Here is a 70,488-nt window from a genome sequence, read left to right as displayed (position 1 = left end):
CAAGTTCAGAGAAGTGAAGTGTCTTGTCAAAGGTCACATAAAAACAACAATAATGTGGGGCGCCTGGATGGCTCAGTCCGTTGCGTGTCTGGCTTCAGCCCAGGTCATGATCTTGCAGTTTGTGGGTTCGAGCCCCACAACGGGCTCTGTGCTGACAGCTCAGAGCCTAGAGCCTGTGCCTGCTTTGAATTCTGTGTCTCCCTCTCTCTGCCCCTCCCCTGCTCATGCTCTGTTTCTCTCTCTCTCTCAAAAATCAATGAAAACATTTTTAAAAATTTGAAAAAACCAACAATAATGTTAATAATATCAACTGATTGTTTGGTGCCTACTCCACAGCAGGCACATTATTTCTTTTAATTCTCACCACAGACCTTTAAAATAATCACTATAATCTCTATTTTACTCATGAGGTCACTGAGATTTAGGGAGTTTAAAAAAGAGGTAACTGAGCAGCTCGACTGAGGTCAAAGAGTGAGGTCCTCTGGACTCCAATCCCACACTGCTTCCCTTGTACCATTGCCTCACAGAGCCAGTGGGTGGTAGAGGCAGGTCTGAGACCAGGCCTGTGTGACTCACTATTCTTCCCATTGTGGGGTCTGCCTGGTGGCCCTTCCCGAGGACCAGGAAACTAAGGCCATGTGTTTTTTTTGTTTTTTTTTTTTTTTTTTTGATATCCAAACTGGAGACAGGATGGCTATGAAAAAGCCAAGGCAAAAGTCCATAGGATCTTGGGGAAATGCATAACTGGGGTGGCACCCTGGGAATTGCACTATGGTATTCTGTTAGGCGTCTTGGGGAGAGTACCCAGAGGTCCCTGAGTCCCATCTCCCTCATCCTACATGGATGCTATCCTATCCACATGCTCCCCTCAAGTTGGTGGGCTAGGACGATGAATGCAAAGCTCACAGAAGAGCAAAAGAGGAATGCAGATGGGGTGCCATCCAGCCCGATAGAAAATTCTTGGAAATAGATGGGATAAACCATGGAGTTCCCAAATCACCCAGCCAAGTTCCCAAGGATTGGGGTCATTTTTAACTCATCCCCATCACCCACAAAAGACAGGTTAGTCCTAGGTCTCTGGAAGAATACTCTATGCTGCTTTGAAGGAATCTCAAATTTTCCTTTTCATTCTGATCTTTGAAATTATTAAATTATTATTGAAAGACATATGCCAGATGATGAGCTGATAAACTGGTTGATGTTATGTTTGTTACTTCCAAATATAAATTTCATAGAAGCAAACAGATGGAAAAAGATTTCAGTTCCCTTTTTTTTTTTAAATAAATTGACTATTTCATTAAAAGTTAACTCTTTCCCTTTCTTCCAACCTGTCCCCTTTCTGTCTCTCTTCCTGTTCCTCCTCTGTCCTAGGTGCCTCCTTTCCCCCAAAGTCTGGAGCCAGACCCCTCTGCTATGCTGAATTGTCTTGCCAGAAGCGTTGAAGCTGACTGGAAGGCTGGTCTTGTCTTCCCCTCTGTTTCCCTTTCTTCCCTACACATGGCCTGACATTAAGCAGAAAGTAGTTTCTGTGCTACAGCCAGAGACAGAGATTCAGCTTGGCCGAGCTGCCCTACGGTTTCGATCTGATGAAAGCCAATTACACACTTCCCCTGGCCTGTTATTTCAGCTGAGGTACCACATGGTTGGTTGAATGGGTCCTTGTTGCTCACAAAAGGGAGAAATATTTGTAGGGAAAGTAAATGACCCAGTTATGGCTGCACCATCATTTCTAGGCAATTTCCTAGTAAGTGGCCCTTTGGAGTAGGCTGGTGCTAGAAGCTTCTATGCCTTCGTTTCCTGCTTCATGACTCCTGCTAGGTCCCTGCAGGGTCTAGTCTGCCCTGAACAAAGTGCCCAGGGGACCCAAGTTGGAAGGAATCTGTACATTGCTTATCGCTCTTTCTTTCTGCCACCTTGCCTTCTTTTTGTGCTCCTTTTATTCCTGAAATAACCGTTGTGTTCCCATCATCGTTACCACAACAAGTAACACAGTTCTAGGCCTCAGGGTACCCCTAGTCTTGAGGAGAGGTAGACTTGTGGGACTTGCTGACCCCAGTTCTCCTCCTTTCTGTGACCACACTTTCCAAATGACATCACTCAACCCACTGTCTTACATCATAGTCGGGATTCCTCCAGATGTAAGGGACAGAAAACTCCATCCAAACTGGCCAAAGTGAAAACACATTTCAGTGGCTCATGCACTGAAAAAGTCTAGGACTAGGCTGTCTTCAGATGAGCCTTGATCTGCCTTCTCAAAAATGTAATTGGGACCAGGTTTCTCTCTCTGTATCTCTCAACTCTACTTCTGTGTTGGTTCTGATTTCAGACTTGAAGTCTGAAGCATAGTGGTTCCAGTTTAATACTCAGTCATATTCGTCTCCCTCTTTCCCAGAAGTCTGAGAAAAATCCTGCTCTGTTCTCTCGGCTCTGCTTGGACCGGATGTTCATCCCTGAACCTATCACTGTGGTCAGGGGGAAGAGTTGCTTTGATAGGCTAGATCTGGGTCATGTGCTCTATCTGGAGCTCTGGATTAAGTGTGGGGAAAAGCCATAGCCTCAAATGAAAATTCATTCATTCATCCATCCACCCGTTCATTCATTCTTTCATTCATTAATTCATTTCTAGAAAAAATAGGGATGGATGTCTGGGAAGCAAATAGTGACTGTTTTATTACAGATTTGAGGGTTTGTCTCATATTTGCTCTCAGGTTAATTTGAGCTGCAACCTGTTTCTCTAATCTTGCCCCAGCTCTTGGCCTGGACTTTCCTTTCTGCTGGTCATTGCCGGAAACTCTAGGATGGCTAGTCTTTGTCCTTTCTTGCCCAAAGCACTACTGAAGAAAGACTCTTGTGTATAGCAGCTTTTTATTGAGGATTTGGGGGACCTGGGGATGGCGTGGGCAGCGTTGAAAAGGCTTTTAAAGATTAGAGGTTCTCAGATTTGAGGGTGTATCAAACGACCTGAAAGTCTTGTTAAATTGGAGATTGCTGGGTCCCACTTCCAGAGTTGAAACAAAAATATATTGAGTTCCTGTGTGTCAGACACTAAGGCTACGGTGGTGGCCTGCTCCAAATTTTCTCTAGCTTTGCTATGCAGAGCAATTTAATTCCTTATTGCCCAAACTTTTCTCATCTCTGTCCTACCCGGGGGGCTCTCACTTTTCATTGCCAGAGAGGCCCAGGAGGTTGCTTTCCTCAACAAAGGAATCAATTTGTACTATCCGATGGAGGTCAACTGACTCAAACTGCAGCCAGCTTCCATGATACTATTTTTCTTTATTTTCCCATGGTATCGGCAAACAGGGAACATTGGTGAAGTACCATGCTGGGGGTATTGACTAGGCATAGCTTCAGAGGCACAAGAGAGGGAGTGGGATCTTCAGGGAAGAGCTGCCCGACTCTAGTGTGAGCATAGCGAAAGGAAGTAACTTGAGAACCAGACCTACTAGCTGTGGGGCCTGACCGTGCCACTCAACTACCATGAGTTTCAAATCCCTTATCCATAAAACTGAGAAAATAACGATGTGTTTACTAAAGGGTTGTAGTAAAGATGAAACAAGACACCAGGACACTTATTTATATCTCTTTCTCTCTAACACCAATCTGTCACCAAGCCCTATCAGTTTTACCTCCCGAATACTTCAAATGCTAGATCTGCTTCTACCCTCACCTCCACCTTGGTCTGTCCACTGTCCTGTCTCTCCAGGACAACAGCTTTGTCTCCTAAGTGGTCTTCTAGATTCATCTCTGGGTCTTCTGGTCCATTTTCTACAGTGGGCTGAGTAGATTTTAAGAAAGTACAACCTGAGCATGTCACCCCCTTCCCTCCCAATCAAAATTTCGGTGCTCTTAGGACAACTGGATTCACAAAGCCCTTCTTACTTGGTTCCTGCGTATCTCTCCAGAATCATCTAGTGCCACTCTGCCCCAGACAACTGGTGGCAGACCATTTCCTTGAACAAACTTTAGTCAGGTTCCTCTAAGCCCTCTTGCCCCCTCCCCAGCCTCGCTGAGCCTACATAGCCAGTGTTACAAAAATCCTGCTGCTAGTCAGTTTAGGATGCTATCAGGCATGATATCCAATCAACATCTTCATCCCCCTTCTTTGACATAGAGGTCCTTGGTGTGCCTTTAGCAAGAATCCTGTTAAGTCAGTTTAGCAAGAACCGCCCCCCCCCATGTGTCCTCTTAGAAATTTTCCTTCCACTGTCTCCTCACTCTGCTTGTTAGCATTTGTCCATTTGGATTTAGAGTTGAACCTGATCTTTCTCCCCTATTGCCACAGCCTTGACACCTGTTGCAATAGTCCTGAATAACGTTTTCCTTACTGTGTCAACACATGTCAGGCTTATTTTTTTCTTTAATGCTGGCTGCTTTTCCGTTCCTCGGAGTCTTTGCTGATATTCTTCTGTTTTCTCGGGCTGCTCTTTCTCTCCTCTCTCTAAAGCCTATACATCTGTCAGATTTCACCTCCATGTCACGTTCTCAAGAGCATTTCCTCAACCCAGTAGAGTGACTAGGTTCCAGTATATTGCCTTCATAGCATGTGTCATGATTTGTAATTATGTATTTGTGCAATTACGTTGATTAATGTGGCTTCACATAACTCTTTTGTGTGCTCCTTGAGGGCAGGGAGACCATGTCTATTTTGCTCATGATTCTTGTCTCTAGTACTTTCACACATTACCTGGCACATAATATAAATGTTTGTTATTGAAGGAATGAATGAATGAATACAGGAAAGTGTACTATATAAAAAAGTTGCTCTATAAGTCATTTTTCCTAGTCTCCAGCTGTGCTGATACTCCTGAACACTGTTGGGGGAGATACAAACTTTTGTGGCTTATTTCATCTACTGCAAACCTTCCTGGGGGGAAACCTTGGGTCATAGCTTTGGATGTGCAAGGTGTAGATGGCCCTCCTGAAAACTCCCCTTAGAATGATTCACTCCTCAATGTCTAGAACAGTGCCTGGGACTTGGTGAACTTAAATAGATGACCTGGGAATTGACCCACCTACTGACCTGTTTGGGGGATTCCCAGGGATACTGATAATTCCCTTGAGACAAGTTGTCTCTTGGGTGGATGTTAATGGACATGGTTTTAGGATCTCATTCTGCCCTGATGGGCGCCAGTCTAGCTAAAGATTCCCTATTGGGAGGGGCACCTGGGTGGCTCAGTCGGTTGAGCGTCCGACTTCGGCTCAGGTCATGATCTCACGGTCCTTGAGATCGAGCCCCGCGTCGGGCTCTGTGTTGACAGCTCAGAGCCTGGAGCCTGTTTCAGATTCTGTGTCTCCCTCTCTCTCTGCCCCTCCCCTGTTCATGCTCTGTCTCTCTCTGTCTCAAAAATAAATAAACGTTAAAAAAAATTTAAAAAAATGATTCCCTATTGGGAATAAAATACACAAGGGGTTTTACTAGGTGCCTACTGCTCTAAAACGGGGAAATGGCAATATGAACTTAGTAACATTTCCCATTTCTATGACTGCCCTCTGTTTTCCCGTTAGTGTTTGTTGGTAGAACCAGGGGTAGAGGGAGCCAGGAGGGAGAGGATACAGCACGAAAGCAGGGAGCTAGGTGTCTGTTTGGGGACCTGACCCCACTTTTACTTCCTTCCACTTTCTCCCTCCCCTTTGTGCCAAGCTTTCAGAGACTGCTTCCTGCTCCCCATTTTCACCTTCCACCTTCTCCTCATCTCTTTGAGGCCTTACCCCTGGCTGCCCTGTGCAACTGTGGTTTCCTAAGGTTTCCAATGACCATCTTGTTGATAAACCATGCGTATGTGTCTGGGCCCTACCTTGTGTTCCCTGAAGCTTTGGACACTGCTCTCCTTTTTCTCCTTCTCTTGGAGGCTATGATGGCACCTTGCTCTTTTGGCTGGTGTCCTGCCTTTCTTTCTCATTCTGTATTTCTCACTTGTATCTGTGTCTCCTGCAGACAAAAGCTCCTTGAGGGCAGGGACTCTGCCTGGCTCATGGTTGTCTTAAAAGTCTGTATCATATTGTCTGCACACAGTAGACATGATTAATATTTGTTAAATGAAAGAACAAGCGATTTCCTAAAGCTTTGTCACAGCTAGACTACCAAAGTGATTAAGAGCAAGAACACTGAAGACAGCCTCAGTTCAAATCCTGGCTTAGACACTGACCATCTGTGTGGCCCTCGACAGGCTACTTCACCGGTCTAAGTCCTGATTTCATTACAGTATTTTAAAACTGTTTCTCACCTCATAGGATTGTTTTGGGGCTAAATAAGTTAATGTTCATATGCCTGGCATAAAGCAGGTGAGTACGTGCCATTTAAACAGAATAACTTATTCTACTTGATGACCAAACATGGATAGTTTTGAAAGTGAAAGGGATGCTATTAATAATTACGTCAAGACAACAGGTGTAAACCAAGCCTGTCCTGGGCAAACAGGGACATGTGATCACCTTACAGGTAAGGGCTCATTAGGTAAATAAAGAATGTTTTCATCTTTGTTGGTTTTGTTACTTCTGTTCATTTTCTTCCAGTGATTAGCAGTAAATGTTTCCAACCATAAAAGCCTGCGCGCTTATCTTTAGGAACAACAGAGAAAAAGGAAGAACAGTGTCATAAGGGATGGAGTTGATAGGGCAGCACCCAAGAAACAGAAATGAAGTTGAATTCTTGGGGTGTGGGTGTGGGAAAAGAGGGGAGCCTTCCCATATCCCCCTGAAGCTGTGGGTCTGATGGATGGAAGGTGCATGCGGTTTCCTTATGGATGGTGTGATTTCAAGGGGCCCAGGTTTCCCTGGAGCCTCGTCTGTGGCAAGTATCTGTGAGCACGGCCTGTGCCGGTCCTCCAAGATATGCGCTTGCTGTCTGCTCAAGGAGTTTGCTGTTTTCTCTCAAACTGTTTCAGAAACATGTGGTTCCATTTGCTTCCCCGACGGGGAGTGTTTTTTTCATTACCTTAAAGTAGTTGTTTTTATGAACTAGGATAAACACCTGGTGGGCAGGAGTTTTAGCTCGTGGTCATTCCAATTCGAATTCTGTTATTTCTCCTGCTTACCTGGGGAGGGGAAAAATATACTTTCTAAACACAGTTTTCCTCTTTCTGGTTTCCCAAACAGATGCACCATCAGATAACAGCATGTCTGCGGCTGGCTGCATCTGCCCAGAATACCAATGGCAGGTGGCTCTGGTGGTGACCATGGCACTCCAGGGGTGGGGGAGGGAGAAAGCATCTTTCCTTATCTCGAAATATTGAAGCCTGTCAGTCTGAGAAGGTGCCATTCAGAGCCGTGTACCAACTTATCCTCACTCCCTCTCCTTCTGGGGTGGGAGCGGAAGTGGCAGTGGGGAGGAGGAAGGGGTAAGAGAAGGAACTATCATTTAGTGGTACTTCCTATGTGCCAGGCCGTGGCATCCTTCCATTTGATTTCATACTCAGAACAACCTTATGCTATAGAGACTGGTTTTTCTGTTTCATAGATAAGGAAAACAGGCTTCAAAGAATAAAAACAATATGCTGGAGATAGATATGTCAATGGTAGGCAGGAATTTGAATCTGCTTCTATCTGATTCCAAACCCTGCGCCTTTTATATTATGTCTCTGAGACCCTGAGAGGGGAGGATTGACTCAGTTTCACACAGCCAAACCGGGAGCAGGCTGTGTCTTTCCAGCCTCCCAAAGGAGGGAGAGGCACGGCTTGACAAAACGTGTTGGTCAAGTGCTTAATTAATATAGGAGAGGGAAGGAGAATTGAAGTTTTTGGCTGTAAGTGATTCCATCTTTTGTTCATTCAACAAATATATATACAGTCCTTACTAAGTGTGAGGCACAATGTATCAACTTATGTGAAGAGTACAGCGGAAAAGGCAGACTTGAGGTTATGTGCAGTAATTGGTCTCAGATTTGGACATGTTGAGTTGAAGATATAGGTTTGTTTCTTTAAACTTTATGTATTCATGCATTTATTTAAGTATTTATTTGTTTATTTATACTGTGGGGAGGGGCAGAGAGAGCTGGAGAGAGAGAATCCTAACTGGGCTCCAGGCCCAGCGTGGAGCCTGATGCAGGGATCAGTTCCACACCTGCGAGATAATGACCTGAGCCGAAACCGGGAGTCCGACGCTTAACCAACTGAGCCACACTGGCACCCCAAGATATAGGTTTTTCATGAGGCCTTTGGATATACCTATCTGGAGCTCTGGAGAAAAGTGCAGGAAATATGTATTTGAGATTGATCCTCAAATAGATGGTGGTTATGCCATGAGCAATGAGTGAAATAATTAATGTTCTATGATAGAGAAGAGCATTGAGAATGGAACATCAGGTAATCCCTATGTTTCAAAGGGAAAAGAAAATGAAGAGTCTATAAAGAAAGTTAGGAAGGACTGTCCAAACATGTAGGCAGAGGATCAGGAAAGAGAGATGAATTTAGTTAGATTTGTTCCCCTCATTTCCTATTAAAACATTTTTTTTTAATGTTTATTTTTGAGAGAGACAGAGACAGAGACAGAGACAGAGACAGAGACAGAGTGTGAGCAGGGGAGGTCCAGAGAGAGAGGGAGACACAGAATCTGAAGCAGGCTCCAGGCTCTGAGCTGTCAGCGCAGAGCCTGATGTGGGGCTCGAACTCACGAAACGTGAGATCTTGACCTGAGTTGCAGTCTGACTGATTAACCGACTGAGCCACCAAGGCACCCCTCCCCAACTTTCTATTTAAAAATCAACCACTGTGGTATAATTTACATGTAATGAGCACACCCTTGAGTATACAGTTCCCAGACAGATGCCACCATCAGATGCTACCACCTCAGCAGCCAGCAGGCGGTTCTGGTGCAGTTTTGACAAATGTATTCACACATGTAACCTCCAATCCAGTCAAGATATAGAACGTTTCCATCGTATTTAAAGTTCCCTCATACTCTTCTCCAGTTATCCCATGCAATCCCTGCTCCAGGCCATCACTGGTCTGGTTTCTATGCCCACAGATTAGTTTTGCTTACTTGAGAATTTCCTATCAGTGGAATCACACAGTATATACCTTTCTGTATCTTGCTTCATCAATGTCATTGCATGGCTCAGTAGCTTATTCCTTTTTATTTCTGGGTAAAATTTCACTAAATGGATATATCACGAGTTGTTTATTCACTGACCTTTTGGTGGACACTTGGGTTATTTCTAGTTTGGGACTATTATGAATGAAGCTGCTATGAACGTTTGTGTACAAGTCTTTTTGTGTATAAGGTTTTTCTTTTTGTTCTTTTTTCTTTCGGTGAATATCTAGGAGTGGAATTGCTGGGACAAATGTTAAGTGTATATTTAAAAGACATTGCCTAACTTCTTTTCAGAGTGGTTATACCATTTTACACTTCCATCAGTAATGTATGTGATTTCCAGACAGTCCATTTTCTCACCTAACTTGATATCATTGCTATTTTAAAATTTCAGTCATTCTAGTAAGTATGTGGTAGTACCTAATTCTGTTTTTAATTTGCACATATCTTATCTGTTGTATCAATCTGATGATAGAATATCTTGTTATGTGCTTCTTGCTGTTCTTTGCAACTGCAATATCACATTATATTGATTATTGTAATAATCTTGTACTTGTAATAAATCTTCAAGTCAAGTTATATAAGTTTTTTTTCCCCCCAAACTGTTTTGGCTATTCTAGGTCCTTTGAACTTCCACATAAATTTTCAAATCAGCTTGTCAATTTCTATAAAATAAAACCTGCTTGGATTTTTACTAGAGTTATGCTGGGCAGAATTACTTTGGGAAGAGTTGACATCTTAAGAATATTGTATCTTCCCATTCATTTCTTAAGGTATTTGAAAGTTTCTGTCACCAATGTTTTCTAGTTTTTCTATGTATATGTTTTGCATATATTTTGTTATATTTATTCCTAAGTACTTTGTGTTTTGATGCACTTTTATTATGTGCCTTGGTTTTTCATATTTCTTGCTTGGGGTTTCTTCTGTGGACTTACACTTTTCATAAAATTTGGAAAAGTTTTGGTCATTATTTCTTCAAATATTTCTTATGACTTCTCTTTCTTTTCTTCTTTAGGGTCCACTTGAATGTATAACAGGTTATTTGACATTGTCTCACAGCTCTCTGATGCCGTGGTTATTTTTTCCAGATGCTCAATCTTTCCTTTACCTTCTTGAATATATGGAATATAGTTTTAATAACTTACAATGTCTTTGTCTACTAATTCTATCACCTATGTCATTTCTAGGTCAGTTTTCATTGATTTTTCTTCTTAATTATGGATTTTATTTTTCTGCTTATTTGCATGTCTTTTAGTTTGTGTGTGTGTGTGTATGTGTGTGTGTGTGGTTGTTGTTGTTTGCTTTTTGTCTTGTGAGTTTTTATTGGATTCTAGACATTATGTATTTTTACTTTGTTGGGTGCTGGGTATTTTTCTATTCCCATAAATATACTTGAGTATTATTCTGGGACATAGTTAAGTTACTTGGATACTGGTCCTTTTGAGGTTCGCTTTGTTAGGGATGGCCAGAACTGCTTATTGTCTAAGGCTAATTGCCCACTACTGAATATCCTTCTGAATACTCTATCTGGTAACCTATAAATTATGAGGTTTTCAACTTTGGCTGGTAGGCAAACACTGAGGATTTTTTCCTTTACTCCTTTCAGGTGTTTTTTTTCCTTCAGCTTTAAATATTTTTCTGACTTGAATATGCTGATCAGTAATCAAACCAATGACTCGAGGGACACCCTTTGCAGATCGCTGGATCTCTCTCTCTCTCTCTCTCTCTCTCTCTCTCTGTGCAGCTCTCTAATCTCTGATGCTCTTCTATGTGAACTCTAGCTGACTTGGCCTCCTTGGACTCCCTGAATGATCTCCTAAACTAAGGGAGACTTGTTGGCTCTGGCTGGGTTTTATCATAGGGGCTCATCTTGCTTGTTTCCTCTTTTTCAGGGATCACTGTGTGTAATGCCTGACGTCTAATGTTGGAAAGCTGTTGTTTCATATATTTTGTCTGGTGTTTTAGTTGTTTCAGGTGGGAGAGTACATTCTGTCCTGTTACCCCGTCTTGATCAGAATTGAAGTCCTGATGCAATTTCAAATGGCATTACAGTTTAGATTTTTTTTTCAACAATTTATTCATAGTCTATGAAAAACAGTTGATTTTTGATATTTGACTTTGTATCCTGTGACCTTGCTCAATTCACTTATTAGTTTTCACGTGGTGGGGGTAGATTCCTGAGGAATTTCTATATACACAATCATGTCATCTGTAAATATGGCATGTTTTCTTTCTTCCTTCAGAAACTGCATGTGTTCTCTCTCTTTCCCTAGCAAACCCCTCCCCCTGCCTTATTGTTGTATGAGAAACTCTATTACAATGTTAAGTTGAGGTGAAAAAAGTGAACCTTGCATTGTTCTTGATCTTGAGAGCGGAAAGAATTCAGTCTTTCATCATTAAGTAGGATGCTAGGTGTAGGCTTTTTGTAGATGTGTTTTTTGGGGCTAAAAAAGTTTCTTCTATTCCTAGTTTGCTGACAGCCTCACAAGGAATGGATGTTGAATTTTACCAAATGTTTTTTTCTGCATCAGTTGAGATGATAATATAATTCTTTCTCCTTTACTCTCTTAATGTGGTAAATTACAGTGATCAATGATCATTAAATCAGTCTTGGAGTCCTGAGATAAACTCCACTTGATCATGATGTATTATCCCCTTAAAAATGCTTTTTATATGTTTATGTATTCTATGTACTAATATTTTGTTGAAGATTTTGCATCAACATTCATGAGAGACATTGGGCCAATTTTATTTTCTTGCAATGTGTTTGTCAGGCTTTGATATCAGAGTAATACTGGATTCATAAAATAAGTTGGTAATAATTCTTTCCCATTTTACTTTCTATAAGAATTTGAGTATGATTGGTATCATTTCTCCCCCTCAGTGATAAGTAGAATTCATCAGTGAAGCTGTTTGGCCTGGGGTTTTCCTTGTAGAAAGTTTTTAAATTAAAAATTCAATTGATTAAAAAATTTTTTTTCGGGGCGCCTGGGTGGCTCAGTCGGTTGAGCGTCCAGCTTCGGCTTGGGTCATGATCTCACAGTTTGTGAGTTTGAGCCCTGCGTTGGGCTCTGTGCTGACAGCTCAGAGCCTGGAGCTTGTTTTGGATTCTGCGTCTTCCTCTCTCTCTGCTCCTCCCCCGCTCGTGCTCTGTTTCTCTCTCTCTCTCAAAAATAAATAAAACATTAAAAAAAATTTTTTTTCATGTTTATTTTTGAGGGAGAGAGACAGACAGAGCATGAGCAGGGGAGGGGCAGAGAGAGAGGAAGACGCAGAATCCGAAGCAGGCTCTAGGCTTCGAGCTGTCAGCACAGAGCCTGATGTGGAGCTGGAACTCATGAACCACGAGATCATGACCTCAGCTGAAGTCGAACTCTTAACTGACTGAGCTACCCAGGTGCCCCCCAAATTCTATTGGTTTAATAGATAAAAGGGCTATTCATATTTTCTATTTCTCTTATGACAGCTTTGGTAATTTGTCTTTCAAGGAATTTGTACACTTCCCATCTTTTTTTGGCCAGCTTTCTTGAAGTGTAATTGACAAACAAAGTTGTGAGATATTTAAATTGTATCCTTTAAAGTTGAGTAGAATTTGCAGTGGTTCCCTCTATCATTCCTGACATTGGCAATTTGTATTTCTCTCTTTTTCCTTGCCTTTATGTATGTGCAGATTAGTTAGCTTTCGCTGCATTGCCAAATCCTACAGTCTCTGTATCAGGCAATGTATATTTTATAGAGCTCTCTCTTTCTTTTTGGAAGGTAATCCCCTGGAATAGTTAGTAATTCTTTATATTACAATTTCCCTGTTCAAATTGGGGTGTGGTTTCTGTCTCCTGAGTGAATCCTGACTGATACACCAATAAAATACTGGAATAGAAATGTCAGCAATGGAGAGGACATGGAAGAGAATTCAGACCCAGGTGGATCCTTTGAGCCTGGAGACCATAGGAAGGATACATGGTGAGTGTCTGACTATATTTATGATGGAAGGGGGGATGAGAAGCTGAGGGAGTTGCTGGCTTTGATTTTCTCCATGAAGTAGGAGGAAAGCTATCTGCTGAAGGCTTGGGGAGAATGAGGCAGATTTGTAATAGCCCTCGATGAACCTCGCAAAAGACCAATTTGTGTTGGAGTATACAATTTTCTCTACCAGAACTCAGAAATCCAGCCTTATAAGCAAGGCAGGCAGTTTTAGAACTGACTCAGGGTCAGGGTTTTCCAGGACTTGTGAGTAGAAGAAAAAGGGAGCAAGGGTATTAAAGGAGCTGATGAGAAATCATCCAAGTTATTGACCAGAGGTCTAGCGTGGGTTTTGAAAGATTGAGCCCTGGGGTTGAGTGGAGGAGAGAAGATAAACTTCTCTTCTTATGAGGCCATAAAAGGGTTAAAGTGCTGGCACTCAGTGAGGTCAAGGAATGAAGTAGGAGGAATAGAATAGAGTTGGAAAGGTCATGGTCCAAGTGGGACGTTGAAGTGTAATTTGGGGGGAGGTGGAGCCATGCTAGTAATGGTCCAATTGTGGCCTTGAAAAGTTATTTGAAGTGATCAGGACAAGGTTGGGGGAGGCTAGGGTGTCAGATGAGTTGGCCTCAGCAATTTGTCTCAGGATGGTGGTGGGAGTTAATACAGTGGTGACTGGGGAGAGTCCTCAGCATGGTGTGGGCCAGGGTCAATGATAGCAGCAAGAGGTGAAGGCAATGAGCCATGCAGCTTGAGCAGGACTTTAAATGAGAGTAGAAGAGTAATAGCATGGAACTGGCAAGGGATGGTGGGAGACTGCTGACTCCAAGTGCACCCTTCTTGGCTGGAAAATGGAACTCGTGGGAGCAAGAGCCACTTTCATGCAAGAGGGCTGCAAGGGAACCAATGTCCTTGGGGTAAGGCCAGGTTTTAGTTACTGTGAGAAGGAGGATATATGGAAAGTTCTTGGAGAGTGTTGTGGATGTAAAATTTGCGTATAGTGGAATGAGGGTTACTAAGAGCGCAGGGGAAAATATTCAAAAGGCAAACAGCAACGTGAAGGTGGAAAGGGCAAAGGTGATGAGCAGTTTGTAGGACTCAAAGTACAGCAACTGAGTTTTCATCCATGTATCACAGCACTTGGTAGGCACAGAGTAGGTGCTCAATTAATGTATCTGAGGAATTGTGTAAATCCGTGAATAAATAAAGTCTCTTTTGCAGCTGCTCACTTTGGTTCTCCATTTGTTTACTGGGAATGCTGCTGCTTTTATCCCCCTAGCTCTGAAATTTATAGCCGCGTCCTCTCCAAAGCCCCAATTCTTTCCATCTGGCAGAGTGGGTGTCTTATTATTCTATCCCATTTCACCCTAGGAGGGCGGGGAAAGTCAGGGCTGAATCTTCCTCTGGTTACTACTTGGGAGAAACTGAAGGTCAGAGAGAGCAACGAGTTCACCCACTATCAAGGATTAAGATTTACAGTAAGACAGGGAAAGAAATAGCAGGGCTTCCCCCTGTTCTGGCCTGTTCTGGCCCCCAAAGCAGCCCCAGAAGGGTGTGTGGGGGGCTCTCAGGGAGCAGCTGTCCAACGTGGCCTGTGGCCGGTCAGGCTCTGCACAAGGCAGTCTCCAGCAGGTGGGGGTGTGGAGTTGCGGAAGGCTGGCAGCTTTGGGTGGAATGAGAAGGCAGAGACGCCTTGTGGCTGCAAGACGGGAGCGGCTCTTCCGAGGAATGAAGTCTTTGGGGTATGCGCGGCCAAGCTTGGGAGATGGACTTCTGCTAACCCCTTATTTTCCAGCCGTCACTCCACAGCCATGTTGCTTCGTTAGAGGAGCAGGAAGCAACAGGAGATGGATGCCCCCTGCCTCTTTTTCCTCTTTGGCCTCAGGGTTTGAGTCCTGAGGTCTTGACGGTGGGGAATGTAGCCTAATGGAGAGTGCACAGGGTTTGTGGCTTCTAAGTCCCGGCGCCCCCACACTCTGGCCACGCACACAGGCTACTTCCAGACCTCTGCGAGTGAGTGATAAAGGTGCCTGTCCCACCTTCTCACGCTTTATAGGTGAAAGCCTTGGCAGACTGAAGACTGTAAAAATATAAGAATTTATTGTTAATGATTAATGGGGTAGTTAGTGGCAAAAATATGTTCCTTGATCTATTCTAGAGGAGGAAAGAGGACCTTTAGGAAAGAAAACTTTCTTATTTGCAGAAGAACTGACCCTTTTGACTGTATGTTTTCACCTCTGTGAGGTCATAGAGTGGAGGGGTAAGAATGCCAACTTGCGATGGAACATGGGAGGGAGGTATAAGCACTCGGGAAACAGAATGCACAACAATAAACTACCATCTCTTAAGTATCTGCCATACTCCAGGCCCATTACACGTGTTGTTTAACATCATCATCACAGCAGGCTGACCGGGTAGATGTACTTATCTTTCTAACTAGAAATGGAACCTTAGAGTTTGAGAGGTTAAGTACTAACAGAGAGTTCCCCAGATAAAAAGTAGGAATGGCAGGATTTGAACCCAGGCCTGCTTGGCTCTAATAGCCCAGGCCTTTCCTGCTGTAATGTGTGGGCTTATACTTGACTAAATCTCCAAAAAACTTTTCTAGGGACCTGTCCTAAGCTGGTTACTTAAGAATCACTCAGGAAACTTGTAAAAATGCAATTTTTAAGCACTCCCCCAGGGAGAATGTCATCACAGATTTAGGTTTTTCCTTTCTTTTTCTTTCTTTGCATTACATATCCTCCTCCATTACTTCAGCTGTTTAAGGGACTACAGTAATCAATACTTTTTGTCTTTCAAACATCTTATACCTTATAGTTTTTCTTGAAAACACTGACAAATGCACATTCATTTTGTCAAGCCAGGGACCCCCGAGGTTCCCCAACAGACTGTTATACAATCAGCAACTCCCACTTGTTCCAACAATATACTTTTATCCACTTATTCTGCTGGGGTGCAACAGTCATCTTTAGGACACAGTTCACTGCTGGGAGAGGCCTCCCCTTGGGCAGGACTTGCCCTGGGAGGGAAACAGAAGCAGAAACCAGTGGATTCCTGGGGTTTTATTCATCTAATCATTCAGTAAGTAATAACTGAGTACTATGTGGCAGGCAGGGGCGAGATGTTGGGGATGGAGTAATCATAAAACAAAGTCTCTGTTCTCATGGGGTTTTGCAGAGGTGGGCACAGAAAGCCTGGCATCTGAGCTGAGACCTGACGGATGACAGAGTGAACTGTGAATTGCTGGGGAAAAGCATACCAGGCAGAGGGAACAGCGAGTGCAAAGACTCCCTTGGGGGAGTTTGAGGTAGTGCAAGAAGGCTAGTATCCAGCAGGAAGCCTGGAGTGGAGTGTGCAAGAAGGAGCAAGGTAAGAGATGTAACACAGGTTAAGTAACACAGGTTGGAACACGTGGGGCCTTGTAAGCCATTGTGAGAATTTGGAGTTTTCTTCCAAGTAAGATGAGAAGGAATTGGAGAGTTTTGTGCAGGGGAGTGACATGATTCAGTTGGGGTTTTCACAGGGTCACTCTGGGTGTGGTGTTGAGAATTCACTCTAGGAGAGGGGCGCCTGTGTGGCTCAGCTGGTTAAGCGTCTGACTCCTGGTTTCGGCTCAGGTCACGATCTTACAGTTCATGAATTGGAGCTGGGTGTTGGGCTCTGTGCTGACAGTGTGGAGCCTGATTGGGATTCTCTCTCTCCCACTCTCTCTGCTCCTCCCCTGCTCATGCTCTCTTTCTCTTTCTCTCTCCCTCTCAAAAATAAATAAACATTAAAAGAGAGAGAGAGAGAGAGAGAGAGAGAGAGAGAACTAACTCTAGGGGGGCAAGGGTGCTAGCTGAATCCCAAAGCAACTTTGCATATCTCTTGAACATTTTGTCTGATTCGAGTCCTCATCTCTACCACGTTGGCCAGAGGGGGAACACAGGCCCTCTCTGATCCTCTGCCATCATCCTCCCTGCCCCTCCTGCCCCTCTTAGTGGTATACCGTAATTTCCAATGGTTGCAAACGCATAGTGGTGGCAGACATGGTAATGGTGGGGATATTGGCCACATTAGTGGTGTCAAAATGCCCCCACTGTACCAGAAATAAAGAGATCTCAACTGTGGGAACAAAATGGCAGAGCCACACCTCATTTACTCACTGACTCACTCACTTGTTCTTTTAACTTCTGTTGAGCACATACCTTGTGCCAAGGACTGCACGAGCCACTGGAGAATGAGGCAGTTTTGAAAAGGTCCCTAATATGTAAACACTGCCTTAGAGGAAACTCTCAAACTAATTACTAACATTTATCAAGCACTTTGGATGGGTCAGACACTGATTTAAGTGCTTTTTATGTATTACCATATTTAATCATTTAAATTAACTCTATTAGACAGGTACTATTTTACTTGTCATTTTAAAGATGAGGAAGTTGAGGCACACGGAGGTCAGGTAAGCTGGTCAAGGTCACCCAGCTATAAAGTAAACTGAGATCTGGGCCCAGAAAATCTAGCTCTACTACTGTGCTTCTTAGACAAAAGGAGAGATGGCTAAATGTACAATTATAATGCGATGTGATGAGTATTCACTAGAACTACTGGGAGCTTTTGACATTATTGAGGGGCAAGGCCCAAAGCTTTTTCAAATTTCCAATCCTGTTAATGCCACTGTAGTATATAACTTCTCCCCATAAAATGCTGTAAAGTACAACTAAGATTTTTAAGTGATGCTTCCAGATTCTTAATAAAAGATTAAAGTAATTTATAAAGCTGTTTTCTGGCTAAGAACCATCCCTTTCTTGGACTGCTTCACTCACTCATCATTTCCATCACAAGCTGATAGCTTTTCTTTGGGCAGCCCATTCTTCACAAAGGGAAAAAATAGTTTTTATAACAAGGAGAGGCCAACCAAACTGGGCTGGGCTCGGAAGGCCTGGAGGTGGGTGGTGGCTGGGCTTACTCATTGTCTCAGCTATTCCTCTTCTGTGGGGACCTCATAGCTGGCTGGAATCGAGTTTGTGCCTTGGGAAAATGACAAATCACGTTAAGTTGTGGACCTCTGGGATCCTTTGGGAACCGTTAACCACAAATCTTACATCTTAGAATGCTGAGGGGGTATATTACTAGAGTCTCAGGTGATGGGAGAGCACAGACTGGGCCACAGACTAACTCTGCTTGGAAAAGACAAGGAGAGCTTCAAGGGGTAGATGAAGTTGAGTAGGGCTTGAAAGATGCATTGACATTCATCAGGCAGTAAGGTGAAGGTGTTGTAAGAAAGGAAGAGTTTGTTTCAAGGATCTGAGGGAGGGCTCAGCCGTCTAGGCCTTCTAGAATCATTCCATCCCAAAACACTAAATGTCTTGTGGGGTGGAATCAAAGTGGGACTTTTTCTACTTCGTATGATATTGTAATAAAAAGTTACATCTTCCCTCTTGAGTGTTCTCTCTCTCTCTCAAGCTTTATTGAGGTATAATTGGCATACAATAAACAGCACATAATTAAGTTCACAAATTTTATGAGTTTTAAACATATTTATGAAGCTGTTGCCACAATCGAGATAGCGAACATACCTGTCACCCCAGAAGTTCCCTGTGATCCCTTGTACTCCCTCCTTCCCACCCTTTCTTGCCTCTTCACTCTTTAACTCTTGAGACCACGGATCTGTTCCCTGCCACTATAGATTGGTTTGCATTTTCTAAAATTTTATATAATGGGATCATACAAAATGTACTCTTTTTTTTTTACACATAATTCTTCCACTTTCTTTCACCTAGCATAATTATTTTGAGATTCATCCATATTGTTGTACGTATAGTAGTTCATTCCTTTTTACTGTTGAGTAATACTCCATTGTATGGATGTACCACCATTTGTTTCTCCATGCTGCTAATAATGGGCTTGTGGGTTGTTTCAGTTTGGGGCTATTACAGGTAAAGTTGCTATAAGCATTCTTATACAAGTCTTTTATGGTCTTGTTCTGTCTTTTCATTTGGGTAAATATCTTGGAATATGGCAGGAAATAGGTTTACTTAAAAAAAAAAACCTGCCAGTTTTTCTAAATGGTTGAACCATGGAAGGTTCAGTTGTTCCACGTCCTCGCCAACACTTGTATGGCCATCTTTGAATTTTAGACATTTTAATAGACTTTTAGTGGTACCTCACTGTGGTTTTAAATTTGCATTTCTTTGATGACTAATTATGTTGAGCATCTTCTCATGTAGTATTTATTTTCCAGCTGTTTTCTTTGTTGAAGTGTCAGCTCGAATCATTAACCCATTTAAAAAACTGGTTGTTTGCATTGTTGAGTTTCTAGATCTGTTGTGTATTCTGGACACAAACCTTTTATCAGATATATGTTTTACAAAGAGTTTCTCCAAGTATATGGCTTGCTATTTTATTCTCTTAGCAGTGTCTTTCATAGACCAAAATGTTAATTTTGATGAAATTCAATTTATCAACTTGTTTTCTTGTATGGACTGTGCGTTTAGTGCCACGTCTGAGAAATATTTGCTTAACCCAAGTTCAGGAAAGTCTTCTATGTTTTCTCTTAGAACTTTTAGGTTTTTTTTTTTTATTGAGATATAGCTCGCCTACTCTTTAAAAGTGCACATTTCAGTGGTTTTTAGAATATTCACAAAGTTATGCAACCATCACCACTATCTAATTCCAGAACATTTACATCACCCCCTCAAAAAACCTTATACCCATGAAGCAGTCATTCCCCATTTCTCCCTCCTCCCAGACCCTGGCAACTGCTAATCTACTTTCTATATCTATGGATTTGTTTATTCTGGACATTTCATATACACTGAATCACACAATATGTGGCCCTCTGTGTTAGACTTCTTCATTTACCATAATGCTTTCAAGGTTGTCCAGGTGGTAGCATATATAAGTACTTTAACCCATTTTATGGCTGAATAATATCCTGTTGTATAGATATACTGTATTTAGTTTATGTATTCACGAATTGATGGATGTTTGGATTCTTTCCACTTATTGACTCTTATGAATAATGTTCGTATGAACATTTGTGTATGAGGTTTTGTATGGACATATGTTTTAGGTTCTTTTGGATGTATAACCAAGGGGTGGAATTTCCGGGTCATATGGTAACTCTGTGTTTAAACTTCCTGAGGAACTGCTGGAATGTTTTCCAAGGCAGCTGCACTATTTTACACTCGTATCATCAATGCATGAGAGTTCCAATTTCTCCACATCCTCTCCAATACTTGTTATTGTTCATGTTCCTTTTTTTTTTAAGTTTATTTATTTGTTTTGAGAGAGAGAGAGCACTCATGTGAGCGGGGGAGGGGCAGAGAAGGAGAGGAAGAGAATCCCAAGCAGGCTCTGTGCTATCAGTGCAGAGACTGACATGGGGCTCGATCCTAGGAACCATGAGACCATGACCTGAGCCGAAACCAAGAGCCATATGCTTAACTGACTGAGTGCCCCTCATGTTCTTCTTCTTCTTTTTTTTAGATATAGTCATCCTGATGGGATATGACATCCTAGTATGCCATTTTGGTTTTGATTTGTATTTTCTTAATGAGTAATGAGGTTGAACATCTTTTCATGTATATATTGAGTATATTTTTTTCTTTGGAGAAATGTCTATTCAGATTCTTTTCCCATTTTTAATTGGGTTATTGTTTTTTTATTGCTGAGTTGTAACAGTTCTTTAAATATTCTGGATACTAGTCTCTTATTGGATTGTCTTTTCGCCTAGTGGGGAAGGTTCGAGTATTCCCTACTAAGTATGATATTAGCAGTAGATTTGTAGCTATTTTTTTCTTTTTAAAAGATTAAAAAAATTTTTTTAAGTAATCTTTATACCAAACATGGGGCTCGAGCTCACAACCCTGAGATCAAGAGTCACATGCTCCACTGACTGAGCCAGCCAGGCACCCTGTTTTTTTTAAAAAATATTCTTTATCAAGTTGAGAAAATTCCCCTCTCGTCCTAGCTTACTAAGCGTTTTCATTATAAGTTGGTGTTGGATTTGTCAAATGCTTTTTCTGTATGTATTGATATGATGTGATTTTTCTTTTTTAGCCTGTTAATGTAATGGATTACCTTAATTGATTTTTAAATGTTGAACCATGCTTGTATACCTGAGATAAATCCCACTTGGTCGTGGTGTATATATTTTTTTACACATTGTTGGATTCGATTTGCTAATATTTTGCTGGGGATATGGTTCAAAGTTTTTAGTTTTGATGAAGTACAATTGATATATATTTTCTTTATTTTGCTTGTATGCATTTCTTTTTTTTTTACATTTTTTTTTTTACATTTATTTATTTTTTGAGAGATGGAGAGAGACAGAGCACAAGTTGGGTAGGGGCAGAGAGAGAAGGAGACAGAGAATCCAAAGCAGGCTCCAGCCTCTGAGCTGTCAGCACAGAGCCCGACGTGGGGCTCAAACTCACAAACTGTGAGATCATGACCTGAGCTGAAGTCGGATGCCTAACCGACTGAGCCACCCAGGCCGCCTGTATGCATCTCCTTTTAAGCAAAACACACAAATCATAAAGTATTCTCATTAAGGACAACATATTCTAAAACCCTAAATCTCAATTTCATGTTATGGCCATTTAAAGGGTGGAATTGACATGGGGGAAAGGGAGACAGTGAGGGTGACTGCTTACTTGGACTTTAGACTTCAAAGTATGGTTGAATGATAGCCACTGACCTTGAGCATTGAACACCTTAGTCCAGGACACTGGGTTGTTCAGGAACTCCTCTAATCATGAGACTTTAGTAGCTTTCCTCCAGAAGGGATGGAGACATAGCTGCCAATAGGAAGTTACTGTCTGGGCAGGGGTGTTGCCTTAGGGGTGACTAAGAGTGAGGATAAAGGGTCAGGATGAGCAAGAGCCTGAGTCAGATTGAGCATCCCAGCTGGGTTCTCTGGGAACCAGACACTGAGTGAAATTAGGAGTACAGAAGGGAATTAACATCTGTGAAACGAAAAGGCAGGATGCAGGATTGGCTGGAAGGAGGTCTCAGCCCATCATGAGGACCTGCTAAAACCTCTGCCAGTCCCAGGGGGGCGCTCTGGGGCAGCACTGCTCGTTAGAGCAGCTCCGCGCTGGTAGAAAAGGGCTGGACCCGTGTACCACCATCTTGCTCAGCCGTTGGCTGGGACCATCCCTGAAAAGAGTAACTGTGACTCAAAAGCTGAGGGGTCCCTGAAGGAACTAATTGCTGGAGGCAACGAGAACCAACACTTTTGGTGGCAGGGTAATGAGTCCTTTATTGAAAGGGCGATATAAGCAGTAAATATCCATGTATGCCATACAGACAGATCTGAGGTTCAAATCCCAGCGATGTGTGACCAGAGGCAACTACTCTGACTCAAGTTTCCTCATCTGCAAGATGGAGAAAGGGCCTTCCCTACGGGGTTGTGGGAGGATTAAGTGATGTGAGGGTGAACGTAGTGCCTAATATAGTACAGGCACTCAATAAGGTTTCTCCCTTTCCCCCGGGTGGAAACTAGCCAAGGGAACATCTTGTTCCACGAGCCAGTTCCCACCCTGCTCTTTATAAACTTTGTTTTTTTCTCACTTTCCACCAGGGGATCAAGCCCCTATGGCAGTTTCCTGACCCTCTGGGTGTGCTGCCTCTGTGTCCCAGGGCCCAACTTGTTCCTCTCCAGCCTTTCGCAGCCTGGAAACTCAAAGACCTCCATGGTTGTTTGGCCCTCCCATGCGGGGACCACTGGATGATGTTGGTATGAGGCGGGGTAATGCTTCCTGGAATGCACCAGAAGTGAGCACATTGCACCAGCTGCCTGTGAGTGCGTTTCACTGAGGATTCCTGTAAGCGGAAACCATCGTGTTCCTCTTTCTAAGTGCCTCGTTAAAAGCCTGAGGACAGATCCCTCCTCCATCACTTAATGTCTCCACCTGGGAGGTGAGGCAGTGCCTGAATGAGAAGGAGAAAGGTTTGGTCTGTCCAGTTCACTATCCTTCTTTGGGGTGCTCTGACTATTGGGATGCAGGTTTCCATGGTCCAGTTACTTTCTGTATGCCTGTAACTGGGCCCAATTTACTGGGGAGTCTCAACTCTTTGGTGTATAAACAGAGCAGTTTTATTTCTTCCAGTAACTGCCCCCGGCTACACTGTGCCAGATCTCTCTTCCCTGCTGGGGAGCAGCTCCCTTAACGACGTCTTGGTCTGGTTCCATAACTTTCCAGCCACTTTCGGTTACTACAACAGCCTCGTTCCGGTAATTAAGACCCAATCTTTTACATTTTTAAAACTTACATTACAAACTTGATTCAAAGCTCTTCTCCTCCCCTCCCCTCCAGCATTAGCTAGTGCTGGGCTCTGGCCATTTGGGGCAGCGGAGGGGAACTGAGGACTGGCTTGAAGGCACCCCATTCACCTCCTCTTGGAGGCCTTAGCATCTCAGTTTGAGGCTGAGAGGATGGATGGGAGGAAGAGACTTCTTTGTATGACTTATGGGGATGGGGGAGGTGTCTCATGTCCTTTACCTCTTCCTGGTTCTTTCTGGTTTTGTTATGCTGGAGAGTTTGCCTGGTCCCCTCCATCACTGAGGACGACCTTTCCCCCCTGACGCCACAGTCTCCCAGCTGTACCTCCCTTTGGCCTCACCAGAGCTACAGTCTTCCAGTGACTCCATTCTCTGGCTTACGCATCCAACTGTGAATTCAGCAGCAACCTGGGCAAATCTTTGGCTCCTGCCCTTGAGCTGATTTCTGTGCATCTCCACATGGAGCCACAGGGCCTGCTGGAGTGATTGTGGCCTTCAAGGGTCACACAGACCTGGGATGGGAGAGCTACCCCCCATCTTCCCGGTCATGCTGCACCGAGCCCCTTCAAGCCCTGCTGGGTGGGGTACTGCCGTGGGTCTCTTGCTTTCAGAATCTCCAGGTCTGCAAAGGGTCCAAGTCTTTGCATTCGAATATAATTCTAGATCTCAGGTAGAGATGCCAAACAGTCTGCTTTTCATTCCCACTGTGGGGGTGTGGAACAAACAGGCCGGTCAGCTGTAGTCCTAGGCTTTCGAGACAATGATCTGTGCCTGTGAGGCATCATGGGGTTCATACATTCTCTTTTCCTTTGCATCAGGGTGGAAAAGCACCCCATTTCTTCTCCATGGTGGGGGGAGAGGACAGGCCTGCCTTACCATCTCCCCTCCTATCAGTCCTTTTCATGCCCTGACTGGAGGTGGGCTAGGCTCTGGTTGATTCCAAGGTTTCCTGCCTCCATATGCTCTGTGTGGAGGTGGCTGTGTCCATCTGCTGGTGACTTGGTGGTAGCTCTTGGGGGGGTGACCGGCTCCTCTCCTGATCTTTAGGCTTTGGCTTCAAGTCTATAATGGGAAAACACTCAAGGATTTGCTCAGCAGTATACCAGAATACCTTGTCTCTTGTCCTCTACACCATGTTGAAGTTGTTCTTCCCTCCTGGAAGGATTCCTTGATTACATCCCATCAGACTGAAATTCTCCTTTACTGCGCCCTCCCCCCTCCCCTCCCCAGCTCAGCTCTCAGGCTCTTCGTGTGTGGTTAGTTCACACACATGAGAACAAGTGAGGTTTAATTCATGTCTTGACCAGTTTTTATGTGTTACAAGGGTAGCTGGTGTTTATTGAACTCTTGCCACATGCCATCTACTGTCCTAAGCACGTCATCTCATCCGGTCCTCATCTCATCCGGTCCTCATGCCCCAATCCAGGGAGCTAGGTGCTATTATTATGCCCATTTTACAGATGAGAACACTCAGCAGGGATAAAAGCGTGAAGTAGCTTCTCTAACATTTATAGCCACAAATGATATAAACAAGCAGTCTAAGTCCCAAGCTCAGATCCTCTACCGGTATTCCGTTCTGCCTACTTGGTTTGATCCTGTGGTCCGTCTGCCCCCTCCGACTTCCTCACCCCCAGAGCCCTAAGTGAGTACTTGCAGATCAGTGTGAAGTACTTCCCATAATGATTTTGTTTGGACTAATTTTTTCCCAGGGAGACCTGAGGTCTGGGCCGCATATCCAGGATAGTCTACCTGAGCACTTCTTTCCGTCTGGAAAATGAAAATCTCTATTGTTTGTGTGGTACATTTACTTCCATTGTCTCCTGGGTGCTTGTAACTGCTCTGAGTAGAAAGGTGTTATCATCGTTCTCTTTTTTTTTAAAGTTTATTTTTATTTACTTTGAGAGAGAGAGAGAGAGAGAGAGAGCGCGAGCGAGCTTGTGGGTGCAAGTGGGGGAGGGGCAGAGAGAGAGAGGGAGAGAGAGAATCCCAAGCAGGTTCTGTGCTGTCAGAGCAGAGCCTGATGTGGGGCTCGAACTCACGAACTGTGAGATCATAACCTGAACTGAAATCGAGAGTTGAACACTTAACTGACTGAGCCACCCAGGTGCCCCTCACCATTCTCTTTTTATGGGTGAGGAAACTGAGGCACAGAGGCGAGATGCTTGTGTGAGGTTATGCAGCTTGTATGCATGGGGCCTGGGACCTGGAACCAAATCTTCTGTGTCTGTTCTATCATGGCACAGGTTCATCCCCAGTGTCCTTCGCCTGGGACCCTCAAGCTCCTGTCCCTTTGCTCCCGTCTCTTCTAGCCTCCTCGCACTGGCCTCACCCACATCCTCCTGCCTCTCCCAGGGCCTGGAAGTGCCTCTTGGTGTAGGGGAACTAGGTGGGCCTTGAAGCCTTCTGACCGTGACCCCCAAGCCCCTTGAGGGGCTGCTCACTGCCTTTATCGGCCCTAGTCACCGTGGACGTTATTTATTGTCAGATAAGTGTATTTCCAAATACAACAGAAAACGAACAAATAACCGCAGTGACAGAGCTGTAAAACACCCTACCGGCTCGCTCACTTGAAGAAAAGCCTGCACAACTAATTAACCCGGGCAGGCCTCCGTGGTGTTTGGAAACAAGCTTGGAATTAATAGTGCCCTTCTCAGCTGCTGGAGCCAGCCGCTAAATCTTCATTGGGCAGTAGCAAGAGAGAGACACAGAGAGTTATAGAGACAGAGAGAGGCCAAGATGGAAGTGTAGACAGAGAAACAGGGCAAGATAAACACAGTTATCCATTTGCCTCCAGACCCATATATATCATCTTAGCTAGACTTTGGATTCTAGAAAGACAGACAGATAGACAGACTGCATTTCTTCTTAAAGTGAGAGGTAAGAAGAGAAAATAGAGGCTTTGTCTAGCTCAGAGCACATCTTGTTTCTGTACCACTGAAGTCAGAGAATCAGAGGCTTCTGGGCTGGAAGGGGCTTATGAGAGGTCGTCTGATTCAGTGGCTCTAAGATTATTTTTAGCAGCAAAACGCTTTATTGAAATGAAGTCACCTGAAGAAGTAGCAGAGCACCCCAATGGGGTTTGTGGCCTCTAGCAGCCCCTGCCCTCCTGCCCACATGGCCGGCAGCATCCCCAGGACCCTCAGGGCTCTGGAGAGCATAGCTGGAAAACTAAAGCCACCTTGGCCTCGGTGTGGTAGGGCTCTGGAGTGTCCCTTGTCACTGGATTCAGGCTTAGCCTAATTTGGGAGTCACCAGAAGGGACAGTGTGGTAGGGAGGATCCACCTGGTAAAGGAGGTAGGCTACCCAAGCGGACCTCTACTCTCTCATTCTCAAACTTGTTGGGTCCTTGAACTCCGATGTCTACTTTCCCTAGAGACCTTTGTTGGCAGGAGTTGGGGAACTGGCTTGTTGAACTTCAGTGATGGAGTCTCAGTGGGTGAACTTCATGAATCATTACCTGACCCTGACTTTGTCTCAGGGAGGCTCTGTATAGGTCCACATCAAGTTCAGGAGGGGGAACCAAGAGTATGAGAAGGATGCCTCCCTTCTCTGGAAGAATATGGATGACTGCCAGAAGGGGACTTCCTAAGAGGCCATCCAGGTATGCCTTGTCGAGATGACTGGTGATCCACAGGGGAAATTGTACTTTGTACGTTTTATTCCCCCTCATCGAGGAAGGAGAGGTAGTGGCCTGAGGCTGCCATCCATCTGAGTGTCTCTGTGAGGATTTGTCTGTTCTTCTCTAGGGAGGTTGCCACTTGCTTCTGGAGGCCCTGTTCTCCACATTAAGAGGGGAAAACCCCCGAGGCCAGGTGGAAAGGCCGCCCTTGGAGTTAGTAGTGGGTGGGGGAAAGGATGTAGACAGTGAGACCAGGCACTGTGTTTGGAGCTTTCCCATTTCCGATGAACCCTGAGCGCCCTTGGCTCAGGCCTAGACAACAAGGGGGCACAGTAAGGAGGAGAAAACACAAATCAGGAAGTAATGCTTTTTTTGAAGGAGAAATTATAAATTGCAATTTAATCACATAATTACTTTGACACTCTCAAGCAAGCTAATTTCTTCCCTTGCCTCATTTCATCCACCCGGTGAGATGAATCTTAATGAATAATGTCCTATGAATATTTAATTTTTGATCAATTTGAATTTTCTCTGGCATACCTGCTGGAGACATAAATCAGCTTCTATTTTACCCAGCAGAGTGAATTTGATAGCGGTCTGGGTGGATCTCTGTCCATGGCCACAGAAGTGGCTTGCCTGAAAGTCTGGTTTGCCACCATCTCAGTATCATGATTTGGACATCCCTGATGCCTTCCCTAAGCTGGGTCCTCTATGCTGGCCCCACCAGCAGATGCCTGAAGCCAGTGATTCTCCAAGCAGACAAAGTGGATCCACAGATGACTTCCCACAGGTGCTCCCTCTCATATCCTTATTTTCCCAGAGACTTAAAGAGCCTCCCTCCTGATACTGACTTTATCCTTCCTGGCCCCTGGGGACAAATGTTACCATTCAAGACACAGGTATCTGTAGAGGCAACATTAAGAGAAGTATCATTCTCAGCTGTTAGGGAAGGCATCTTTCATGAAACAATACTTGATATTTGTACAGCACTTTATGGTTCGCAAAGTGGCTTCACGTCCATCTTTTCATGTCTTAACACATCCCCGTGTTTTAGCTCTCTTTCCTAGCTGTGAGGTGAGGAAATGGGGCTGGAGTGAGCTCTTTCTTACTTTGGTCAGGAGGGTAAGTAGAAGAACTCACACCCTGGAAGGACTCCTGAGTTAAAAACCAGGAAAATGAGTCCCAAGTGAGCTATCTATAGAAAGGGAAGTTGAGTATTTGGTACTGGGATCTGGAGGAGGAAAGAAATAGGCAAGCTGGAGGTGGGCTCAGTAATGGGTCAATGACAGTGATGGTACTTTTTGAGAAAGTAATTGTTTCAAGGGGATAGATCACATGGTTAACATGTATTTTGAATGTATACCCATATCCTGAAACTTCTGTTTTCCTGAAGCTCTCCACCCACGAAAGCAAAACATTTTAGTGCTTTAGGAAGGGCAAGAACCGCCTAGAACAAAGAAGTCATTGTTCAGCTTTAAATCTCAGAGACAACTTCCTGTTTCGAAGTCCATTAGGACCAAACACTCTTGAAGGTAAGGTTTCATAGAGAAGGAAGATACATTTTTGAATTCATTGCCCTCCCTGGTCATAGAATATGATCATAGAATTTTCTTATAAACAATAGGGTAGAGCTGGTTCAGACTCTGGTGTTATGGAAGTCACTTAGGAAGCTGAAGGGGTATGGAAGAAGAAGGGAAAGATGGAGGAGGGACAAGAGAGTCAGAATCCAGTGTCCTCATTTCCAACTCCCCTGGGCCAAAATACTGGACGTGGTCAAAACATTCCAGGGGTATGAATGAATCAAGAACATGGCATTTAATGTCTCCAGCTTTGTATTCCCCTCCATACGGCACAGGAGTTAAGGTGAAGGGAGGTGGGCATTAGATGAGACTGAAGTAGTCCTTCCGTTCTCCATGGCCTGGGCTGTTGGGCCGCAGAACTTGGAAGCTCTTATGTGCCCTGGTTGAGATGCCGAGAGAATTTGTAGTTGAGCGGAGGACTGGGGTTGAAATGAAGACTTCACAGAGCAGGGGACTTTGCAACTAGAGGAATAGGACCAGAACTGTGATCTTTAGTCGAGGGTGTTAGTGTGTCTACCTGGATGACAAGCCAGTCAGGATCAGTTGTGGCCAAGCATAGGAGCCAGACCAGATGACAAGCCCAGTGGCAGAGGTTAGTTTGATTAGAGGTTAGTTCTCCTCTCTCATTAGTACAAGATCAAGTAAATCCACCATCTACCCAGCTACCGTTAAGGAAGAGTCAGGGTGGTTGGAGGAGAAAATCTGAAAATCTGAAAGTCTGAAAATCTGAAAGTCTGAAAGTATAAAGAGATTGAGCCATCCAAAGGGATGTTTATGTCAGCGCCAGTAATTTCCAAGATGAACTCTTTCTTTCAACCCAAGTTTCTAGAACACAGAATTTGAGACAAAACTTATATGCCAAAGTTTTACTGCCCTCAGTCCCAGGGTAGCAAAAATAAGGGAAAAAAAGAAAGTGACATGGGGAAGGAGAGAAGGCATTGCTGAGCTAGCCACAGCTTCACAAGAAATCCCTTTTGATTGTTCAGACACATGGGCCTTCTTCCAGATGGGCCACGATAAACCACCACACCTCAAAATAGTCCGTGGATGATTTGCATTTATTTGCTATTTTTTTTTATTAAAAAAAATTTTTTTAACGTTTATTTATTTTTGAGACAGAGAGAGACAGAGCATGAACAGGGGAGGGGCAGAGAGAGAGGGAGACACAGAATCTGAAACAGGCTCCAGGCTCTGAGCTGTCAGCACAGAGCCCGACGCGGGGCTCGAACCCACAGACCATGAGATCGTGACCTGAGCCGAAGTCGGACGCTTAACTGAGCAAGCCACCCAGGCGCCCCCATTTATTTGCTGTTTTTAACTTTCTCCTATCTTTAAATGGTCAACATTTCCCTCTACTGCACTATGAGGTTGTGCTCTCTGGTCCCTCTAGGAAGATTCTGAAGAAGTAGGAGATCCCATGCCTATGATGTGGCCCTTTGTGGCAGTCAAAAAATATGTCCACAAATGCTTTCATACTCTCCTCAGGAAGTAGAGCCTAATTCCTCTCCATATGAGTGAGGGCTGGTCTTGGTGACTTACTTCTAGCAAATGGAATAAAGTGAAAATAACAATGTGTGATTTCAGAGAGTAGGTCATAACAGATATCGTGTTTTCCTTCTTGCTCTTAAATTACTTGCTTTGGGAGAAGCCAGCTTCCATGTTGTGAGTATATTCAAGTAGTCCATTGGAGAGGCCTACTTGGTGAGGATCTAAAGCCTCTTTCCAATAGTCACAAGAGTGAGCCATCCTGGAAGTGGATCTCCAATTTACAACATGAAACTGAAGTGTGGTGAAGCCTTCAGTACTGAAATTCCTGTCAACATCTTAACTGCCATTTCAGGAGAGACCATTGCTAGACCCCCCCAGCTAAGCCACTCCAGGTTCTTAACCCACAAAAACTGTGAGATAATACATATTTGTTGCTCTAAGTCCCTAGTTTTGAAGTAATTTGTTACAAAGCAATAAGTAAAAACATACCCTTTATCTGAGTCTCTGGAAGTGGTAAGAGGAATAAGAATCTTCATAGGTCTTATTGAATCAGACCTGGGCACTGGAGTTGCTGTGGCTCCTGCCATGGTAGGCACACTGGAGCATCTGCAGAAGCTCTCACTTTGGAGAAGGCTGAGAGTTAGGAGATGAGGCAGTGGTAGCTGTGGCTGGGACTATCTATTGAGCATGTAGCTGGATGAAAGAGGCAAATAGGGCCAAGCAAATCTGGGGAGACCCATGTACTGGGTCTGGTCCACTGAATTCCTGTTCCTTAGTTCAACTCTTCCCACTAGGGTGGAGTCTCCAGAAGCATAGCTAAGCATGTTATGGAGAAATAAAGAAGCCACAAATGTTTGCATATCTGCATGATAGTGTGAGTAGAATGCAGACAACTATTTTTGTTAAAATAATAAATTCCTGTTGCAAAAATATTAAAACAATATGGAAAATGTACAAAAGATAAAGCAAGCATCACCCAACAACCCATGATCCAGAGAGAACACTGTTATGTAACTTAATTTTTTATACTCACTCCTTATGTTGACATTTTCCTTTGCCAATAAATATAATTATACTTATCTTTTCATCAAACATAACGGACTAGATGTTCCATGAAACTCCTCCAGGGACAGTATGCCCCAAGTGATGGAATATATATATATTTCCTCCCCCTTTAAAAATGCATAAATGTATGGCTGAGTTGGCACAAAATAAAGGGAATGTCTTAGGGATAAAAACCAAAAAACCAAAAAAACCAAAAAAAAAAAAAAAAACCAAACCCAAAAAACCAACCCAACAAAACCAAACCCCATGAATCTAAAAGAGTGATGTATGTATACAGCTAGTCATTTTCTTAGAGATTATTTGGGGTTTAATAAGTAATATGGGTCATATACAAGATAAATGGGAGATAGAGCTCAGAGCCCAAGCAGGCTGGATTCTTACACAAAACTGGGATCCCAGAGGGTGAAAATCCCAGTAGGTGAACTACAAAAAACACATTCCACGGAAGAAGATAGTTGATGAAGAAACTTGCTTGTTATCCTTGACTTTAATGGAAAGGAAGAAAAAACATAAAGATAAATGTTTTCTTGGAGAAACCCAAATTCATCCAAAACCCCAAGCTGAAAATTTGAAGTGTTCTGGATTGGTGAGATACCCAGGGCTTGGAAAGAACATATTTAAAAAAAAACTTGGCCACCAAGAATTCCATAGACAAAGTTCCAAGGGACATGGGCTTCATAATCAACATTCAACAAACACATGAGGAAATGAACTACCATGAAAGAGACTCAATATAAATAACAAATGCTTCGGAGACTATAATGACTTGTACTTACTCAATATGGAATATGAAAGAAATATGTTTAATTTTTTTTACAAAATAAAACAGTATTGGAAGTATAATGAGGGAACAAAAGGCTATCAGAATAACCTAATCAGATGTAAAAGAGAAACAAATACTTCTAGAAAATAAAAATATCTAATCATTGAAATGAGCAACTGGATGGATGTGATAATAAATTAGACACAGCTGAAGAAAGACTTAGTGGTCTGGAAGTATTGCTGAAGAATGATCTAGAATACAATAGAAAGACAAAGAGATGAAAGAGATAGGAGATATAAAGGACAGAGTGAGGAGATACAACCTACATATAATTGAAATCCCAAAGAATGGCAGAGAGAATGGAAGTAATAAGAAAGATAAAGACTGAAAAGTTTCCAGTCTTGATGAGAGACTCTAGTCCCAATTTTCAACAAGCCTAGTGAATCCAAAACTGGATAAAGGAAAAGAGGCCCGCATTTTGTAGAAAAGTAGAAGAATACTGAAGACAAAGAGAGGATCCTAAAAATAGAGAGAAAATATAGATTACTTACAAAGCAATGAGCATTTGGCCCACAGCTTATTTTTCAACACATCTACAGAAGTCAGAAGACTATGGAATAATAGTTTTGAAGTGCTAAGTGAAAATATTATGTAGAATTCTACTTTCATTAAAATGATCTCTTAAACATGAAGGCAAAATAAAGACAATTAAAAAATGTTTTAAAAACAAAAGTGATACAATTGACTCCCAAGACACACTCACTAAAGGAACTAAGATATATACCAGGAAGAAGAAAAACACTCCCCAGATGTTTGAAGTACAAGAATGAAAGGTGACAAAAGAAAATGGTAAGTGTATAAATAAATATTGATTATATATAATAATCATCATCATCTAACTTGTGGGGTGAAAAAGCAAGTTAGATCTAAAATCATGGACAAATTGACCACATTTAGATAGAGATCAAAAATAGGAAAAATGAGGGGTGCCTGGGTGGCTCAGTCAGTTAAGTGTCTGACTTTGGCTCAGGTCGTGATCTTGAGGTTTGTGAGTTCAAGCCCCATGTCTGGCTCTGTGCTGACTGCTCAGAGCCTGGAGCCTGCTTTGGATTCTGTGTCTCCCTCTCTCTCTGTCCCTCCCCCTGCTTGCAATCTGTCTCTCTCTGACTCAAAAATAAACGTTAGGAAATATAGGAAAAATGAAAAATTTTCTTTCTTTTTTTTTTTTTTTGAGATACATAGATGTGTGGTAAAATTATGAAGGAAAGGAAAAGAATGATTAGTACAAAATTTGGGGTAGTGGGATCGGATAGGGCATGCAGGAGATTCTGAAGTTGTAGTGAATATCCTATTTTTTGGGGGGGAGCAGTTAAGAATACTATGTATATTTATTTCAACACACTGTTTTTTTAGTATTGTTGACACACAGTGTTACATTAGTTTCAGGTGTACAGCATGAATATTCTATTTCTTAAGATAGGTGTTGGATATTCGGCTGTGATTTTTTTTTATTATGGGCAGTTCTCTAAAATGTTAAATATCATATGTTAAACGTTAAATTATACATAGCTTTTGGCATAATTATAAGTGATGTTGTGATGACCATTGGTCTAACGTATCTCTTTTAATACACCTTAAGTAAATTTCTGGAAAGAAGATTTTTGAGGAAAAGGGTGAGTACAGTGAGTTTTCCTTGTAACTTATTGCCAATTTCTCCTCCTGTCCCCCATGCAAAAAGTTGCACCAATTTATACTTCTACCAGCAGTGTATAAAAGGGTCCATTTCCCCACACCCTAGAGTCACTGCTTTATGTGTATTTTTTCTAAAATGTACTCTTTTTTAAAACTGTATTTATTTATTTTGAGAGAGAGACAGAGAGCAAGCAGGGGAGAGCAGAGAGAGAGAGGGAAAGAGAGAATCCCAAGCAGTCTCCAAGCTATCAGCATAGAACCTGATGTGGGGCTCGATCCCTTGAGCTGTGAGATCACGACCTGAGCTGAAATCAAGAGTTGGATGCTTAACCTGAGCCACCCAGGCGCCCCTAAAATGTACTCTTATCATATATGATATCATATATATCATACACTCTTATCATATATCAGCATGGGGAGCTGGGTTTATTTAACGAGATTGCAATGGGATGAACCATTTATGAAGTGGGTGGTAAACTTAATCCCGTTTTACAGATAACGCATGTGAGAATCACTGGGGCTGAGAGAGACTCTTCCAGGTTCATACTGTGACCCCGTCTCTCAACTGCATGCTCAATTCAGTCATCTTTTTATTATGGCCCGCCACCGGCAAAACTCCATTGAACCTTTGTGTTGGAAAAGTCTGATGCTTCGCATGAAAGTATTTCCTAGTCCAGTCAAGCCAGAAAAGAAGGCAGGAAGAATGTGTGCTTTGTGGGGTGCTGGTGGAGACGATGGAGTAGGGGTGGAGGAGAGAAATTTTCAGCATTTCTATCCCGAAATCTGAAGAACACTCCTTTCCTTGGTCCTTGTTGCTCAAGCCCCTGATTAGAAGCTTTGTAGACAGAGGGCTGGAGCCCTATTTAATCAGCCCAGCGTCTGGCACATAGAAAGTGCTCACTAAATATTTGTTGGCTCCTGGATAAACTCTGGTTGATATTTTTGTCACAAAATGTGGAGGGAGACCTGTCCCTTTGGCTCAGCCAGCTTTCTTTCTCTGCATGAAGTGAGTCTGAGCCAGGGCAGGAGAAGGGACAAGTTGACCTTCCAAGGTCCCTTCCTGCTGAAAAGACAAGGATTGTCAGTAGGCAGGGCTGCAGTGAGCAGCCCCCACTGCCCCTTCCTCCAAGGTGCATTGGCTCTAAGTGATTAGCAGGGAGATTGGCAGGCAGTAGTGGCAATGGGAGTTTAATGTTCTGGAAACCCAGTCTTTTTCCTTTTCTCCGAGGTTTTCCCTGGTGACACAGGGAAAGGTCTTGCAGCTTAACAGGCAGACAGGGATGGGGCCCGGGAGTTTTGCCATCAGAGAGTGGAATTTATCACTGTGATACCGCAAGCCCAAGCACGGCTGCATTTGTTGGGGAGGTTGGGGGCGGGTTGGGGGAGGGAACAGGTGTCCTGTCCTGGGGGTATTGTCCCTGTTAAATCACCGAGACCCTGCCATGACCCTGAGATTTGACCAGCTGTCCATCCCGTGGGCCCACTCAGCCCAAGGCAGGCCCGGATACCTTTGGCTCATGGCCTCTGGCTGTAGCAAATGGAATCACTTGGTCCTGCTGCTCTAAGCTGGTAGCTAACATCTTCTGGTGGGTCCTGTGTCCTTGTGCCTGGTTGTGATTGCAAGAGCTGATAGACCTGTGTCAATGTCCTGCTTCAGTTCTCTACGAGCTGTTTCATATCAAGGAAGCTTCTCTTCCTCTGAGCGTCCATGGCCCTCTGAAAATAGGAACAGCAATAACTACCCTTAAAAATAAAACGAAATGAAGTGGTGTATGCATCTGGCTAGCACCTACAGAGATGGGAGAGCAGAGTGGTAGAGATCACACCACTGGAACCAGACTTCCTGAGGTCAGACCTGACTCTGGCAACTTCTAGCTCTAGGAACTTGAGCAAGCACCTTAGCCTCTCTATACCTCACTCTCCTCCCCTGTAAGATGGGGATAATAATAACAGACACCTTAGGGGATCATGGTGATGATTAAATGAGTCATAAAATGTGAAGTTACCTCTGGCACATAGCGGCTACTGTACAAGATGTTCATTGGGATCGAGTACCTCCTCCCTCCCCCACTCCTTCCTTGCTTCCCTTCCCTCCTGCCCCTATATTGTTTGCGAGGCTATAAGATCTGATTTGGGAATTGGTTTCCTGATTTGTAACCAGTGCTTGTTGGAGTCACCCTTCTTGTCTGGGGCCCAGCCCTAACTCAGTCTAACCATGGCCTTCCACTCAGGATTGGAGGCTGCCCCCAGGAACCCTGCCTAGATGGATGCTTCCAGAACCCCACCAACATCTTTATGATTCTAATCACGGTCTTTGCCCAAAGACCTCTGCTGCCTTCCCACACCTCCCCAGAGACCCAGTGCTGCCATCTCAGCCTCATGCCTTCCTGTTTCCTTTCGTTCTTTCCTAGCCAGTGCTGTCCCACTCCCAGCAGGTCCCAAGGCTAAGTCCATCCAAGGGACAATGGGGTCTCCCTGGGTTGGCTTTCATCTCTGGTGGCCCGGGGTGGGCAAGGGCCAAGAACTTCCTGGTTTTCAGTCCATCGTTTCATCCAGATACTTCTCCTTGCTAAGTATAGGCATCCTTTCAGGGCACCTCGTGTTTTTGCCAGGCAGCCCACCCCACTGCTGAATAGCTCTAATGAACAACCACAACAGCAGCAAATAATAATGATAACAATAATAGCAGCTGTCATTTATTGAGTGCTTCCTATATGTCGGATTGCTATGCATGTATCATCCCTAAGTTTTACAGAAATCCTGGAGATCAGGCTTTATTATCTCTATTTTACAGATGTGGAAAATGAGGCCCAGAAAGGATAAGTGATTTGCGTAAGAGGTACAGCTGGGAGGTAAACTTGGTTTGTTTACATTCAAACTCAGTGCTCTGCCTTCTGCACCGAACTGCCGTGATGGGCTGGATCTGCCTATCTGTCTCTTTCATCTCTGGGGATGCAATGCACAATCTGTCTTTCCTCTTGCACATGTTTGCCTTTAATATATTTGAGAAAGCTGGGGCACCTGGGTGGTTAACTGTCCAACTTCAGCTCAGGTCATGATCTCATGGTTTATGGGTTCAAGCCCCGTGTCGGGCTCTGTGCTGACAGCTCAGAGCCTGGAGCCTGCTTTGGATTCTGTCTCTCTCTCTCTCTCTCTCTGTCAAAAATAAGTAAACATTAAGAAAATTTAAAAATATGCATATTTGAGAAAGCTGTCATTTCATTTCTCAGTTTTGTCTTCTTTGGGCTAAATATTCTCAACCGTTTGTTAAATCATATGACATTGTTTCTGGGCATCTCAACATCTTGGCCTCCCTCTTCTGGACATGCTTGCTGGGTAATGTTGTCATGATGTGTTATATTCTGTGTCGCAGGCTCAGAGCTTTAGGCATTATGAATCTCTCTTAGCAGTGTATTACCATGGTTTAACAGCACAGGCTTTGCAGTGAGGCAGATCTGGGTTCAGATACTGGCTGTGTCCAATGTACCAGTGATGTGATTGTGCCAGATTACAGTTTCCAAACGTGGTTGCCACAATATATCCCATCCACGTGTTCTTCCTGCAGTGCGACGACACTTTCCATTGAGTGGTGGGGTCTATGTTCTTTCCGCTTGAAACTGGACAGAGCTTTGTGACTGTCATGACCAATACAAGATGGCAGAAGTGATGCTGTGTGACTTCAGAGGCTAGGTCCTAAAAATTCATCTTGCTGTCTTTGGATTTCAGTCATATTCTCTAACTGAAGAAGCCCAAACTGACCCGAGTGGAGAAACCATATGGAGAGACTGCATGCAGGTGTTTTGGCTGATGGCCCAGTCCAAACCTATAGCCAGTGTCGACCACTGGACACGTGCATGTCAGGAAGAAGTCGTTGAGATGACTTTATCCCTAGCCACCATCTGACTGCAGCCTCATGAACAACCTCAAACATTACCCAGGTGAGCCTAGCTTAGATCTTAAGCCTCACTCCATCTCCCTGAGCCTTAGTTTCTTTACCTGTGAAATGGGGACTATGAAAGTTACCTTAAAGGATTATTATGAAAATTGAAAGACAATGGATATAAAATATTTAGCACGCGCTTGCCGCATAATAATTGTGCAACAAATAATCACGATTAAAGGTATCACGGGTGAGGTAGGAAGGGGACCTGACTGAGACCTTAGAACCAGGTAGAGAGAGAAGACTGGGGAACTGAGCTTGAGGTGGGGCAACCTCTAGGGAAGAAGGGAGTCAAGCCATACGTTCCAAACGAGCAGTGAGTTGTGACAAGACATAGGGAGCGTGCGCAGTGTGGGGACCAGCCCAGTGTGGGAGGCTTCCCTCCTGGGTCTATGGCATTAAGGCTGAGGTTGAGAGGCAAGACCGTGGTCCCACCTGGAGTTGGTTGCTGGGAGGATGTGGGCAGGATGCAGAAAACTTTCACTGAATGATTAAGCAGGGTTGGGGATTGCCCCACAGCAAACTTCACAGGCAACAGGGGTTTATAGGAGCATCTCAGATATTTGAGGTCACAGCTGATGAAGTCAATGGAGTGACAAGGTGAGGTGCCAGGGAAGATGCCTAAGTTAAATTCACGTGCACGGAGTTTTTGCAGCTCGGCCCCCCTGCTTCCGATGGCAAAGACCTCACGGGCTGAAAGGCATAGCCTGCTGGAGCAAGTGTTTGAAAGATTCAGGCAGTTCAAACTCGTCAATCTTAAAAAGCAAAACTAATCCCCACCCCCCCCCCCAAAGCCCACCACCACAAAACCCCATACATCACCCCACAAAAAATACATATGTGCATTGTAGAATAATTCCATGACGTAAGAAGCAAAAAGAACAAAAGAAAAATCACCCATGTTCCTACAGCCCAGAGAAAACCTCTGTTAACATACTGGTGTACTCGTAACCTTCCAGGCAGTGTACAAGAATAGGGTCATACCGTGCATTCTGTTTGGTAACCTGCTTTTATCACCTAATGATGTGCCCTGGACATCTTCCCATGTTAGGAAAGATGCATCTGCAGTTCTGAGCTTTTCAAACTGGGGACGTGTAGCAGTGTGCTAGGGTTTCTACAAAGCTGCAGGAAAACCACGGTTCATCACTCTGGAGCATCAATTTTACTCAGTGGTAAGTCACTTAAAATATTATTTTTACATTAAAACAAACCCAGATATAGTATGGAAGAGAGTACAAAATTTGCATGAATGTTTAGAAGTTATGAGATTTCAAAGAATTATCCAGCTTGCCTCAGTCTTCTGTAGCAGTTTTTAGGGCAGACAGCATTAACATGTGGGGATCAGTTGAATAAGCTGAGGAAGAGGAGGGGGGAAAGAAATGTGACAATTCAGGGGCAATAGGTCACCCAAGGCCCTATCTTGAGGCGCGAAGTCCCTTGTCTGATAGGCAGCGACATGATCTTAAAGAGCAATGTGGGTACCTTGATGCAATGGCTTTGCCTTTACAGCCTGGGCCCGGGTGAGTGGCTTAATTCCAAGCTATGTGACCCCTGACCTCTCCCCCACCCCCTGACCTGATGGCACAGAACAGTTGAAGGCTGGGGTACATCAGGGCAGGGACAATGTGGCTGTATGTGATGCGGTACCCAGAACTAACCCAGTAACTTCAGATGTGGTCTGAACTGTGCCCAGTTCTGCTATTTCTGTCCCAGCTTTGCTATTAACAAATTAATGTGACGATAGACAATGTACTTAACCTCTCTCTGTTTCAGTTTTGTCATCTATAAACTAGTGATAAATGTAGCAGTTCATAGTGTTGTTGAGGGCATTAAAGGAGTAAAGAACAATACTTAGACTATCACTTGGGATGTAGTTAAGTGTTCAGTATATGTTAATTATTATTATTATGTAACCTATGATTGCATAAGCTTCTCATGGTAAACGTGTCCCACTCTGCTTTCAAACTGAGCTTGTGACTAATTAAAACTCTCGGGTCTTTTTCATTGGAATTGTTATCAAGCTTGTATTCTCTGTGCCGTTATTAGTTTTTAATTGCACGGCTTATTAATGTTCATTTTCTTGATTTTGGTCTATTGTTGTAGCCTGTGGTTGTTATCCAGCAACTAAGTCTTCTTTCCAAAGTGAATTGGGTTTCAGTTTCTGATGACATTTATACTTTTATCATGCCCATTTCACAGATGACAAAACCGAGGGAAGGGAATTATTACTTACCGGGTGTGTTCTTTGTGCCAAACATTGGGATAGGTACTTTGCATAGGGCATCTCAGTTAATCCCCAGAACACTCTACAGAGGTGGGATTTATTATTTATTTTACAGATGCAGAAACTGCAGCTCAGAATGGTTAAGCAGATTGCCCAAGGTTACCCAGCTAGTTCAGGTTTTTCCCCTGGTTCGTCAGTGTTTTGGGTTCTCTGTAAACTTGACATGTTTCTATTCAAGCTGTTGAAGTAGATGTTTTATAGGACAAAGCCAAGGACAGAGACAAATCACTGGAGAAGTCCTTCTAGGTAGATCTATAACTCTCGAGTCAATTCCTGAATCAATACTCTTTGTACAGGATCATTCAATCACTGCAATTGGAATCAGTTGCTGCTATTGGAAACTGAGGTCTAGAGCTTCTTCTTAAGAAGTCATAAGGAAACCTCTTTCCATCGCATCTTTAAGGGAAGGACCTCCCCCCCCCCCCCACCCCTGCCACTGGCCTTGTCCTGGTAATTTCCTTATCCTCCCTTAGCTGGACTCTGGTTGCTTGTAGAGTCACATGTCCCCAGTCAATCCCAGAAAAATGTTCCTTTTCAAGCTCAGTGTGAGAAGTTTTACAGAGCATCCTGGAAACCGTATCTGCCTGTGTTTACTCTTGCTGATGATTAAAGCTGACAGCTGGAACACCAGGAGTCCAGACCATAGGCACAGGACTGCTGACGGCAGGGCAGAGAATCGATAGCAGTGATGGGACCCAAAGAAACCCAGCCCCTCCTTCCCTACTTTCATGGTGTAGACGTGATAGAAGAACAGATAGGTCAAGAAAAGAGACAGAAGAACAGTTAGGCCAGTTTCTCCAGGCATGGACTCTGCTCCATTTTGGGTGGAAAGAAGGAGTGGCGTCATGGCGGCTGTGCCCGTGGGTTCCAGGACTGTGCCTGGGGGGCACATGAAGGCCTGGGAGCTGCAGCATGAATTGCACTTATCTCTATGCAACAGTGATGAAGAAATAGTGATGGCCCAAGCCCTGGACATCCTGACGAGCCCTCCGGTCCACATTGATTATTAAAAGTAGCATCCTGTATTTTATCGGGCAACTCTAGGAGCTCTCTGGAATGCTGTTTCCTCGAGAAGAGTGAGAGAAAGGGAGTCGGGAGAGGGTACACTTGATCCCTGCCCATGGAATGAGTATCCTAGCCAGAGTGGTCCCCAAACTCTCCTCTTCCCATCTCTGTGGCTACACAGTGGCAGGCATAGTGCAGTGGAACATTTGAACCTGGAATAACCTTGATCTTCGACCTCCTCCATTTGAACCTTCTGGAGGTGGGACGAGTACAGTAGCAGCCCTGTGTCTTCTCTTTCTGTCCTTCACACAGCTGCTCAAAACCCTCCCAGGTCTTCCACTCCACGTAGAAGAAAATCCAGAGTGCTTGCAGGACCCTAGGGCCCTGCATGTGTGGCCTCTGTCCCTTCCAGCCTCACCGCCCACAGCAGTCTCCATGCTGCGCTGTGAACATGCCAAGCAAGTTCCTGCCTCGGGGCCTTCACACTTTCTGTTCCCTCTCTCTCATGGTCACCAGATTTAGCAACTGAGAATACAGTGTGCCCAGCTAACAGTGAATTTCAGATAAGCAATGAATCATTTTTAGTACAAGTATGCCCTGTGCAATATTTGTTTATTTGAATTTCTTTTCTTTTCTTTGTTAAAATTTATTTTATTTATTTTGAGAGAGAGAGAGAGGGAAAGAGAGAGTGCAGAGGAGGGGTGGAGAGAGAATCCCCAGCAGGCTCCATGCTATCACTGTACCATTAACCCATGAACCATCAGATCATGATCTGAGCCGAAAGCAAGAGTCAGATGCCTAACCGACTGAGCCACCCAGGTGACCCTATCTGAATTTCAAAAGTAGCATCCTGTACTTTATCAGGCATCTTGTATTTTATCGGGCAAACCTAGGAGCTCTCTGGAATGCTGTTCCCTCAGATATTCACCTCCTTCAGGCCTGCTCACTTCACCAGAGGCCTTGCCTTTCTGTCCCGTGTACAATAGCAGCCCCATCAATCTCCTCTTATTTCCTGCTTCATCTCCCTTAGAGCTCTGCCCACTTCCTGATGTGATATTGTTTATGTATTCATTTGTTTATTGACTCTGTCTCTCCCAGGCACGTGTGGGCTCCACCAAGGCAGGGATTTCGTTCTTCAGTGTAGTATCTTCAGTCTCTTGGCTCAATAAGCATTAGCTGGGGCTCAATAAGCATTAGCTGAGTATCCAATGACCTCTTACCGTGGCTCACTCTTTGCAACATGGCCCTATGCACCTCTCTCGTCTCATTTCAGGCCACTGCCCTCCCCATGGGGCACTGTCCATGCTGGCCTTCCCTTTGGTCCTCAGACTTGCCCAGTCCATTCCTGCTTTAGGCTTTGGGACTTGCTGCTGGGCCCAAGCCTTCTCTGCCATCTGTGTGACTGTCCCCTCTCCTCTTAGGACTCAGGGAGGGCTTCTCTGACCTCTGCATCCGAAGTAGCCCTCTGACTCTACACTTTCACTCCCATGATGGTTGTTTTATTTCCTTTAAAACTCTTACTGCTCTAGGAAATTGTGTTGAAGGATTGGTTGGCTTTTGTCTTGCGTCTCCAGCACACAAGAATGTCAGTTCTGTGGAGACATCAGCTGTGTGTGACTTATGTCCCCAGCACCTAGCCCCATGCCTGGTATATGATACGAACAATAAATATATGTTGACTGAGTGAGGGAGTGCCTTTGGGGTGGGCGATACACCCCGCCTTGCAGGCGCGTTGGGGACTGCGGTGAGGGGGAAGGGGAGCCCAGGAACCAGCCCGGAGAGGGTCTCCACCAGGAGGGTACTTCCCACTGCCATGGCCCCTTGTGCTTGATTAGCCCAACTGTTTGGGGGTGAGGAAGTCTAGAAAGGTAGCTCCCTGCTTCTTTCGGCCTTTGTGGCAATTAGGAGAGACCAGGTCTTTCCCACTGGAATGTATCCTTCAGGCCCAGAGAGGAGAGTGCCTCCTCCATGCTGCTTCCTTTCTACTTTGCCACTTTCTGCAAATGGTGACAAGGCCCAAAGGGACCTTGGAGGCTGCTGTGGAAGCTGGCCGCCTCGGTCCCCGAACGGTGGCGGAAGACCTGAACATCCTCCCTGGGCTGTCACATGAGAAGGAAGCCAGCTTCCTGTGTTTTCAATCACTGAACTTTGGGGGTTGTTACGGAAGTGTAGCCTAGCTAATTAATACATGGCTGTATCCACTGTGTCTACTGTATGGAAAGTGCTTGGTACATCTATTGTTGTTGAGCTCCCTGGTGAGGGAGATGTTTGTTCCCATAAATGGAACAGAATTGTATTAACTAACTAAGCAGAGCCAGCTGTTTTTCCTTATTTGTGTAGATAGTGCTCATGTCCACAAGGTCATCAAACTCCCTCTCTTTGGAATTAGCAGGGGACAGGCATGTGAAGCGTTGTCCTTTGAGGTACAAGCAAAAAAGAATGTGTGAGGGTCCCTACAGTTCATGAAAAGGCAGCTGCAATGGACTCTCGCTCTATCTGTGTTGCCCAGAAGACACCCCGGGAGACAGATGCCACGGTGTGGTTGGCTGCACCTATAAAAGATCCCTGTGCTGAAGTTCCAGGGACTCTTGATGGAAATTCTCAGCAAGTTCATGCTAGATCTTCTGGGATGAACTGTCTGCTTTTTTGGCGGGTGGCTCCACTCTCAGACTGGTTTCCTGACTCCTTTGTGTTGAATGACCCTCAGAATTTCTATGGCCTGGGGCTTGGCTGCACACTCTTAACTCAGGTTCCTTTAAGAATTTTTGCCTAAGGCTTGACAATTTTCTTCATGCAAGGTCTTCATCTCCCTTTACAATGGACCTTGATCTTGCTTTCACTAATGTAGGCATGGACAAATCCTTCTCTCCGTGGTTCAACCAACAGACGTTTTTGTTTTTGTTTTTGAAGAAATTTACTTTGACATTAAGGAAACAAGTAAATTTAAGAACACAGACTGTAACAAGTGTAGACAGTATTGGTTTACTGGTGGGCACAACTTATAGTGTCCCAATTCATGGATGAATCACCTGACATGTATTTATTGGGCTCCTATGAGGCATTGCACTGAGCACAGAGTGTTTAAGATGAGAAGTGTGCAGTCTTTGGCCTCAAAGAGACCCTGGTATCTACAGAAAACAAATGTTTTACAATATAATGTGATAAATGCAATAATGGAGGCACAGAGCAGGGGGCATTTTCAACACAGTTAAGGAGGCCCCAAATTCCTTCCTCTACCAGGTGCTATCTAAAGAGACCTGTCCTCAAATCTTTTTCAGTTTTGGGGCACCACATTTTCTTGTTTCCTCCTTTGCCACTCATTGTAGGGAGAAACAATTGCAGAAGGAATTATGTTCTCTTGTACCAAAGGCAGCCTTACACACTGGATTTTAGGGATAGTCCTATATTTATGTATTATTCTTTTAAATGAATATAATTCAGTAATGCATAACTTCATGTAACTTAATCTGCATACCTTTATAGGGCTTTGCATATAAACAAATGTAATAAATCAGAAAAAAATCCCTTGAGTAGACTATAGCTCCCTTTCCGATTTGGAAAATATGGCTGCTTCTTTAAGTGAACAAGAGGTGGAAAGCGGCCGCTGCCCTGGGTTTCTGTCATTTCTGAAGAATCTCTGCCCCAAGCTAGAACTAGCAGCTTCTGAGGTGCTGGCCTTCATGTCCCCTGGGAGGAGCACCAGGCCCCCTCATTCGCCCAGCATTCTTCCTACAGGAGAAGGAAGGAACTCTGGTCAACTCCAGCAGGCACGTCTCCCTGCAGAGAACCTCACTGAAAACATCAGTCTTTGCTCTCTCGATCCAATTCTGGGCTGAGGGAAAGAATGAGGAGAAAGAGAAATGAAGGGCCCTGGGCATGGGGGACGGAGGGGAGGTGAAGGCAGAGTGACATTGCAGACAAGGTGCTTGCTGCCCTCATGTTTTTCTGTGTAAGTCCCCAGTGGGTTTGTGAAGGTCACAGAGCACAAAGAGACGGTGTTCTCTTCTGTGTTGGCATCTGGCATTATCTGTCCCTGATTCTATTGTTTGTTCTGTCTTCTAGTGACTTCCTGGGAGAAACTAGAGATGACTTGGGGGCAGGGATGATAGGGGCTCCCCAGAGTCAGGGGAAATCTCTTTATTCCTTAGGTTGGGGTGCTGAAGTAGGATCCGCTAGGAATGGATTCTCAAAATTAGCTCTCAGCTCCATGTGTGAGGATGGGAAGGAAAAAGAATTGGTGTTGTTATCCATTTCCATTTATTTATTTATTTATTTATTTATTTATTTATTTATTATTTATTTATTTTTAAGTTTATTTATTGGGGCCCCTGGATGACTCAATCGGTTGAGTGCCCGACTTCGGCTCAGGTCATGATCTCGTGTTCGTGGGTTCCAACCCCACATCAGGCTCTGTGCTGACAGCTCAGAGCCTGGAGCTTGGTTAGGATTCTGTGTCTTCCTCTCTCTCTGCCTCTCCCCTGCTTGCCCTCTGTCTGTCAAAAAAAAAAAAAAAAGAAGTTTACAAGAAGTTTATTTACTTATTTTGAAAGAGAGAAAGCACGAGTAGGGGAGGGGCAGAGAGAGAGAGGAGAGAACGATAATCCCAAACAGGCTCCGCACTGGCAGCGTGGGGCCAGAGGAAGGGCTTGAACTCATGAACCGCGAGGTCATGACCTGAGCTGAAGTTGGACGCTTAACTGACTGAGCCACCCAGGCGCCCCTCCACTTCCATTCATTTTAGAAAAGACTCTGATAGAGACACTGGAAGGGCCCTGCAGTGCCCCTTCCCAGGGCACCCCTCCCCATCTACTGACACAGGTAGAAATACCTGGGTTTAGAGCACAGGATCTGGGCTTGCATTTTAGTCCTGCTGCTTAACAGCGGAGAGGCTGAACTTTTTCAGAGATTTGCTTTCCTCATTGGCAAAACAATGAGTGTGGTGAGATAATGTTTAATGGCCTCTGAATAGCAAAGTGTTGTGTAAGCAATGTCTCGTTGCACTCTAGGTAAGTAACAGTCTTGAGGACATGGGAACCCTGCCCTTTGGTCAGAGGGTGTGGGGAGATCTTCTGCAACAGAATACCTTACTGGGCCCCAGAATCTGAGATCCCAGATCTCCGAGAATCCCTTATGGAATTCTCCCTCTCTTCTATGGGGGACTTGCCCAAACATCTCATTTCCCTGTTCATGTCTGTGCACGTGCTCCTTTCTGACCTCGGTGCCTCATCCGCCTTGTCTGCTAAGATATTCCTGACTCATGGCTCAGCACGAACATTGCTTGCTCTCTGTGACTGGCTCTGAGAGCCTGAGAAAATCAATCTCTCGCTCCTCTGTGTTCCTGTAGCACTTTGTAGAGACCTCTGCTGTTGTCTGATCAAGTCTAGTTACAGTGGTTTCCTGCATTCCTGTCTTTCTCATTAGGCTGTGAGCTCTTTCAAGTCAAGGGCCATGTTTCCTGAGTCAGGGCCAAAAATGTAAACGTGCTTATTAAATGCCTTCATTGTCCCGGCTGAGTTTGAAAGGGCTCAAAGATGAGGGCTTGATCTGACGCTGGTGGTGTGGAAGGAGAAGGGGTTGGTTGGGAGTTAGTGGGAAGGAGTCATGTAGTAATATCTCTCTGGCTTTCAAATACCTGGAGGTAAGGAGAAAAGGAGGTGGCATGGGCAGCACCTGGGTTATACTTAAGACTCTGGAGCTTGCTCAGCAACATGTATCCACAGGAGGGAGATGAAGGATGGACTGGAGCTGGAAGACTTGAGTTCGGATCCTGCTCTGTCCATTTATTGACCGTGGTATTGGTCATGTCAACCATTCTGAGCCTTAGTGTCTGCTGTGCGGAAAAACACTACCTGTCTCATGGTTTTATAGCAAAGACGGTGTGCTGTTTGCCAAGTCCTGTCTCCTTTCCTCCCCTGAAGTATATGGACCATGTTGACTGAGATCTGGCCCTGAGTGAGGGTGGAACCCTGCCCACGTGCAGGCTGGGCCCATAGAAACCTCCTACAGGATCTCGCATACTCTCTCTTTCCTTGTCTCAGCTCTAGAACTGGAGGACTTGGAGGCTCTAGGGGATGACGGTGCCATAAAATGAAAGGAGGCTGGTTCCCCAGTGTCTATGCAAGATGGAGTTTCCCCTCCTTTCTGCCCCTGCATGCAACTGTAATGAGAACAAGAAATACTTTTATGATGTTAAAGCCACTGAAATTTTGGATCATTCATTATAGCAGTTAGCATGCTTTTTGACAGGGTGTAAATGGATAAAAGTTCTGCAGAAACTTCGAAGTGTTATACTAATGTTACTGGCTATTATCATGGCTTTTATTCTAGAAAACCCTTTGAATGCACAGCTATGTATTTCCCCCCAGACTTTATATAGCTCTGCCTCTTCTTGAGGATGGAGAGGGGCCCAGGGGGAGACCCTTAGAAAATATCCAGTGGTCTGACTGCATGGAGGTATGCATGCCTGGTATCAGGGGTGGAATTCCGTGCAGGAAGGGGAGTCCTGATTGACTACCATGCTCAGAGGAGCAGGCCCATCTCTAAACAGGCTCTGGGAGGAAGTAGCCAACACAGGGGGACATGATGTGAACCAGCTGTCTCGGCATCAGCTGCTTGAGGGCTGAGCACTCCAGGGCTAAAAAAGGGAGGTGAAATTGAATCCATTGTCAACAGGCTCCTGGGAACCTTGTTGACCACATGAGCCACCTAGAACCCTGTTCCCTTCATATATGGCTGCTCTCAGAGGCTGATCTTGCTTGACTCTTAACCATGGTCTTCTGACCTGGCCCAGCAGGCGCCTGATAGAAGACATGGAACAGTCTGCAGATGTTGACTTGTCCTACAATCTGGGAGGGTGTAGTGAAGTATATAATATGGATGGGTCCAGACAGTCTCCTGAACTGATCTTGCAAGAAAGTCATGAATAATCAGGGAGACATAGTCCTGACTTACATAAAGGAGAGGAAAGGAAAAGGGATGGGACTCACTTTATTGATCACCTGTCATGGGGCACATACTTTACATTAATTCTTTGAATCCTTAAAACAGCTCTGAGATAGGTATTAATGTTCCCACTCTTACAGATGAAGAAACTGAGGCACAGGGAGGATCACACAGCTAGAAATTATTAGAGCCAGCATTCGAACCCCAGTCTCTCTGACTTAGAGACTATGTCCTTGACACTGCCCCTTGCAGCCTTCGCAACAAGATACAATACAATCTTGTCCTCCAGGTCAGGCTGAGAAAAATGAGCCCCTAGTTCTGTCCTAGGATTCCTCATGGTGTTGGCCCTTCTCATTATCATGTCTGTCTTCTGAGTTTGCGAGAAACTCTTTTCTGTGAGCATGTGAGGCCTGGGGCCAACAGATAGAGGATGCCAGGGTCAGTCGACAGGTAGAGGTTGCCGGGGAAAAGGAAATGGGGAGGGGGAGGGGTGGATGTTGGGGCGAAGGAAGGGGAGAAGGGGTGAGGGGAGAGGAAGAAAAGGAGGGAAGAAGAAGCTGAGAAGGCCAAACATGGAAAGGAAGGGAAGGACAAGGAGAATGAGGTAGACGTTGCCTCCCTGGAGGTTTTCGTCTTGAGTTGGCCATTCTCACTGTGGGGAGGAAGGGTGGTTGACTGCCCTGGCGGGGGGGGTGGGGGTGTCTGGATGTCTTCAGTGCCTGAGAGTCTGTGAGGATTCGATACTTCTTTGGTACCTGTCTGGTTCTTAGTTTAGCTTAGTGCAGAAATTAAGAACAGTTTCAACTATTTTCAGTCCAGCAATTGATCATTCCAAACCTAGCCCCACTGTGAGTCTCCTCCAGGAGCTGCACAAGCCATATGTTCCACTAGAACCTAGAACCTGCTTCTTGGGACGTGTGCAGGGTGTGTCGAGGAGAACAGCCACCCCTTCCAGTCTGGATATGCCTGACCTGGGAGGCCGGAATGGATACTACCGCATGGTTTTCAGCCAGCCCTGCTGCGGCCATTTAGCCAGCTCCCCCGAGAGACACGAGCATGACATCATATCTGTCTTTTTCCAACTGTCATTCCGTCAGTGTTTGTGTCTAACCCCAAAAGCTCTCGTCAACAGCATCACTTCTCTGATCCTGATTGGGAGGAGAAGATGCGTTAAAAAGCAAGTTGCTTCTCCAGTGGCAGGTCTCTGGCTCGGGGAGGCTCTGGGCTGGGGAGGGAGCACAGCTGGAGTCCTCCTGAGCTCCCCAGGCAGCAGCCTCCCTGCCAGCCTTCCTAGCTTCTTCCCATGAAGCTGAGCTGCAGGGAAGGTAGGGGGCGTGGGGGGCTCTGACTAGTGGCTGGTGGAGAAGATGCACTCTCTCTATTTGCTTCAGACTCGGAGGGAAGTAGGACTGAGCAGTGGCTGAGCCTCAGGCGGTGACCTGAAGAGGTGCTCATGTGCTGGCATTAGAGAGGGAAAAAATCTTCAGGCAGAGTCTCATTAAGCCTCCTTACATGAGAATTCACCTGTTGTGGAAAATTCAGATTCTGCATGCTGTTTTGAAGTTAATCTGTTAGAACCACTTGTTTATTTCACTTTCAAAATACCACCCCCCCTTTTTTTTCTTCTTTTTGCAGAATGTAATGCCTTTAGTCCTGTTCCTAATTTTGAGCGGCTCTGCCGAGTCTTTTTCACTGGCTGAATTATAACAAGACCAGTGAGGTCATAGTCGGTGGATTAATTATAGTGAGGCTGGCGAGGAAAGTCAACCTCCTTTGATAAACATGGCTTAGTGACTTTAAGTGAGCAATTTTCTACAGCAAACGTTGCAACACATGTTGTCTCCTTCAGCAAACTTTAACGGGCTCGTGATGATGCATCGACTGTCCTTAGGACTCAAACCATTCCATGTTATAGAAAACGCTCTTCGTCTTTTTCCATAAAGAGACTGAGATGGAAACTCAACTTTCTAGTGACAAGATACAGAAAAGTATGGATTTAACCTAAATTTTGTTGTCTGATATGTAAACATTTTCTAACCTTTTTCGTGTAAGCACAGGCCCATGCTAACCCCGGGTTTGCATCCACAGAGCACTTGTATCAATAACTTCTTTATTTAATGATTTATTCATTAGGTGCCATTTAATCAAGGCTAAATAAAAGAACTTGGGCTTATAATATATATATATTATATATATATAATATATATATATTATATATATATGTATATATACATATATGTATATATACATATATATGTATGTATGCATGTATTTCCATATTTATTGCTATTTGCTGAGCAAGCTACTCTGCAATAGAATGGGGTACAATTAAGAAAAAAACTGGAAGGAAAAAAATTAGCGGAGTAGCTTTCTTCAGATTTGATCCTCTCCTGTGCACCACTGAAGACCCAAGTATGGAGGCCTTCCTTGCAGTGGAGAATATGGAAGTAAAGCATCCTAGAATTAGAAGGGACAGTATGGTGGTTTTTGTCTAATCCTTGTCCAGTGTGTGATTTTGTCTGACCCGTATCCATAGTGGGACTCCCTATGAGCACAGCACCCATCCTGGGGCCTGGTATATAGTGGGTGCTTAATAAATATAGAATGATTAGATGGATCAGTAAGCAACCCCTCTGGGTGGAGGCGGAGACATCTCCCATGCTGTCTGCATTGTCTGGGCCCTGGAGAATGTGTCTCTTCCTTCTTTTTATGCGGATCTTCTAACTGTAACTAGCTATGACTCTTGCCACTTGGTGCCCCACCTGTATCCTCTGGGCCCAGGACATCGAGTGGCAGTGGGACAACTGGGAGCAGACTGCTCCCACATCATTCTGGCTGATTGTTCTGGAGATGGAGTAGTAGCTGGATGACAGGCTGGATATACTCTGATATACCAATGTGCGTTGGTCATATCTTAGACTGAAGAGCTCAAAGTATTTTCCCTACTATTACCTCCGTGTGTCCTTCTCATGTCCCAAGGAAAGGCAAGAAAGTTCTATTTCATTAGACCAGGAGTTGGCAGACTTTTTCTGTAAAGGACTGTATAGCAACTATTTTAAGTTTTGTGAGACAGCCACTCCTTTCTGCCCCTGGAGTGCCATTGCAGTGTGAAAGCAGACATAACAGGCAAACAAATGAACGTGGTTGTGTTCCAAAAAAACTTTATTTCTAAAAACAGGCAGTGGACCAGATTTTCCCATGGGCCATATTTCACATTAGACTGTGAGGTTCATGAAGCAGGGGATGTATCTGTGTTATCTCGAGAGGGAGTATACAGTAGTAGTTATAAGAGCATGGTCTGGTGGGAAGGCAAGCTGGTGCAGCCACTCTGGGAAACAGTATGGAGGTTCCTCAAAAAACTAAAATTAGAACTACCCTATGACCCAGCAATTGCACTACTAGGCATTTATCCATGGGATACGGGTGTGCTGTTTCGAAGGGACACATGCACCCCCGTGTTTATAGCAGCACTATCCACAATAGTCAAAGTATGGAAAAAGCCCAAATGTCCATCGATGGATGAATGGATAAAGAAGATGTGGTATATATATACAATGGAGTATTACTCAGCAATCAAAAAGAACGAAGTCTTGCCATTTGCAACTATGTGGATGGAACTGGAGGGTATTATGCTAAGCAAAATCAGTCAGTCAGAGAAAGACAAATATCATATGACTTCACTCATATGAGGACTTTAAGAGAAAAAAACAGATGAACATAAGGGAAGGGAAACAAAAATAATATGGGGACAGGGAGGGGGACAAAACATAAGAGACTCATAAATATGGAGAACAAACTGAGGGTTCCTGGAGGGGTTGTGGGAGGGGGGATGGGCTAAATGGGTAAGAGGCACTAAGGAATCTACTCCTGAAATCATTGTTGCACTATATGCTAACTAATTTGGATGTAAATTAAAACAAAACAAAACAAAACAAAACAAAACTAGCCATCCAGATTAAAAGAAAAAAAAAAAGAGCATGGTCTGGGATCAGACTGTCTGGGTTCAAATTCGGTTACTCCAGTGACCATGAGCAAGTTGTTTAATTTCTCTGTACCTCAGTGTCCTCATCTGTAAGATGAGGATAATAACAGTGCCTACCTCATAGTTCAGTGTGAGAATTAAATGAGATAGTATATGCAAAGTGCTTAAAATAGCACCCATACATAAAAAGCATGTAATAAATGCTGTCATTCATTGGATCTCCAATACTTATCCCAGTGCCTGGCATAATGAAGATGCTCAATACATATTTACGCCATGAGCCTGAGGCCCAGGAAGGAAAAACGTCTTGTGTGGTGTTTCAGAGCGAGGTGGGAGTGGCGTCGTGTCGTGAAGCCACATGGCTGACTTTCCAGACTTCTGTTCTGTTTTCCAGAAGCCTTCAGTGGCACGACACGTGATTCTTGTTATGAAGACGTCACATCATTTTGTAATGCCTGAAGTCCCTAAACCTCCCACAAAAGACCTCCAGAGTTGTAAGTCAAAGCCAAGCAGCAAGGGTCGTTTATTGCAGGTTCGAACCTGGTCCTCTGCGCACTCGTTGCCGGTGACGCGAGAGGCCACGATCAGGGTTGGTACAGCGTTTTTATAGACAGAGACAAATAGCACAGGGGAGGTTTCAAATTATGAGGGGCCTGATTAGTTGATTTTAAAGTAAGGACTTTTGTTGTTCTCTGATTGGGCGTCCTTTGTCCTTTGGTGGGAAGGCTTTGTCCCTTATTTGTGGCGGGAGGAAAAAGGGGGAAGGGGGAAGGGGGAAGGGGGAAGGGGGAAGGGGGAAGGGGAGGAATGTGTTGAGCAAGCAGGTTTACAGAAGCGAGAAATGCCGGTTAGTTTATGTACAATCACTCATTCCATTACATATCAGACTACATTTAGGAAGTTTTACAACCCATTCTACTACACAGCGGGTTACATTCAGGAAAGGCCTCACAATGCTCATAGCAAACAGCAAGCAAAACAGACTTCTCAGCAATTGTATTTCTTATCAAAGATCCATAATAAGCAGAAAAGAGAACCTAGCTTTAAACTAAGGCAGGGCTGTCATTGGGATTCAAAGCTGTTCCTTTCAATTTATAGTCTCACCATTCTCTCTAGGACAACTCTTTTATAGGCTCATTGCCTTTATCCTCCTAACCCTGGAAACCATATTCCCTGAGTAGTGAGGGCTAGGGAAAACCTTCAACTTCTAGCATGTCCTCTGTGTGTGTATCTCCTACCTCCTCCAGTGGCCTCCGCTTTTCCAGGTCTGACACAGTAGTGGAGCCAGGCAGGTGGGATGAAGTCTGGGTGATGGGGTGATGGTGAGGAGCACCAAGGGGTGTGTGGTGTGGGAAGGGGTAGCCTCACCCTGTGTTGAGGGCTTGCTGCCTTCTGGATTGCCTGGACTGGGGGGATCCGGCGGGTGAAGACTCCCACTTCTGAAAGGAGATTAAGGATGAATTGCACATCCTATTGACCTTGCAGGAGTTCACCAGCTTCACACCTCAGAGGAGCTGTTGATGGTCCCCACCTCCTGCCATTCTCAGTTACTGTCTTCAACACCTCACTCCTCTCCTCAGCTACTACAGCCAGAGGGAAGAAGGTGAGGTGGGTGCCCCCCACCTCCCCAGCAATAGGCTGGCATTTCCTAGTCCCAGGCAGCCTGGGGAAGCCTTAGGCAGCTGACAGACTGGGGGAGGGGGAAGCAGGGGAAGAGTCAGGGGAAGAACTTGGGTTTGCAGGGCAGTGTGATCTATTTCTAGAGACAAATATGTGTGAATGCTTCACAAGGGTTTGGGTGAGCTCATGGAGGCTGCATGTGGGCGAATGGTGCTGGGAGAAACTCTCCCAGGGAAGGCGCCCCTGTGTGAGGGGCAGAACCTAGTGCCCACCCTTAGCTCCCACAAAGGCACGGTCCCTCCATTTCTCCACTGCAGGTAAGACTGCACATTCACTGGTCCCAGGCAGGGGCTCAGAGAAAGACCTTTTCCTTGCAGTTCTGGGCCCCTCCCGTGTCTGTTAAGAAGGGTCCCTGCTCTCTCTTCCTTGGGGGAGCTGACCCTCCCTCCCTTCCTCTCAAAGGTCACCAATAGTGGGCCTGAAGCTGGTGAAATGCCAGGGAGCGAACCAACTCATTATAGCTGGGCCGTAAGTCTTTCCATTCTCCTGACAGCCACCTGTTTCCATAGACAGGAAGGGCTGGTGGCCAGATGTCTTCGTATGAACTTCTCTGCAGGGTCCTAAGGGTGAGTAGTCTCTTAAACTTTGTACCCTCAATGCCTCACTGGCCTCACCCTGCTCCCAGCCCTCCTCCTCCATAAGCCACAAAGACCCCATGCAGCTGGACCACCAGCTGAGCAGCTAGAAGGCCTTGTGGGGTGGAGGGGAGACACCACCATGGGGGTGGTGTCGCTGCAGCTAGAGTAGGACTGCCACCAGAGGTGGCCGGGGGGTAGGCAGCTCATTTGCTTTGGGTCAGAGTTACATGAGGTCAGTGTGACCAGGGGTAGATGACCTCTCCAAGCTATGGCCACCATTACTTCTTCAGTTCTTTGCCAGATCTCCAAAGAGCGAGACACTGGCAAGGAAAGAGCCTAGGGGGCTCTGAAGATTGGGACTGTGAGCTTGGGGTTTGCTTGAAAACGAAAATGACTTTACTTTGCTCCTTGGTGCCCTGACATCTTGACTATTCTTAACATCTCAGGTCTTTCTGTTCTCCCTTGCCAGCAGAACCTCTTAATATGAGGTCACTGAGCATTGTGTGGGCTTCAGAGGTCTGTGAACCCCTGAGCTGGCATGTTGTGTGTGTGCTTCTGTGTTTGTGCACTTTCCTGGGGAGAGGCCTGGAGCCTTGGTCAGATTCTCAACGAGGTCAGTGGCATTTAAAGGGGTTAAGAAGCACTGATTATCTGTCCATTGAAGCAGAAAATTGTTCTGGGGAAGATTGGCTGGGGAGTTCCTTATCTAAGGACAGAGCTTTGTCATTGGAGATGAGTGGACATAAGGGACAGGAGCCACGGGACATGTTAGAGCCATCTGGCCTGTATTCCTGGGCCTCAGGAGAACTTTCACTGTGGGGTGTTTGAGATATCTTGTAACACTCACCTTTCCCTAAATGTTTGCTAATTTTACACTTTGTCTCTTTGTTACTGAAACAAAACAGAACCAAAAAACCATAAACTGACATCAAGAGAATGAGAAAACAAGCCACAGACTGGTGGAAAAATATTTGCCAAAGACAGACTTGATAAGGACTGCTATTTAAATTTTTTTTTTTAACGTTTATTTATTTTTGAGACAGAGAGAGACAGAGCATGAACGGGGGAGGGTCAGAGAGAGGGAGGCACAGAATCTGAAACAGGCTCCAGGCTCTGAGCTGTCAGCACAGAGCCCGACGCGGGGCTTGAACTCACGGACCGCGAGAGCATGACCTGAGCCGAAGTTGGCCGCTTAACCGACTGAGCCACCCAGGCGCCCCAGGACTGCTATTTAAAATATACAAAGAACTCTAGGGGCGCCTGGGTGGCTTAGTTGGTTAAGCGTTCAACTTCGGCTCAGGTCATGATCTCACAGTTTGTGAGTGCAAGCCCCGCGTTTGACTCTGTGCTGACAGCTCAGAGCCTGGAGCCTGCTTTGGATTCTGTGTCTCCCTCTCTCTCTGCCCCTCCTCCCACTCATGTTCTGTCTTTCTCTGTCTCAAAAACAAATAAAACATTAAAAAAAAATAAAAAATAATAAAATACACAAAGAACTCTTAAAACTCAACAATCAGAAAATGAACAACCTGATTAAGAAACAGGTAAAAGACCTGGACACTCCCTGAAAGATATAGGAAACAAATAAGCTTATGAAAGATGCTCCACATCTCCTGTCATCAGGGAAATGCAAATTAAAACCACAATGAGATGCAACTACGCACCTGGTAGAAGGGTCAGCTCGGGAACACTGACAACACCAAGTGTTGGTGAGCGTGGGGCACAGTGGGACCTCTCACTCATTGCTGGTGGGAATGCAAAATGCTGCAGCCACTTCAGAAGATAGTTTGAAAGAACTTACAAAACTAAACATACTCTTACCATGCGATCCAGCAATCGTGCTCCTTGGTCTGTGCCCCCCCAAATTGAAAACTCATGTCCGTACAAAAACCTGCACGTGGATGTTTATAGCAGCTCTATTAACAATTGCCAAAAACTCGAAGCCAAGATGTCTTTCAGTAGGTGAATGGACACAAAAACTGCGGCACATCCAGACAAAGGAATGTTATTCAGGGCTGAAAAGAAATGAGCTATCGAGCTGTGAGAGGACACGGAGGAAACTGAAATGCACATTACTAAGTGAAAGAAGCCAATCTGAAAAGGCTGCGTACTGTATGATTCCAACTATATGACATTCTGGAAAAGGCAAAGCTATGGAGACAGTGAAAAGATCAGTGGTTGCCGGGAGTTAGGGGAGAGGCTTTTCAAGGCTGCATACTTTCCTTAGGAATGGGGTACATGGGTTGGCAAGCAGAGGTTCTGTACTGATCCCAGGTGGGTTGGGACCAGGGGGAGCGCTGGTGACCCCTGGGAGTCAGCAGTGGGCTGCTTCTTCACTGCAGAGGGAGAGAAGAAAGACATGAAAAGGGAGTTGGCTCAGGACAGAGCTGTGTACTAAGGTTGCAAAGACTAACAGAGGGTCCTCAGAATAACATCAGGGTGTCTTCTGGCAGTCGAGTGCTTTCTGCACGGCAGGTGCTCTGCTAAGTGCTGTACAGATATCGCTTACCCAGTCTTTACAACAACCTTTTGGTAGGGCCGTTATGAAAAATATTCAAAAACTAATATGACATGGGCATTGCCCAAACAGAATGGAAGAAGCTGGAACAGGGGCCTGGAGGCCCCTGTGTGCTAAGTGCTGACCCTGTGGTTGCCGGACTGGGCAGAGGTCTGGGCAGTCCTGGGAAGGGGTGAAGATCATGGTGGGAAGAAAGTTGGGACAGAGGTGGGGGAGGCTTGATCAGGGGCTCTCAAACTTTAGTCTGCCTTAGAATCACCTGGAAGTCTTATTATTATTATTATTATTATTATTATTATTTGGTAAGTTTATTTATTTATTCTCAGAGAGAGAGAGAGAGAGAGAGAGGAAGAGAGGGGTGGGGGAGGGGCAGAGAGAGAGAGAAAGAAAGAGTCCCATGCAGGCTCTGCACAACAGCGTAGAGCCAGATGCAGGGCTGGAACTCATGAATCATGAGATCATGACCTGAGTCAAACCAAGAGTCGGACGTTTAACCGACTGAGCCGCCCAGGTGCCCCTCACCTGGAAGGCTTGTTAAAACAGATTACCAGGCCCTATCTCTGGAGTTCCTGATTCAGTAGGTTTGCGGTGGAGCCCAGGAACCTGCATTCTAACAAGTGCCCAGGCAATGCTGATGCTGCTGGTATAGAAACCACCCTTTGAGAACTACTCCTCTTTACTAAGTATTTCAATATTTTACTAACTGGCACAGCCCCGGAGTTGACTATCAGGCCTGGGAATAAGAATAACTTACACTTCCATTTTACAGATAGATAAACAGAGGCTTAGAGGTGTGATGTAACTTGTCGTGGATCGTACGCCCAGTGGATGATGCAGGCAGCCCCAAATCCACTCTCCCCAACTTTCCAGGCTCCCAGTGTCATTGGGGCCAGGAGAGGGCCGAGGCCGACCACCTCTGGGGAAGCCCCTGGCCTTTGACAGGATGGAGGTGAAGTCTGAGTCTTGCTAGAGCCTTGCCCACTCTCGCTGGGGCCTGGGAATGCTCCCCATTCCTGAGCCCTGAGCGGCTTGGTGCTTGCTTTCCCAGACCCGCACCCTCCCAAGCAGCAGCTGTGAAGTTGACGAATTGCACTAAACTGTGATGCCTCCTTGGGAGCCTGTTCCAGGATGTGCTGTGATGGCTTCCTGAGAAGGCGACAGGCACGTGGTCTGCAAACGAGAGCCGCCCGCTCCCTCGCTCAGCACAGCAGCTGCTCAGAGACAGCGTGGGCCCAGGGCGGCTTGCTGGGGGAGCCTATTAAGAGCCACAACACTGTGAAAAGCACAGCAGAAACGCTCCATTAAATCTGGTGGGGGGCCTGCTTAACAATGGGACCTGCCCCAGGAGTCCTAGCTCTGCTCCAGCTGCCTCAGTCTCTAGCCTGGCTCTCCCTTTCTCCGCCCCTGCAGTCTCTTCCCAAAGGAGCTTTGGACTCAGAGAGTCTGGCTGGAGCTGGCAGGAGCGTGGCTGGGAGGCTGCGGTGAGAGCCCAGGCGGGGAGCAAACCCAAGGGAGATGTTCTCTACATTGCTTTTGGGGGGAATGGGCCCGCTGTTTGGTATGCGTCATGATGCTGATGAAGGTACAGGATGCTTTGAGCAAGATGGGCCTCTGCTCTAGACCCTGCACTTCAGAGGGTCCCACTCTGGCCCTCTTCCAGCCATAACCCTCCCCAAAGGGCAAGGAATCCTTGGGGCCAAGAGAATATGCCCATCCAAGGCCTGTGACCCCCTCTCTACCCCATAATTCAGGTAACCAGGAACTTGCAATTCCCTGCTCAAATGGCCCTAAGCTGGTCCTAGTGTCTGTGTAGGCGTCCATCCCAGCACACCCTTTAAAGATGGCCTGTGTCACTGGGGGGTGTGGACAGAGCTTAGACATGCGGGCTGGAAGTGCACGTGTGTGTGCAGGGTCCCTGAAGAGTGAGACAGAACCCAGGGTGGGAAGAGGTGGGGATCAGGCTGGGGGCTAGAAGTCATCTCTCCCCACATCTCTGTGTGCCAGAGCAGAGCTCCAAGGAGATTGAGAATTTAAATGGAAACCTTCCAGGCTTATGACGGTGCATTTGTCAAGGGTAGAGTATGTTTTCTATCTCACAGTTTGTTAGCTCGATTTATAACATTGAACTCTCTTGCTCTTGGCTCTGTAAGTGTTAGGGATGGGCCCAAGTGAAGGTGGCGATGGGAGCAGGCTCCCAAGGCATCCCTGAAGCAGGCCAAGTGTGTGCTTTCAGCCCACCAGACACAGTGTCAGTGAAGGGGGCAGAACTGGGTAACCTGCCAAGCCCCCGGGGGACACTCATTGTCTTCCAGGATGAGAATGATGGAGACAAGGCTGCTGACTAGCTGGTAGGAGCCCTGTGAAGGGCTGCTTAGATGACCCCTACTCCTGACCTTTGACTATCACCTTGACCTCACCTTTGACCCACTGTTCTCCTCCCTTATCATCTGGTGCTTTTGTCTCTTGCCGCCCACTCGTGCCCCAACAGACGCACCATGAAGTTGCACAGCGACTCTCAGGAGGGAGCAGGCCACCATCCTGGGGGTCCCCTGCCATGATGGAGAGCTCTATCCGACTTGGCAGGGTTAATACTGATGCTGCTGGAGGGTTTATTTGGGAGGGGAGGTAGACAGGAGAATCCACATCTGTGATTTCCAAATGGGCTCGATATTGGCAGACAGTGGGAGGAGAGGAGGGAGTGTGAGAAGTCCCTTCCCACATTTATCAGAAACCAAACATTCCCGGGGCACCTGGATGGCTCAGTCGGTTAAGCATCTGACCTTATATCGGGTCATAATCTCGTGGTTCTTAAGTTTGAGCCCCACATTGCGCTCTCTGCTGTCAGAGCAGAGCCCAATTTGGACCCTCTGTCCCCCTCTCTCTCTGCCTCTCCCCTGCTCGTGCTCTCTCTCCGTCTCTCTCTCAAAAATAAATAAGCACTAAAAAAAAAAAAAAAGAAAGAAACCAAACATTCCTTTGGAGGACTTTCTTGGACCCTAGTCTCTCTCTGTGTCTTTACCATCTTTCTCTCTATTGATCTGTCTCTGTATCCGTATCATCTCTCTCTCTATTTCTCTCTCTCTTTCTTTTGAACCAAATGTGGGGTTTTAACATGCTCATTGACTGCCTACTATATTCTAGGCTTTATGCCATGTGATTACCTTATTTAATCCTCATGAGAACCCTGTGAAGTATTATCCCCATTTTATCAATGGGGAAAACTGAGACTCTCCGAGGTGATAGAACCAGCCTAAGATCATACAGCTCAGAAATGGTAGAGTTGGGCCCTAAGTCCATATTACCTGACTCGCGGTTTTATGCTTTTGTGCTGTCTCCACTGGGGGAAGATTATCCTTAGGTGCTTTTTTTTTTTTTTTTTTCAATCAGGAAAGAGAAATACTGCCGCCAGTGTTTGCTTATCTCTCTCCAGCAGCATTCCCAGGGGTCCTGGTCCCGGCTCTGAGGAACGCAGCGGGGGCCAGGCACCGTCTCTTGCCACGCTGCCTGCAGACCTGGCCCATCTGCTCACAGAGCGCCTCGCCACCCGCCACCCGCGCTGCTGTCTGCTGCTGTCTGGGTGTTTCCGGCCGTCAGACTGCATAGGCTGGCTTCGACAAAGTGACAGAAGCTGTAAAAACAGCTGTTTGACATTCCCTGCTGCTTTTTAAAACCAAACAACAACCAACAAAGAGGTTGAATGAAATGCAGAAAATACCCTTGTTTTCATGTGGATGAGGATATTTTTACTCAGAGAACATTTATTTTCCTTCTGCCTTGCTCTATTCCCTATTTACCTACCCACTCATTTCCCTCCCTCCCTGCCTCTCTCTCTCTCTCCTTTCCTTCCTCCCTCCTTCCTTCCTCCCTCTCTTCCTTCTTCCTTTCCTTTCCTTCCTTCCCTCCTTCCTTCCTTCTTCCTTCCTTCCTTCCTTCCTTCCTTCCTTCCTTCCTTCCTTCCCCCTTCCTCCTTCCTTCCTTCCTTCCTTCCTTCCTTCCTTCCTTCCCTCCCTCCTTCCTTCTTTCCTTCCTTCCTTCCTTCCTTCCTTCCTTCCCCCTTCTTCCTTCCTTCCTTCCTTCCTTCCTTCCTTCCTTCCTTCCTTCCTTCCTTCCTTTTTTCCTTCCATTAAAAAAAAACTAACTGCTTTTGTTTCTGTCTTTTTTTCCACCTAAATTTTCTTCTCTCCAAGGACGCTCTTGAACTATTTCTCTTTGTTCCTCACTTTTCACATCTTCTGTGATTTGTATATTAATCCATCTCTCTAGCTTTGGTACATCGCATCCCACATGTACAGTTTTATGAATTCCAGTGCTCGTTTTATTATATCCGAGGTGTCTTTGGTTAACCCAAGGTGAAGGTGGGGAGTTCTAAAACAAAATGAAACCACTCCTTTCCCCCAACCATCATGTAATGTAGATAAATAAAAGTATGCATAAAAGCACAGGGTGTCTGGCAGCAACTGATGGTGCCCTTTGGCCACCTCCACCTGCAGGAAGGCAGAGAGTTGTTTTCATTTTTATTTTTACTATTTTTTAAAAATTGTTGCTTAATTTATTTTTTAATTTACATTCAAGTGAGTTAGCATATAGTGCAACAATGATTTCAGGAGTAGATTCTTTGGTGCCCCTTACCCATTTAGCCCATCCTCCCTCCCACAACCCCTCCAGCAACCCTCTGTTCTCTATATTTAAGAGTCTCTTCTGTTTTGTCCCCCTCCCTGTTTTTATATTATTTTTATTTTTACTTCCCTTCCTGTATGTTCATCTGTTTTGTATCTTAAATTCCACATGAGTAAAGTCATATAATATTTGTCTTTCTCTGACTAATTTTGCTTAGCATAATATCCTCCAGTTTCATCCACATTGTTGCAAATGGCAAGATTTCATTCTTTTTGATTGCCGAGTAATACTCCACTGTAGTATGTATGTATATATATATATATATATATATATATATATATATATATATACCACATATTCTTTATCCATTCATCCGTCGATGGATGGACATTTGGGCTCCTTCCATACTTTGGCTATTGTCGATAGTGCTTCTATAAACATTGGGGTGCATGTGCCCCTTCGAAATAGCACAACTGTATCCCTTGGATAAATATCTAGTAGTGCAATTGCTGGGTTGTAGGGTAGTTCTATTTTTAATTTTTTGAGGAACCTCCATACTATTTTCCAGAGTGGCTTCACCAGTTTGCATTCCCACCAACAATGCAAAAGAGATCCTCTCTCTCCTCATTCTCACCAACATCTGTTGTTGCCTGAGTTGTTAATGTTAGCCATTCTGACAGGTGTGAGGTGATATCTCATTGTGGTTTTGATTTGTATTTCCTTGATGATGAGTGATGTTGAGCATTTTTTCATGCGTCAGTTGGCCATCTGGATGGAGAAGTGTTTTTCTTCTTTGGAGAAGTGTCTGTTCATGTCTTTTGCTCATTTCTTCACTGGATCATTTGTTTTTTGGGTGTTGAGTTTGAGAAATTCTTTATAGATTTTGGATATGAACCCTTTATCTGATACGTCATTTGCAAATATCTTCTTCCATTCTGTCAGTTGCCTTTAGTTTTGCTGATTGTTTCCTTCGTTGTGCAGAAGCTTTTTATTTTGATGAGGCCCCAGTAGTTCATTTTTTGCTTTTGTTTCCCTCGCCTCCAGAGACATGTTGAGTAAGAAGTTGCTGCAGCCAAGGTCAAAGAGGTTTTTGCCTGCTTTCTCCTGGGAGATTTTGATGGCTTCCTGTCTTACATTTAGGTCTGTTCATCCATTTTGAGTTGATTTTTGTGTATGGTGTAGGAAAGTGGCCCAGGTTCATTTTTCTGCATGTCACTGTCCAGTTTTCCCAGCACCACTTGCTGAAGAAACTGTCTTTATTCCATTGGATATTCTTTCCTGCTTTGTCAAAGGTTAGGTGGCCATACGTTTGTGGGTACATTTCTGGGTTCTCTATTCTGTTCCACTGATCTGAGCATCTGTTCTTATGCCAGTACCATGCTGTCTTGATGATTACAGTTTTTTTTTAACGCTTATTTATTTTTGAGACAGAGAGAGACAGAGCGTGAACGAGGGAGGGTCAGAGAGAGGGAGACACAGAATCCGAAACAGGTTCCAGGCTCTGAGCTGTCAGCACAGAGCCTGACGTGGGGCTCGAACTCACGGACTGCGAGATCATGACCCGAGCCGAAGTCAGCCGCTTAACCAACTGAGCCACCCAGGCGCCCCGATGATTACAGTTTTGTAATACAGCTTGAACTCTGGGATTGTGATGCCAACTACTTTGGTTTTCTTTTTCAAGATTGCTTTGGCTATTTGGGTTCCATACAAATTTTAAGATTTTTTGTTCTAGTTCTGTGAAGAATGATGGTGTTATTTTTAGGGATTGCATTGAATATGTAGATTGCTTTGGGTAGTACTGACATTTTAACAATATTTGTTCTTCCTATCCAGGTGCATGGAATATTTTTCCATTTTTTTGTGTCTTCTTCAATTTCTTTCATAAGCTTTCTATAGTTTTCAGTGTATAGATTTTTCACCTCTTTAGTTAGATTTATTCCTAGGTATTTTATGAATTTTGGTGCAATTTTAAATGGGATCGATTCCTTGATTTCTCTTTCTTTGCTTCATTGTTGGTGTATAGGAATGCAACCGATTTCTGTGCATTGATTTTATATCCTGCCACTTTGCTGAATTCACAGATCAGTTCTAGCAGTTTTTTGGTGGAATCTTTTGGGTTTTCCATATAGAGTATCATGTCATCAGCAAAGAGTGAAAGTTTGACCTCCTCCTGGCCAATTTGGATGCCTTTTATTTCTTTGTGCTGTCTGATTGCTGAGGCTAAGACTTCCAATACTATGTTTAATAACAGTGGTGAGAGTGGACATCCATTTCTTGTCCCTGACCTTGGAGGGAAATCTCTCAGTTTTTCCTCATTGAGGATGGTATTAGTGTTGGGTCTTTCATACATGGCTTTTATGATCTTGAGGTATGATCCTTCTATCCCTACTTTCTTAAGAGTTTTTATCAAGAAAGAATGCTGTATTTTGTCAAATGCTTTCTCTGCATCTATTTAGGGGATCATGTGGTTCTTGTCCTTTTTTTTATTGATGTGATGTATCACATTGATTGTTTTGCAGATATTGAACCAACCCTGCATCCCAGGTATAAATCCCACTTGGTTGTGGTGAATAATTTTTTTAATGTATTGTTGGATATGGTTGGCTAATACCTTGTTGAGGATTTTTGCATCTATCATGGAAATTTTTGCATTCATCATGGAAATTGGTCTATAGTTCTTTTTAGTGGGGTCTCTGGTTTTGAATCAAGGTAATGCTAGCTTCATAGAAAGAGTTTGGAAGTTTTCCTTCCATTTCTATTTTTTGGAACAGCTTCAAGACAATAGGTGTTAACTCTTCCTTAAATGTTTGGTAGAATTCCCCTGGAAAGCCATCTGGCCCTGGACTCTTGTCTTTTGGCAGATTTTTTATTACTAATTCAATTTCTTTACTGGTGATGGGTCTGTTCACATTTTCTATTCATTCCTGTTTCAGTTTTGGTAGTTTCTATGTTTCTAGGAATTTGTCCATTTCTTCCAGATTACCCATTTTATTATCATATAATTGCTCATAATATTCTCTTATTGTTTGTATTTCTGCTGTGTTGGTTGTGACCTCTCCTCTTTCATTCTTGATTTTATTTATTTGGGTCCTTTCCTTTTTCTTTTTGATCAAACTGGCTAGTGGTTTATAAATTTTTTTAATTCTGTCAAAGAACCAGCTTCTGGTTTCATTGATCTGTTCTACTGTTTTTTTTTTGTTTTGTTTTGTTTTTTTAGCATTGATTTCTGCTCTAATCTTTATTATTTCCTGTCTTCTGCTGGTTTTGGGTTTTATTTGCTGTTCTTTTTCCAGATCTTTAAGGTGTAAGGTTAGGTTGTGTATCTGAGACCTTTCTTCCTTCTTTAGGAAGGCCTGAATTGCAATATACTTCCCTCTTATCACCACCTTTGCTGTGCCCCAGAGGTTTGGGGCTGTGGTGTTATCATTTTCACTAGCTTCCATGTACTTTTTAATTTTCTCTTTAACTTCTTGGTTAGCACATCCATTCTTTAGAAGGATGTTCTTTAGTCTCCAAGTAATTGCTATCTTTCCAAATTTTTTTCTGGTGGTTGATTTCGAGTTTCATAGTGTTGTGGTCTGAAAATATGTACGGTATGATCTCTATCTTTTTGTACTTGTTGAGGCCTGATTTGTGTCCCAGTATGTGATCTATTCTGGAGAACGTTCCATGTGCACTGGAGAAGAATGTGTATTCCACTGCTTTAGGATGAAATGTTCTGAAGCTATCTGTTAAGTCCATCTGGCCCAGTGTGTCATTCAAAGCCATTGTTTCCTTGTTGATTTTCTGTTTAGTTGATCTGTCCATTGTTGTAAGTGGGGTGTTGAAGTCCCCTATTTTTATGGTATTATTATCAATGAGTTTCTTTATGTTTGTGATTAATTGACTTATATATTTGGGTGCTGCCACATTTGGAGCATAAGTGTTTACAATTGTTAGGTCTTTTTGGTGGATAGACCCCTTAAGTATGATATAATGCCCTTCTTCATCTCTTGTTACAGTCTTTATTTTGAAGTCTAGATTTTCTGATGTAAGTATGGCTACTCCGGCTTTCTTTTGTTGACCATTAGCATGATAGATGGTTCTCCATCCCCTTACTTTAAATCTGAAGGTGTCTTTAGGTCTCAAGTGGGTCTCTTGTAAACAGCATATAGATGGATCTTGTTTTCTTACCCATTCTGTTACCCTATGTCTTTTGATTGGAGCATTTAGTCCATTGACATTTAGAATGAGTACTGAAAGATATGAGTTTATTGCCATTGTGTTTCTTATAGAGTTGGAGTTTCTGGTGGTGTTCTCTGGTCCTTTCTAGTCTTTGTTGCTTTTTTTTCTGTCTTTCCTCCCCTCAGAGAGTCCCCCTTAAAATTTCTTGCAAGGCTTGTTAGTGGTCATGAACTCCTTTAATTTTTGTTTGTCTGGGAAACTTTGAATCTCTCCTATTTTGAATGACAGCCTTGCTGGATAAAGAATTCTTGGCTGTATATTTTTCTGATTCAGCACATTGAATATATCCTGCCACTCCTTTCTGGCCTGCCAAGTTTCTGTAGATAGGTCTGCTGCAAACCTGATGTATCTTCCCTTGTAGGTTAAGGACTTTTTTTCCCTTGCTGCTTTCATGATTCTTTCCTTGCCTGATTATTTTGTGAATTTGACTATGATATGCCTTGTTGATGGTCGGTTTTTTGTTGAATCTAATGGGAGTCCTCTGTGCTTCCTGGATTTTGATGTCTGTGTCTTTCCCCAGGTTTGGAAAGTTTTCTGCTATGATTTGCTCACATAACACTTCTACCCCTTTTTCTCTCTCTTCCTCTTCTGGGACCCCTATGATTCTGATGTTGTTCCTTTTTAATGAGTCACTGATCTCTCTAATTCTTTTGCTCTTCTAATTCTCTGCTCTTTTGCTTTAGTCTCCCTCTTTGTTTTTGCTTCATTATGCTCCATAAGTTTGTCCTCTATATTGCTGATTTGCAGTTCTGCCTGATCCATCCTTGCTGCCATGGTATGCATTTGAGATTACAGCTCAGTTATAGCATTTTTTATTTCATCCTGACTAGTTTTTACTTCTTGTATCTCCGCAGAGAGGGATTCTAACCTATTTTTGACCCCAGCTAGTATTCTTATTATCGTGATTCTAAATTCTGGTTCAGACATCTTGATTGTTTCTGTGTTGGTTAAGTCCCTGGCTGTCATTTCTTCCTTCTCTTTTTGGGGGATGAATTCCTCCATTTCATCATTTTGAAGCCTGAAGCCTGCTTTGGACTCTGCGTCCCTCTCTTGCTCTGCTCCTCCCCTGCTCATACTCTCTTTCTCTCTTTCAAGAATAAATAAAACATAAAAAATTAAAAAAAAATACAAACAACACACACACACACACACACACAAACCAAATAAATGATGCAGATTCTAGGTGTGTTTTGCTCTGGTTATTGAAAAGAGCTTGATAGATTAGAGAAAAAGGGGAAAAAAGGAAAACGTTTGAAAATTTGAGAAAATGAATACAATGAAATAGAATAAAATGAAATGATGGAAGTAAAATCGAATTTGAAAATCTTACAAAAAAGTAAAATATATAGTAGAAAAAGTAAAGAATAATATTTTGATAAAAATTGAAAATAAAAATAGATTTTTTCTCTTTCTGTATTCAAGAAAAAGAAAAAGAAAAAAGGGGAAAGAAAAAAAGAAAATTGAATACACGGACCAGCAAACAGACTGAAATACGATTGAAATTACATTGGTTTCCCCTGGAGGTCAAACTATGAAGCACTTTATAGCCTGTAAACTAAGCAGGTGGAGAGATTTGTGGTGTTACTGAGGGGCCAGTTTGGCCCATTTGGGCGGGGCTTAGTGTAATGGCTCCATTCTCCACTAGATGGCGCTGCTTAGCTTACTGGGGTGGAATGTTGTGGAGCTTGTAGGTGTGTATGCGCATGCGCAGGAGGGGTGAAAATGGTGTCGCATAACTACGCAGTATTTGTACTCTGCTCTCCCCGAGCAGCAATCACGCACCTGTCCTTTGTCTCTGGCTTCTGTCCACTCCTGCTTTTACACTGTCCGTGACCAAGCCGTCAGGTTGCCAGGCGGCACCTCCCTCCTGAGTTTTATCTCAGATGCAGCTGTGTTTCCCGACCCCTCGCTTCTGAGGTACTGCGGCTTTGACCTGCTCAGGTCCTCTACGGGAGGGTCTCACCCAGCAATGGCCGGGTGCCGGCCTCACTCGGAGATGTTCGAGGGACTGTGCTGCTGCCGGTGCCCAAGGACTGCGGCCAGGCACCAGCCCGCCCCAGAAAAAGTTCACACAATTGTGTGGCAGCAGCATTTCAGGGATTATGGAAAATCACAACACACATCTGGCACCAGGCTTCCCCCTTAACGACCTTGTTCCAGCACCAGCGAATGTGGCCGTTCTCTGGGGTCTGCTGGGACCGGGGGCCACACAGCCTCTACCAAATGTCCTTCCATCAGGGGAACCGATTCTCCCTGTGTGGCCCAAGAACTTCCTGGACCCCACTCTGCTCCTGTGGATTCGCCCTTCCCACCAGAGCACCTCCAGGTATCGAACTGCGGAGTTCAGACTCTGCGCTCCCCATTTGTAGAGTCTTAATGGAATTTAAACCCTCTCCTTTCTCCCTTTTTAGTTCAGTCCCTGCAGCTGTTTCCACTTTTCCACTTTCTCTCCAGCTGCTTTTGGGGGAGGGTGTTTTCTCTGCGCCGCATACCTGCTGAGTTCTGTGGTTCAGGTTGTGCAGATTGTTGTGTTAATCCTCAAATCAGTTTTCTAGGTATGCAGGATGGTTTAGTGTTGGTCTGGTTGTATTTCATGGATGTGAGATGCAAAAAAAAAAAACTTCCATGCTTCCCCCACCTTGGCTCCTCCAGAGACGTTGAGTTGTTTTCATTTTTAGATTTTAACTTCGGGATTGTGGCCCTGTTCTCCACTGTGGCTCCCTCATGGTTCAAATGCACAGTCCTGTCCAACCAGCTGGTCTTCGCACAAACTCTCTTTCCTTCCAGTGAGAGGAGTTCCAGATTTCTAAGTGTATGCAGATAGAAATAGGTAAACCAGGGGCACCTGGGTGGCTCAGTAGGTTAAGTGTCTGACTTCGGCTCAGGTCTAATCTCACGGTTTGTGGGTTCGAGCCCACATTGGGCTCTGTACTGACATCTCGGAGCCTGGAGGCTGCTTCAGATTCTGTGTCTCCCTCTCTCTCTCTGTCCCTTCCCCACTTGTACTTTCTCTCTCTTTCTCTCTCTCAAAAATAAACATTAAAAAATAAAAAAATAAAAAGAAATAGGTAAACCACAAGCACTCGGCTGAGTCACTAAATGTAGCTTGACCACGTTTAACGTACAAGATGGACTTTTATACCCCGTGGCCAACTTCGATCCTTGAGTCACTGGGTCCTTCTTCTGGATACCAGGTCCTTATTTATAAGCAGGTTTTCTGCCCTTCTAGAGTTCATTTAGGTCCTCTTGAACATTTTCTCCTGTGTCTGTGGTCTCTGTTAAATTCCACCAAGGCCCTGTCCCCTAGCCCCTATCTCCCTCATCATTCCCTTTTTTCTTAGACTCTCTCACACAGAGCTATTTCCTTCAGTTGGTGTTTTCCTGGTTGCCCATTGCAGTGTATTCTCTATGCTTCCTCATCCATTGTTCTAGATTTCCTTTCTAAGAAATTTCCTTTCTCTTCCTCCTTTTTTACTTCCCTCTGTCTTATCCATCAAGCCCCCGATGGTTCATCTCAGAATTGGCATTCTAGAGTTGCATATGTGTCATCATCGTGTGCATAAGATGGCTTTGGGTCAGCAACGGAGAATAGATACCCAGACTGTTGTCTGAAAGGGAGGTCAAAGACTCCTGGTGGGCATGTGTCCTAGGCTTTACTCTGTGGGGGGCGGGGCATTCCCAGGAGGAGGAGAGGGCATCAGGGGTCTCTAAACTGGCCAATGGCAGAGGCCCAGTTACCCAGGTTTAGGGGTGGGACTGTATATACCCTCTATTGAACCCAGAAATGTGATTAACCCTACATCCATCATGCTGGGTTTTGCTGACTTCCTATTCCTGGAGACCGTCCTGTCGGGAGATGGGGTTGGGGTGGGGGGGGCAGAACTGTAACCAAAGTGGGATTGGAGACCTGTGGCTTTTTCTTTAGCTTTATCACCTTTCCAATTCCAGCCAAGAATGTGTCTTGATTCCAAAACACACTCCGCAACAATGTGTTCGGTCTACTCTGGTTTCTGCATTGATTCACAATGAATAAAAATTAAGTTGGTACTCAATTTTATGGACTCTTGTAAAAAAAAAAAATTCCTCCTCTTTGAGCTTTAACTAGATAGTGCCTGTGGGGGCCAAAGGCAACTTGTAATTAACATCTTAACTACTGCAGAGAGAGGAAACCTGATAACTGCCTAGCACCCCCACGTTGTAGCCTTCCCTTACCCTGCAACAAGTCTCCAAGTTCCATCCTTTAGCACTCCCTTCAAGACTCATTTTCATTATAGAGCCTCTCCTGGCCATCAAGCCCTCACAAGTCTGACCTCCCAGCTGTATGCCAAAATATGACGCCCCCCGCCTTCGCTCCCATCCAGGGTTACCCAGTGTTAGTGATGACATTTCCGTGGATATGCTCTTTCTTGTTACTAGGTTCTCCAGATAATCTGTAACTTGAAGGTAGGAAAACTATCTCAAGGGGTTCTTACCAATCATATAACTTTCCTTCTATTTTAATGGGCTCCCAAGTATGAACGAAGGAGAGAAGTGAGAGAGGTAAAGCACTAAGTAGTGGTTACTCACATCCCTTACAGGCACGGAGGGAGCTGTTGTGTGGGGGAGACGATTCCCAAGTTTTAGTGATCCTCAGACTCACCGAATAGCTCTAGAAAGTGCAGATGCCCAGCCGTGTTGCCTCAGGGTCTCCCAGGGATTCTGATGCAGACCAGGATGGAAGAACAATTTCCCCTCCTCCCCACCCCCCAGGGCTTGCAAAACCAGCTCCAGAGACAGGAAGTGCCACAAGAATTTTTTTAAAACGTCCTTTTTTTTTTTTTTAAAGAAAAAGAAGTTTCCAAATGAACATTGAAAAAAATACAAATGAAACACATTCTGAGAACATAGACACAGACACACACGTACCAATAAAAATTGTAACTAACAAGAATACTCATAAATGTCAAATGCAAAATTGGCTGTTTAATTTGAGCTGGTAGGTTTAATTCATTTGTAATTAATCCTAGGTTTATCTTCATCTCTGGCCTGTTTGCTTTTGACCTTCCTACTTGTCTCCAGCTCTTTGTTGTTTATGTAGCTTTGCTCATTAATTTGGATTTTACAGTCCCTGGGCCAGGCTTTCTCAGTCTGGGTTTTCAGGACTCTGTCCTGCCTTCCACCTGCTGTCTGAGCGCCTGTCTTGACTAACCTCTCGCACAACTGCTTTAATCAGGGCATAAGAGGCAGAATTAAACATTTTAAATAGTCTCATA

General features: G+C 44.5%; 1 long non-coding RNA gene across 17 annotated transcripts; it reads left to right on the top strand.

Annotated features, from left to right (window-relative positions):
* The first annotated feature begins 15,298 nt into the window (after positions 1 to 15,298).
* Positions 15,299 to 60,249, top strand: LOC107179081. 17 transcript variants are annotated; one of them, XR_006221801.1, is made up of 10 exons: positions 15,299 to 16,075; positions 16,172 to 16,363; positions 27,458 to 27,671; positions 28,275 to 28,413; positions 37,196 to 37,407; positions 38,461 to 38,581; positions 52,017 to 52,116; positions 53,108 to 53,225; positions 53,705 to 53,868; positions 59,783 to 60,249. It is a non-coding gene; the product is annotated as an uncharacterized LOC107179081 (long non-coding RNA). The 17 variants fall into 17 exon arrangements; XR_006221805.1 differs by lacking the exons at positions 27,458 to 27,671; positions 28,275 to 28,413 and having other exon boundaries at positions 15,299 to 15,405; positions 15,957 to 16,075; XR_006221802.1 differs by lacking the exons at positions 27,458 to 27,671; positions 28,275 to 28,413 and having other exon boundaries at positions 15,299 to 15,405; positions 15,859 to 16,075.
* Positions 60,250 to 70,488: the final 10,239 nt, after the last annotated feature.

The sequence above is a fragment of the Panthera tigris genome, chromosome C1 (genome assembly GCF_018350195.1).
Source record: "Panthera tigris isolate Pti1 chromosome C1, P.tigris_Pti1_mat1.1, whole genome shotgun sequence".
Lineage (NCBI taxonomy): Eukaryota > Metazoa > Chordata > Mammalia > Carnivora > Felidae > Panthera > Panthera tigris.
The sequence above is the reverse complement of the archived record's forward strand: the minus strand, read 5'-3'. Positions and strand labels throughout refer to the sequence as shown.